General features: G+C 39.8%; 2 protein-coding genes across 2 annotated transcripts; both read left to right on the forward strand.

Moving 5' to 3' along the window:
* Positions 1-10,598: 10,598 nt before the first annotated feature.
* On the forward strand, positions 10,599-28,421 carry tank (TRAF family member-associated NFKB activator). Its single transcript, XM_084179766.1, has 8 exons — positions 10,599-10,762; positions 21,520-21,661; positions 21,889-22,000; positions 22,287-22,396; positions 23,891-23,964; positions 24,046-24,164; positions 24,748-25,154; positions 27,944-28,421. The coding sequence occupies exons 2-8, from the start codon at positions 21,563-21,565 to the stop codon at positions 28,142-28,144; spliced, it is 1,122 nt and encodes a 373-aa protein (XP_084035892.1). The 5' UTR covers positions 10,599-10,762; positions 21,520-21,562; the 3' UTR covers positions 28,145-28,421.
* A 23,364-nt stretch (positions 28,422-51,785) lies between these two features.
* Positions 51,786-55,840, forward strand: LOC311143274 (T-box brain protein 1-like; the record flags this gene model as incomplete). The annotated part of the gene is made up of 6 exons (XM_084179102.1): positions 51,786-52,477; positions 52,788-52,942; positions 53,190-53,311; positions 53,637-53,795; positions 53,979-54,040; positions 54,964-55,840. The coding sequence occupies 6 exons, from the start codon at positions 51,786-51,788 to the stop codon at positions 55,796-55,798; spliced, it is 2,025 nt and encodes a 674-aa protein (XP_084035228.1). The 3' UTR covers positions 55,799-55,840.
* Positions 55,841-59,319: the final 3,479 nt, after the last annotated feature.

Genomic DNA, 59,319 nt, shown 5'->3' on the forward strand with positions numbered 1-59,319 from the left:
CTTTGTTGGCAATTACACAGGTCAAACGTTTTCTGTAAGTCTTCACAAGGTTTTCACACATTGTTACTGGTATTTTGGCCCATTCCTCCATGCAGATCTCCTCTAGAGCAGTGATGTTTTGGGGCTGTCGCTGGGCAACACAGACTTTCAACTACCTCCAAAGATTTTCTATGGGGTTGAGATCTGGAGACTGGCTAGGCCACTCCAGGACCTTGAAATGCTTCTTACGAAGCCACTCCTTCGTTGCCCGGGCGTTGTGTTTGGGATCATTGTCATGCTGAAAGACCCAGCCACGTTTCATCTTCAATGCCCTTGCTGATGGAAGGAGGTTTTCACTCAAAATCTCACGATACATGGCCCCATTCATTCTTTCCTTTACACGGATCAGTCGTCCTGGTCCCTTTGCAGAAAAACAGCCCCAAACATGATGTTTCCACCCCCATGCTTCACAGTAGGTATGGTGTTCTTTGGATGCAATTCAGCATTCTTTGTCCTCCAAACACGAGTTTTTACCAAAAAGTTCTATTTTGGTTTCATCTGACCATATGACATTCTCCCAATCCTCTTCTGGATCGTCCAAATGCACTCTAGCAAACTTCAGACGGGCCTGGACATGTACTGGCTTAAGCAGGGGGACACGTCTGGCACTGCAGGATTTGAGTCCCTGGTGGCGTAGTGTGTTACTGATGGTAGGCTTTGTTACTTTGGTCCCAGCTCTCTGCAGGTCATTCACTAGGTCCCCCCGTGTGGTTCTGCTCACCGTTCTTGTGATCATTTTGACCCCACGGAGTGAGATCTTGCGTGGAGCCCCAGATCGAGGGAGATTATCAGTGGTCTTGTATGTCTTCCATTTCCTAATAATTGCTCCCACAGTTGATTTCTTCAAACCAAGCTGCTTACCTATTGCAGATTCATTCTTCCCAGCCTGGTGCAGGTCTACCATTTTGTTTCTGGTGTCCTTTGACAGCTCTTTGGTCTTGGCCATAGTGGAGTTTGGAGTGTGACTGTTTGAGGTTGTGAACAGGTGTCCTTTATACTGATAACAAGTTCAAACAGGTGCCATAAATACAGGTAACGAGTGGAGGACAGAGGAGCCTCTTAAAGAAGAAGTTACAGGTCTGTGAGAGCCAGAAATCTTGCTTGTTTGTAGGTGACCAAATACTTATTTTCCACCATAATTTGCAAATAAATTCATTAAAAATCCTACAATGTGATTTTCTGGATTTTTTTTTTCTCAATTTTTTTTGTCATAGTTGATGTGTACCTATGATGAAAATTACAGGCCTCTCTCATCTTTTTAAGTGGGAGAATTTGCACAATTGGTGGCTGACTAAATACTTTTTTCCCCCACTGTATGCATCTGTTGGTCACAGATATCTAAAAAAATAAAATAGAAATCGGCCTCACAATGGGCGCCAGGATCTCATCACAGTATTTTTGTGCATTCAAATTGCCATCGATAAAATGCAATTGTGTTATTGTCCGTAGCTTATGCCAGCCCATACCATAACGCCACCACCACCACCACCACAGCAAACCGCTCGCTCACACGATGCCATACACATGGTCTGCGGTTGTGAGGCCGGTTGGCCATACTGCCAAATTCTCTAAAACAACGTTGGTGGCGGCTTATGGTAGAGAAATTAACATTCAATTATCTGGCAACAGATCTGGTGGACATTCCTGCAGTAAGCATGCCAATTGCATGCTCCCTCAAAACTTGAGACATTTTTGGTATTGTGTTGTGTGTGACCAAATACTTATTTTCCACCATAATTTGCAAATAAATTCATTAAAAATCCTACAATGTGATTTTCTGGATTTTTTCTCCTCAATTTGTCTGTCATAGTTGACGTGTACCTATGATGAAAATTACAGGCCTCTCTCATCTTTTTAAGTGGGAGAACTTGCACAATTGGTGGCTGACTAAATACTTTTTTTCCCCACTGTATATATATATATATATATATATGTATGTATGTATATATATATTTACGAGAAAAAAAAACATATGGGGGATTGGAAGTGATGCAGACAATTATATTGATGGAAGTTACAATCTATCTGAAATATTAAAGCTGATCTACCCCCTAAAAAAAATATTTAAACAAATATATTTTTAAAAATGCCTTCTGGAACATGTGAACTTTCATGTGCCTTAATAACAAACTTTACAAGCGTAGTTGGTTTAGCCAAGGAAAAATACAGGATATTATTGGTCCACTATTATAGGACTAGTAAAGGCCCAGTTCACTACTTTTGTGAAAAAATTTAAACCAAATGTATTTGAGTGTTTACCAGCATTTGTAACTTGAGTCTGATAATTATCTGTACAAAACTGTTAATCTGATAATACTTGTGGAATATAAAAATACTTCCTTGATATATGTTTTCCAGTTTCTTGAAATACTTTGCAAATGCAACTTATTTCTATGTAAAACTGAAATGGTCTATTCATTCCTTTTCGTAGTGCTCTTATCCAGGGCAATTTACAGTAGTGAGTGCATACATTTGCATACTTTTTTGTACTGGTACCCCATGGGAATCAAACCCACAACCTTAGCATTGCAAGTGCCATGCTCTACCAACTGAGCCACATCATCATCACCCACCATCACAAACGACTTGATGTCTCAATGTACTCAATTACTGTATTGTGCATTGTTTTTCTTCATGGTGATGGAAAGTCTACAGGTACAAACCTAGATGACCAGCCTCTGTACAGCACAATACAATAATATACATTTATATTAAGTGGTATTTAAGGATGGTAAATTAATACCACACAAAAAGTGTTTGTTTTCCATGTTATTTGATCATTTAATTTGATGTGGATGTTTTGTGTCTTTGCCCATAACTTTGCACCTTTTGATGTAAATGTTTGAGGACAGCTTTAGTTCTTTTTGGATTCCATTAGAATGACAATCGCAGCGAAAGGGACAGGGCAACAACTCTTACAATTCCAACTTTTGAATCCTGCAAGATACTGTTCTTAATTATACTACCTTTTTTTTTTACCAAAGCAGAGATGCTGAAAATGTTTTTTTTCCCGAGCTACAGACGTCTATTTCGTTATTTGTGTTGTATTCTGATTTTTCAGCACCCCTACTTCCCGTGGCTATGTCTGAGACAACACTGCTTACGCTCAGAGGGACACGCTGGGAGACAAAAACAAATACAATTGTATTTGTCAAATATGCCGAATACAACAGGTGTAGACTTCACTGTCAAATGCTTACTTACTAGCCCTTTCCCAATAATGCAGAGTTAAAAAGTATGAAAATTACCAAATAGCCATATAACAATAACGAGGCTATATACAAGGAGTACCGGTACCGAGTTCATGTGCAGAGGTACGAGGTAGTTGAGGTGATTGAGGTAATATGTACATGTAGGTAAGGGTCAAAGTGACTAGGCAAACAGGATAGATATTAAACAGAGTAGCGGCAGCGTATGTGGAGAGTGTGAAAGTGTGTGTGGCGTTTTGTGTGTGTGAACTAGACAACTCACTCTACCAATCGATGGGGTTAAACTCTCAAACTGATGCCCCGTTAAAGGACCAGCCAAGCAAGTGGAAATATTGACAACATTCCCTATAAGCATTCTTTCACTAGTGCAAAATCTGCATATCTTTTGTTCTTGATGGAGAAAAAGAAAGATAGCAACAACAAAAAAAAAAGGATTCTTTGTCAATCTGGTCTGTATCTAGAGCAGGCGTTCACAGTAGCATGCACATCACACACTCATATTGCAGCATAAACCTTCATTACCAATCACTGGCTGGAATACAATCAAATCCACACAGCAGAAACCTCAAAGGCTAAAAATAATGTTCAAGCCCCTGGTTTACAGTAATGTGTATTCATTTGTAAGACATACTGTTTGTTCATTGTGGCCAATATATTGCTCATACTATGCATGTTCTGATTGAATGTGTTTTACATAGATGGAACTCGATGAAGATGGAGCAAATGTGTGGAACAAACGAAGCTAAACTAATTCATTTGTAATGTGGAATATGCACTTTTGTTTTCTGAAATAAATTGGAACATAGAGTAAAATGTTGAATTTGTAAATGCCTGTTTCATTTAAGTCAAACCTCTCCAAACAAACAGGTATCACAGTTAATATCAGAAATTTTTTATTTACACATAATTGTCTATTATAGGCTACTTCTGTGTCATTTACATAGCACACAAATAAATGGGTACATACAGTTCTTACAAGCTTAACCTACCAATAATGATCACACATACACATACTGTATAATAACTTTACCTTTTTTGGTTATAGTGTTCTTTGAATCAATGCTCCAGAGAACCACAGTGACATTCAATGAGCCCTCTCTCTCATGCAGAGACAGCTTATGAAATCTGTTACTAGTTATTCTCATTCCCACACCTATCTTCTCCAGAATTTCTTGGAATCAGCAAGGAGGTCAATCTTGGCTCAGTGCCTGGACTGACATGTGTACCTGCTGCATGATGAAATGAAATACTCTTCACCAAGGCTGAAGGAACACCTTTGCCCTGCACTCTCTCTCTAATAACTTTCCTCTAAAAGGTGTGTACACTATAGCCCAAGCCTCTGATCCAGCCAGTATCACTTTCAACCCAGATGGACAGTAAACATCAGGTAAAAAGCAGGAAAATAGCAGGCCTACTGTACTATATTATAGTTCAAAACAAACTATATACTTTTGAAACACATGCTACATAAGTTAGAGGAAAACCTGCCTCAGTCTTCTGAATACCTAACCCTGAGATATTTTGTCAGAATGGCGAATTGCAATGGCTTTCCAAGAAGTGTTCAGTGTTCCTGAGTGGTCCAGTCACAGTCCTGACTTGAATCTGATTGAAAATCTAAAACAAAGTTTGAATATTGCTGTCCATCAATGATTCCCAAACAAATGTACTAGCTTCATTGCCCTAAGAGTTGTGCAAAATCTTATTCAAAATGATTTTCAGCTGTAATTGCTGCCAAAGGTGCTTACACAAAGTATTAGCTTTCGGTGTGAAGACATACGCAATCAAGACATCTTCGTTTGTTATTTTTAATTAATTTAGAAACATTTCTATAATGTTTCTTTCACTTTGAAAATGTGGAGCAGGTTGTGTAGATAAGTTGGGGAAAAAATCTAATTAATCCCTTTTTATATTTTATTTTTAAGGCAGCAGAATGACAAAACTGTGCTTACAAAACTGTGCAAGGGGTGTGTAGACTTTCACTAGGCACTATATAGATTCTACAGACCCTACTGAGTGCTCCCAACCCTACTATAGCCCAATATGAAATTCATATACAGTGTATTGCATTGGGGCCAATGAAATGGGTGTAGTAAAAGGTCAGAAACACTCCATATTCCTCAGTCAATGAAATTACACCATATATAGCAGTGGTGGTCGGTGTCTTTTAAGGTGAGGAAGGACTATTTCTTTTTTATGAGCATGAGCATGGCCTTATTTCTATTACAGCACATTGGATGACTGTCATTCATATTCCATTCACCCAGCTCAGTGTAACATGGATAGGTTTAGGCTATGATCAGTTTCCCTATACCCATCATGAGGTTGCTACAACCTAACCTATGAATGAAAGTTTGCAACGTAGGTCCACAGGTTGAGAGAAATTTGAGTAATCAAGGTGACAGACATTGACACATTCAATACCACCTTGCACAATCTTGCCTGCATCTAGCTGATCTAGGGTGTAATCATTAGTCCAACAGTTGCAAACGAGAGTTTCTATTGGACAAATTCAGGTATGTTTATCACCGTTTCATTTTTCAACAGAATCGGCGGAATGAATACACCCCTGATCACACGCAAGATCGTTGTATAATTCCTTCTCGCATCTACGCGCTCTCCTCCTCTCACCTTTTCCCTTCACTTGTGGCCTTCCGTGCACAACACATCAGCTGTCTGTGAGCAGGCAAAAAACCCTTTCCAAGCCAAACCTTCATATCATCAACGCTAACCGCTACACACAGCCTACATCGTTGTCACCATATTAGCTAACGTCAAGTCAACAACATACTGTAGCTACTAGAACTAAGCGTTAGTAAACCCGCTACAATCATGCAGTACAGTGTACAGTTAGCAAGCAGTTTAGCAGTTACACCGGCGGGTGAGAACCAAAAGCCTCCTAGGTTTTGTACTGAAGCCAGTGTACCCAGAGGAGGACGGAAACTAGCTGTCCTCCGGCTACACCATGGTGCTACCCTACAGAGTGCTGTTGAGGCTACTGTAGACTTTCTGTCACGACTTCCGCCGAGGCTGCCTCCCCTCCTTGTTCGGGCAGGTTTCGGCATTCTTCGTCACCGGCTTACTAGCTACTGCCGATCCCATTCTCATCACTCCACTTGTCATGTCTTGTCTTGTCAATCACACACACCTGGTGCTCATTCCCCTAATTAGTATGTGTATAAGTGTTCCCTCTGTTCCCCTTGTCTTTGTGAGTGATTGTTTCATTGTGAGAGCGAGCAGCTCGGTTGAGCTACTCTTCCATTTGTTATTGCCAAGGTGGAATATTTCCCTTGTGATAGTTTCGTTTTGACGCTGGGTGCGTTTTATTTATGTAAACGGAAAGAACTCTGGACTTCGGTGTTTTACCTCCTGCGCCTGACTCCTTCATTCACACCTCATCACACCTTCATTGCAAAACAGTGTGTTTTAATAAATTATTTGGTGACGTGAATATATTTAGTATAGTTTTATCTAAATAGGATCACTTTTTAAATTGTCACTATTTTTATTTTTATGAAATTCACTGAGGAGGATGGTCCTCCCCTTTCTCCTCTGAGGAGCCTCCACTGATATATATATTCTACAGACTCTACTGAGTACTTCCAACCCCAACTGTACTGCGGCACAAAGAATAGTTATTTCTCAATAAGCCAATATGTTATTCATATACATTTACATTTGAGTTATTTAGCAGATGCTCTTATCCAGAGCGTCTAAAAATTAGTGCATTCATCTACAGTGTATTGCATTGCAGTGAATGGAGTGGGTGGAGTAAGGAGTCACCAGCACTCTGTATTAACCCAGTTGCCCAGCACAAGTGACCAATAAAAATGTTACAGACTCTATTGAGTAATTTCAATAAGATACATGTGTGTTATTAAAAGTGTTCGTTTTTTTAAAACTACATCTACACAATAGATTGAAATAGTATTTGTGTAAATGCTGGCACCATATAAATAATAGAATATAAAATAAAAGTGCATCAAATTATCAATTTATTTTTTCCTAGGTGGTTGCAATGCTGTGTAAAACAATTGTACTGCAAAAAAAAGAAGATATTTCCAAAGCTTAGCATGTCTTTGCAGGGGGACTCTTTTGAGGATAAAATAAAATCTGCTGCCAGCATAATGTCCTGCTGCTAGGAGAATGGTTTCATTGTTTGGTTTCATTGTTTAATTGCTCTCACATGGGCCTAAACATTTGGTTTATGAAACTTGAGTTAGTACAATCATGGATCCTTGGGATGTAGCTACCCTAAACCCTAAACCCTACCTTTACCCTAACCTTAACCTTTACCTTAAAGACATGCTCCGGAACTTTGGCGACTACTAAGTATTTTTCAAACCTCCCGCTTTGCGCTGGATGTGTCAATGTATAGTTCATACATGCATAATCTATAAGCAGAATTGCTGTCTTATCTCAATGAGCTACGAAATCCCTAGTTTGAATGCGACTGTTCTCTGGAAGATGTGGTGCGCCATTTCCCCTACATTTTCCCCCACCTGGGCCAGCCCCCTAGCAATTTGAGTTCCAGCCAATGAGATTCAGCTCTTCGCCATTTGATTGACAGCTAGCAAGATGCACACACAGCAGAGCGAGAGAGAGAGCAAGCCACTTTGGTGCTAGGTAGAACCCTTTGCAGAGGGTTCTACCTAGAACCCTCTATGTAGGGTTCTTTATAGAACCCCCTGTATATGGTCCTACCTAGAACCCTCTATGAAGGGTTCTACCAATAACCATTTTATCATCTAAAGGTTCTTCCTAGAACCCTCTATGAATGATTCCACCAGCCTTATTAGTCTTTAAAATTAAATTATTTATGACAATACATTACATATACAAGAAGGCCTTTCTTTGAGGTCCTAGTTACACCCTAACACAGTGGTGTTAGGGAAATCCTGGTTTACAGGCCACATCAGGCCTGCAAGTCACATTATGCTGGCTTGCAAAGTGATGTGTAATTCCTTTTGGAATCGAGCCAGAGTTAGGATGTCCAACAAGTAGAATATTTTATCACCCGCAACCTGCATTCAGAATGACTATAAGGGTAGGGAAGATTGAATACTGAGACTACCTCAATCATATAAACTGTAACAACCACCTCAGTAATGGGTGCAATCAGTCCAACTACTAACAGATTGGATTAGTATAGAAACATTTATGTTATATACACTGAACAAAAATATAAACGCAACATGTAAAGTGTTGGTCCCATGTTTCATGAGCTGAAATAAAAGATCCCAGAAATGTTCCATATGCACAAAAAGCTTATTTCTCTCAACTTTTGTGCACAAATTTGTTTACATCCCTGTTAGTGAGCATTTCTCCTTTGCCAAGATAATCCATCCACCTGACAGGTGTGGGATATCAAGAAACTGATTGAACAGCATGATCATTACACAGATGCACCTTGTGCTGGGGACAATAAAAGGCCACTCTAAAATGTGCAGTTTTGTCACACAACACAGTGCCACAGATGTATCAAGTTATGAGAGAGCGTGCAATTGGCATGCTGACTGCAGGAATGTCCACCAGATCTGTTGCCAGATAATTGAATGTTCGATTATCTACCATAAGATGCCTCCAACGTCGTTTTAGAGAATTTGGCAGTATGTCCAACCGGCCTCACAACATTTTACATTTACATTTACATCATTTAGCAGACGCTCTTATCCAGAGCGACTTACAACCACAGACCACGTGTATGGCGTCATGTGGGCGAGCGGTTTACTGATGTCAACATTGTGAACAGAGTGCCCCATGGTTGCGGTGGGCTGGCATAAGCTACAGACAACTAAAACAATTGCATTTTATCGATGGCAATTTGAATGCACAGAAATACCGTGACGAGATCCTGTGGCCCATTGTGAGGCCTATTTTTGTAAGGTATCTTTGACAAACAGATGTATATCTGTATTCCCAGTCATGTGAAATCCATAGATTAGGGCCTAATGAATTCATTTCAATTGACTGATTTCCTCATATGAACTGTAATTCAGTAAAATCTTTGAAATTGTTGCATTTATATGCAAACAATTCTGAAAATCACCCGGCAATATAGCACTCTGAGAAATATGATACATGGTTCTATGTAGAATCCTTCTTGCCTTCCAAAGAACCCTTCTTGCCTTCCAAAGTATTATCAAATAACCCTTTCTTCAAAAAAACGGTTCATAGGATATTAAAGGTTCTCGTGGAACCTTTTGCCTTACAAAGAAACCTTGTCTTCCAAAAAGGGATTTTCAGATCAAAACGGTTATTGGTAGAACCCTAACCCTTTTTTCTAAGTGTGTAGCTGCCCTCTGTTGGTTACTATTGGACTTGGCACAAAAAAAAGATGTATTGTCACATACTGTACACCGGATAGGTGCAGTGAAATGTGTTGTTTTACAGGGTCACACATAGTAATACGGCGCCCCTGGAGATAATTAGGGTTAATTGCCTTGCTCAAGGGCACATCGATAGATGTGTAATCTTTCGGTTATTGGCACAACGCTCTAACCACTAGGCTACCTGCCGCCCTGCTGCCCACTTGTGTCCCATATTCATGTTGCACTTTATTCTGCACAAATAACCTTTTTCAATGGTAAATGTGAAACAGCAAAAATCATTATGATTGCATTCTCATTATTACATGGTAATAAATGTGTGATTGCATATTGTAGGAAAATAAGAGTAGGCTTATATCTTCCAAATACAGCACAGGAAGATGTTGATATACAGTATCAGTATTCTTGCTGGTGCAATGAAAGCAGATCATTGTTGTAGGCTATAGTACACAGTGGCATGCCCCTACTGTACATCTTTCAGAATCATTAAAATAACACTGTAAAGTTTACTAAATTAATTGCACCAATTTGTAAGTCGCTCTGGATAAGAGTGTCTGCTAAATGACTTAAATGTTAAATGTTAAATATGGCCTAGTGCACAGGCATAGGGTAATAACAATACCTCAGCTGGTGATATTTTTTGCAAAGAGCATGTTGACATATTTTTATATTTTGCTATACACTATCTGTCAGAGACCAATAACTGTTCACCACAATTTTGGCAAAACACTTTTCACACTAACACTCATGACAATGAGGGCTGAAATGAGGGTTGGGTTCTGCTGAATTTAGCTAGCAATGCTTAGCAGTGTGAGAAAACACTTATCAGCGATGGTGACAGTAAATTCAACACATACATTTTTCTGCCACTTAACTTTGTTTCATCGGATTACTTTTTACATGCACAACATTGCAGACGTGTAGGCAGCAAGAAGAACCCTCAATTTGCTAAACCACCTAGCACAAATTTAGTACCTCAAAGTTGATTGGTCAGAGTCCAGCAAGGCGGAAGTCTGACAGGCGCGGGGGATTCCCCGAGGGAAGTTCCCAACGCATGATAAAACATGTAAAATGTACATTTGTTCGAAATACACCATATCCTCTCCCGCACGTCGTACATATAGGCCACTCGAAGAATAAGAAGGTGTCGCAGTATCAAAACAATAGTTTTGCAATTTTCGAATGAAGGTAAGATACTGCTATTATAGGCTACAATCAGATACCAAAGTTGAGGGGGAACTGAACTAGGCTATATGGTTATATCTATCTAACTATTGACACTCAATACGAAAAACGGAACTGTACGGGACCACTTTTGTACACTTACTAATGAATGTCAACGTTCTATATTGCCAGTTCGTGCTTGCTACAATGTTGGTACAATTTTAGAACTATTTGGCTGCTTCAGGCTACTGTGTATCTTCATATCATGTAGCCAGCAGATATGACCCGCTTGCTTACAGCTGCACTAGGATCAGACAGGCTTCCTGTGTAGATTAAGACACAGCGGAGCGCAGCGAGATATGGCTCGGAAAACGTATCTCAATCCAGGGATGAGAAATGCGTTGTACTCCGAATTGTCTAGCAGTCATTCAATCTGCTAAGTGTAACAGCTGGGATAATGGAACAGTTTGGAGTACATCACATTTCTCATGCCTGGATTGAGGTACGTTTTCCAAGCCATATCTCACACTGTGGTGTTTTAATCGACACAGGAAGACGTTCTGGCACACACGGTGGTGTTTTAATCCACACAGGAAGACTTTCTGGGTCAGATCTGCTGGCTGCATATCATGCTGCTTGGTCTGCAACCATTGACATACAATGACTGTTTTAAGCTTGAGTGTGTTTAAAGTAAATTACAAGATAGAGAACGGGATTAGCTGTTTAATCAAATGAAGTAACCAAACATATTACCATGCTCATTATTCATTGGAAACTCAGAAGTTTAAAAAAGTATATTCAGGACACCTAGAAAAACAATACCCAACCCAAAAGCATTAGATATGTCAAAGCTTCACAGTTTAGGTCAGGGGTATTTAACCAGGGGTCCATACTGCAGGGGTTCCATATACACTATCTCACAAAAGTGAGTACACCCCTCACATTTTTGTAAATATTTGAGTATATCTTTTCATGTGACAACACTGAAGAAATGACACTTTGCTACAATGTAAAGTAGTGAGTGTACAGCTTGTATAACAGTGTAAATTTGCTGTCCCCTCAAAATAACTTAACACACAGCCATTAATGTCTAAACCGCTGGCAACAAAAGTGAGTACACCGCTAAGTGGGCCCAATTAGCCATTTTCCCTCCCCGGTGTCATGTGGCTCGTTAGTGTTACAAGGTCTCAGGTGTGAATGGGGAGCAGGTGTGCTAAATTTGGTGTCATCGCTCTCACACTCCCTCATACTGGTCACTGTAAGTTCAACATGGCACCTCATGGCAAAGAACTCTCTGAGGATCTGAAAAAAAGAATTGTTGCTCTACATAAAGATGGCATGGGCTATAAGAAGATTGCCAAGACCCTGAAACTGAGCTGCAGCACGGTGGCCAAGACCATACAGCGGTTTAACAGGACAGGTTCCACTCAGAACAGGCCTCGCCATTGTCGACCAAAGAAGTTGAGTGCACGTGCTCAGCGTCATATCCAGAGGTTGTCTTTGGGAAGTAGACGTATGAGTGCTGCCAGCATTGCTGCAGAGGTTGAAGGGGTGGGGGGTCAACCTGTCAGTGCTCAGACCATACGCCGCACACTGCATCAAATTGGTCTGCATGGCTGTCGTCCCAGAAGGAAGCCTCTTCTAAAGATGATGCACAAGAAAGCCCGCAAACATTTTGCTGAAGACAAGCAGATTAAGGACATGGATTACTGGAACCATGTCCTGTGGTCTGATGAGACCAAGATAAACTAATTTGGTTTAGATGGTGTGTGGCGGCAACCAGATGAGGAGTACAAAGACAAGCAGGGGCGGTCTGTTCAATAGGGCGATATGGGCGACGCACTGCCAAACGGGAAAAGGAAGGGAATTTTTTTCTAATCAATTATATCACGGCAACAGTAGTTATCAGTGTTGTAATCTAGACGTCTGATCTGCCACAGTGCCACACTGCCACTAAATGTCCAATCAGGCTAAAGTCGTGCTTCAAATGGCTCCCCCCCCTTTTGGGGCGATTTCAGTCAGGTTGAAAATCGCCCAGAAGTCTGTCATAGACTCCCATGTAAAATCTATTTTTTTCAAATTTCAGAGCTTTCAATACAATCTCTATGGGTTTCTGAGGGCTTGCACTTACGCGCTTTCGTCATACGTAACGTAACCATGAACGTAACTAAGAAAAGAGCGGGTAGCAGCATCAATCAATTCACGTACTACTATCAAGATGGCTATAGCGTTCAGTGCAACTCGATTGTCTCTTTGAAAGAAGTTCACATCAAAGAGACAACCACAAAGTGCAGGAGCGCTTTTTTGAGTTCCTTCCCATCTCGGAATCAACCTCAGTCTCAATCGCCAGTGTGCTTTTGGAGAGACTGAACGGTCTTTTTGCCGACGACGTGAAAGTCAAACTCATTGCGCAAGCTTACGATGGAGCCAGTGTGATGAGGCGAGAGAAGGCAAAAGGTGCGTGAGCATTTCAAGAAAGGCCATTACGTGCATTGCTATGCGCATCAGCTGAATTTGATCATGCAGCAAGCTAAAAAGTAACTAGTAAACTAGTCCTCAGCATGCCTGATTTCAATGAGAAAGTCATTGACCGCTTTTCTGCATTGAAAGAGAGAAGAGAACAGTTTCAGTACAAGTAATGTAGCCTCTCTCTCTCTTTGTCCCTCCCTGTCTGTCTCTTTAACACACACACGCCCAAATCAGTTCACAGTTGATGTTGTTTAAAATAGTTATTTTTCATTTTTTTTAAAGTAAACAATTTTTTTTACAAATCTATACAATTGGCCAGAATATGGTTGTTCATATTTACAAAGCCATACAGATAGCTGTGTTTACCTTTTCTAGAAATTATTTTCAAATTCTGTTTTCAGGCAAAATGTCTATCACTGTTCATTTTCACAAATCTATACAAGAGGGCAGAATATGGAAGTCTATAAAAATGTCTTATTACCAATAACTTGCATCAATGTTTTCAGTAGCCTCTATCAAAAGCTCCTGCTTGCTCAGGTGCACATATTTCCAATTCAACCATGAGGCCTTTTTGAAGCAAGTAATGTGTATATCAGTATTGACTTATATGCTGCCCCTGTCTTCATGTTGTTGCTGGACATATCTTTTTTAAAATGTGTGTAGGTCACCTAAATCATCAGAAAAATTGCCCCCCCTGAGAATTTTTTCAGGAGCCGCCACTGAAGACAAGTGTGTCTTGCCTACAGTCAAGCATGGTGGTGGGAGTGTCATGGTCTGGGGCTGCATGAGTGCTGCCGGCACTGGAGAGCTACAGTTCATTGAGGGAACCATGAATGCCAACATGTACTGTGACATACTGAAGCAGAGCATGATCCCCTCCCTTCTGAGACTGGGCCGCAGGGCAGTATTCCAACATGATAACGACCCCAAACACACCTCCAAGACGACCACTGCCTTACTAAAGAAGCTGAGGGTAAAGGTGATGGACTGGCCAAGCATGTCTCCAGACCTAAACCCTATTGAGCATCTGTGGGGCATCCTCAAACGGAAGGTGGAGGAGTGCAAGGTCTCTAACATCCACCAGCTCCGTGATGTCGTCATGGAGGAGTGGAAGAGGACTCCAGTGGCAACCTGTGAAGTTCTAGTGAACTCCATGCCCAAGAGGGTTAAGGCAGTGCTGGAAAATGATGGTGGCCACACAAAATATTGACACTTTGGGCCCAATTTGGACATTTTCACTTAGGGGTGTACTCACTTTTGTTGCCAGCGGTTTAGACATTAATGGCTGTGTTGAGTTATTTTGAGGGGACAGCAAATTTACACTGTTATACAAGCTGTACACTCACTACTTTACATTGTAGCAAAGTGTCATTTCTTCAGTGTTGTCACATGAAAATATATACTCAAATATTTACAAAAATGTGAGGGGTGTACTCACTTTTGTGAGATACTGTGTATATATATATATATATATATGTATATATACACACACAGTGAGGGAAAAAGTATTTGATCCCCTGCTGATTTTGTACGTTTGCCCACTGACAAAGAAATGATCAGTCTATAATTTTAATGGTAGGTTTATTTGAACAGTGAGAGACAGAATAACAACAAAAGAATCCAGAAAAACACATGTCAAAAATGTTATGAATTGATTTGCATTTTAATGAGGGAAATAAGTATTTCCTGTCGTAGGTCAGTTAGGATCACCACTTTATTTTAAGAATTTGAAATGTCAGAATAATAGTAGAGAGAATGATTTATTTCAGCTTTTATTTCTTTCATCACATTCCCAGTGGGTTAGAAGTTTACATACACTCAATTAGTATTTGGTAGCATTGCCTTTAAATTGTTTAACTTGGGTCAAACTTTTCGGGTAGCCTTCCACAAGCTTCCCACAATACGTTGGGTGAATTTTGGCCCATTCCTCCTGACAGAGCTGGTGTAACTGAGTCAGATTTGTAGGCCTCCTTGCTCGCACACACTTTTTCAGTTCTGCCCACAGATTTTCTATAGGATTTAGGTCAGGGCTTTGTGATGGCCACTCCAATACCTTGACATTTTTGTCCTTAAACCATTTTGCCACAACTTTGGAAGTATGCTTGGGGTCATTGTCCATTTGGAAGACCCATTTGCGACCAAGCTTTAACTTCCTGACTGATGTCTTGAGATGTTGCTTCAATATATCCACATAATTTTCCTTCCTCATGATGCCATCTATTTTGTGAAGTGCACCAGTCCTTCCTGCAGCAAAGCACCCCCACAGCATGATGCTGCCACCCCCACGCTTCACGGTTGGGATGGTGTTCTTCGGCTTGCAAGCTTCCCCTTTTTCCTCCAAACATAACGATGGTCATTATGGCCAAACAGTTCTATTTTTGTTTCATCAGACCAGAGGACATTTCTCCAAAAAGTACGATCTTTGTCCCCATGTGCAGTTGCAAACCGTAGTCTGGCTTTTTTATGGCGGTTTTAGAGCAGTGGCTTCTTCCTTGCTGCGCGGCCTTTCAGGTTATGTTGATATAGGACTTGTTTTACTGTGGATATAGATAATTCTGTACCTGTTTCCTCCAGTATCTTCACAAGATCCTTTGCTGTTGTTCTGGGATTGATTTGCACTTTTCGCACCAAAGTATGTTCATCTCTAGGAGACAGAATGCGTCTCCTTCCTGAGCAGTATGACGGCTGCGTGGTCCCATGGTGTTTATACTTGCGTACTATTGTTTGTACAGATGAACGTGGTACGTTCAGGCGTTTGGAAATTGCTCCCAAGGATGAACCAGACTTGTGGCGGTCTACCATTTTTTTTCTGAGGTCTTGGCTGATTTCTTTTGATTTTCCCATGATGTCAAGCAAAGAGGCACTGTGTTTGAAGGTAGGCCTTGAAATACATCCACAGGTACACCTCCAATTGACACAAATGATGTAAATTAGCCTATCAGAAGCTTCTAAAGCCATGACATCATTTTCTGGAATTTTCCAAGCTGTTTAAAGGCACAGTCAACTTAGTGTATGGAAACTTCTGACCCACTGGAATTGTGGAACAGTGAATTATAAGTGAAATAATCTGTCTGTAAACAATTGTTGAAAAATGACTTGTGTCATGCACAAAGTGGATGTCCTAACCGACTTGCCAAAACTATAGTTTGTTAAAAAGAAATTGTGGAGTGGTTGAAAAACAAGTTTTAATGACTCCAACCTAAGTGTATGTAAACCTCCGACTTCAACTGTATATACACTACCAGTCAAAAGTGTGGACACACCTACTCATTCAAGGGTTTTTCTTTATTTTTACTATTTTCTACATTGTAGAATAATAGTGAAGACATCAAAACTATGAAATAACACATGGAATCATGTAGTAACCAAAAACGTGTTAAACAAATCAAATATATTTTATATTTGGGATTCTTCAAATAGCCACCCTTTGCCTTGATGACAGCTTTGCACACGCTTGGCATTCTCTCAACCAGCTTCATGAGTTAGTCACCTGGAATGCATTTCAATTAACAGGTGTGCCTTCTAAAAAATTAATTTGTGGAATTTCATTCCTTCTTAATGCATTTGAGCCAATCAGTTGTGTTGTGACAAGGTAGGGGTGGTATACAGAAGATAGCCCTATTTGGTAAAAGACCAAGTCCATATTATGGCAAGAACAGCTTAAATAAGACATGAAGGTCAGTCAATACGGAATATTTCAAGAACTTTGTAAGTTTCTTCAAGTGCAGTTTCAATAACCATCAAGCACTATGATGAAACTGGCTCTCATGAGGACCGCCACAGGAATGGAAGACACAGAGTTATCTCTGCTGCAGAGGATAAGTTCATTAGAGTAACCAGTCTCAGAAATTGCAGCCCAAATAAATTATTCACAGAGTTCAAGTCACAGACACATCTCAACATCAACTGTTCAGAGGAGACTGCGTGAATCAGGCCTTCATGGTCGAATTGCTGCAAAGAAACCACTACTAAAGGACACCAATAATAACAAGAGACTTGCATGGGCCAAGAAACACAAGCAATGGACATTAGACCAGTGGAAATGTGTGCTTTGGTCTGGAGTCCAAATTGGAGATTTTTGGTTCCAACCGCTGTGTCTTTGTGAGACGCGGTGTGGGTGAACGGATGATCTCTGCATGTGTATTTCCCACCGTAAAGCATGGAGGAGGAGGTGTTATGGTGTGGGGGTGCTTTGCTGGTGACACTGTATGTGATTTATTTATCATTCAAGGCACACTTAACCAGCATGGCTGCCACAGCATTCTGCAGCGATACACCATCCCATCTGGTTTGGGCTTAGTGGGACTATCATTTCTTTTTAAACAGGACAATGACCCAACACACCTCCAGGCGGTGTAAGGGCTATTTTACCAAGAAGGAGAGTGATGGAGTGCTGCATCAGATGACCTGGCCTCCACAATCACCCGACCTCAATCCAATTGAGATGGTTTGGGATGTGTTGGACCGCGGAGTGAAGGAAAAGCAGCCAACAGGTGCTCAGCATATGTGGGAACTCCTTCAAGACTGTTGGAAAAGCATTCCAGGTGAAGCTGGTTGAGAGAATGCCAAAAGTGTGCAAAGCTGTCATCAAGGCAAGGGTGGCTATTTGAACAATCTCAAATATAAAATATATTTTGATTTGTTTAACACTTTTTTGGTTACTACATGATTCCATATGTGTTATTTCATAGTTTTGATGTCTTCACTATTATTATACAATGTAGAAAATAGTAAAAATAAAGAAAAACCCTTGAATGAGTAGGTGTGTGCAAACTTTTTTATATATATATATATATATATACTGAACAAAAATATAAACGCAACATGTAAAATGTTGGTCCCATGTTTCATGAGCTGAAATAAAAGATCCCAGAAATGTTCCATATGCACAAAAAGCTTATTTCTCTCAAATGTTGTGCACAAATTTGCTTACATCCCTGTTAGTGAGCCTTTCTCCTTTGCCAAGATAATCCATCCACCTGACAAGTGTGGCATATCAAGAAGCTGATTAAACAGCATGCTCATTACACAGGTACACCTTGTGCTGGGGACAATAAAAGGCCACTCTAAAATGTGCAGTTTTGTCACACAACACAATACCAAAAATGTCTCAAGTTTTGAGGGAGTGTGCAATTGGCATGCTTACTGCAGGAATGTCCACCAGATCTGTTGCCAGAGAATTGAATGTTAATTTCTCTACCATAAGCCGCCACCAACGTTGTTTTAGAGAATTTGGCAGTATGGCCAACCGGCCTCACAACCGTAGACCATGTGTATGGCATTGTGTGAGCGAGCGGTTTGCTGTGGTGGTGGTGGCGTTATGGTATGGGCTGGCATAAGCTACGGACAATAACACAATTGCATTTTATCGATGGCAATTTGAATGCACAGAAATACTGTGATGAGATCCTGGCGCCCATTGTGAGGCCGATTTTTATTTTATTTTTTTAGATATCTGTGACCAACAGATGCATACAGTGGGGAAAAAAAGTATTTAGTCAGCCACCAATTGTGCAAATTCTCCCACTTAAAAATATTAGAGAGGCCTGTAATTTTCATCATAGGTACACATCAACTATGACAAAAAAATTGAGAAAAAAAAATCCAGAAAATCACATTGTAGGATTTTTAATGAATTTATTTGCAAATTATGGTGGAAAATAAGTATTTGGTCACCTACAAACAAGCAAGATATCTGGCTCTCACAGACCTGTAACTTCTTCTTTAAGAGGCTCCTCTGTCCTCCACTTGTTACCTGTATTTATGGCACCTGTTTGAGCATAAAGGACACCTGTTCACAACCTCAAACAGTCACACTCCAAACTCCACTATGGCCAAGACCAAAGAGCTGTCAAAGGACACCAGAAACAAAATGGTAGACCTGCACCAGGCTGGGAAGAATGAATCTGCAATAGGTAAGCAGCTTGGTTTGAAGAAATCAACTGTGGGAGCAATTATTAGGAAATGGAAGACATACAAGACCACTGATAATCTCCCTCGATCTGGGGCTCCACGCAAGATCTCACTCCGTGGGGTCAAAATGATCACAAGAACGGTGAGCAAAAATCCCAGAACCACACGGGGGGACCTAGTGAATGACCTGCAGAGAGCTGGGACCAAAGTAACAAAGCCTACCATCAGTAACACACTACGCCGCCAGGGACTCAAATCCTGCAGTGCCAGACGTGTCCCCCTGCTTAAGCCAGTACATGTCCAGGCCCGTCTGAAGTTTGCTAGAGTGCATTTGGATGATCCAGAAGAGGATTGGGAGAATGTCATATGGTCAGATGAAACCAAAATATAACTTTTTGGTAAAAACTCAACTCGTCGTGTTTGGAGGACAAAGAATGCTGAGTTGCATCCAAAGAACACCATACCTACTGTGAAGCATGGGGGTGGAAACATCATGCTTTGGGGCTGTTTTTCTGCAAAGGGACCAGGACTACTGATCCGTGTAAAGGAAAGAATGAATGGGGCCATGTATCGTGAGATTTTGAGTGAAAACCTCCTTCCATCAGCAAGGGCATTGAAGATGAAACGTGGCTGGGTCTTTCAGCATGACAATGATCCCAAACACACCGCCCGGGCAACGAAGGAGTGGCTTCGTAAGAAGCATTTCAAGGTCCTGGAGTGGCCTAGCCAGTCTCCAGATCTCAACCCCATAGAAAATCTTTGGAGGGAGTTGAAAGTCCGTGTTGCCCAGCGACAGCCCCAAAACATCACTGCTCTAGAGGAGATCTGCATGGAGGAATGGGCCAAAATACCAGCAACAGTGTGTGAAAACCTTGTGAAGACTTACAGAAAACATTTGACCTGTGTCATTGCCAACAAAGGGTATATAACAAAGTATTGAGAAACTTTTGTTATTGACCAAATACTTATTTTCCACCATAATTTGCAAATAAATTCATAAAAAATCCTACAATGTGATTTTCTGGATTTTTTTTCCTCATTTTGTCTGTCATAGTTGACGTGTACCTATGATGAGAATTACAGGCCTCTCTCATCTTTTTAAGTGGGAGAACTTGCACAATTGGTGGCTGACTAAATACTTTTTTCCCCCACTGTGTGTATATATATATATATATATATATATATATATATATATATATATATATGTATATACAGTGCATCCGCTTCACAGTGCATCCGCTTCACTTTTTCAACATTATGTTACGTTACAGCCTTATTCTAAAATTGATTAAATTGTTTTTAAATGAATTTTATGAATATCGCTAGCAACAACAGAATACAATTTTTTGAATTACATACCTACAGTAGAAAAGAAGATATTATATTTCTAATGATGTGAACTTTACTTCTCAACTCCTAATATTGAGCAAATTACACTCATTGGAGCCAATTACACTCACTGGAGTATATCTGAAAAACTACCCACGAATAGGCTACCGGTGCGGTAAGTGCCACTGGCTGCTGGTAAGCTTTTGTGACTTGGACATACATTTTTGCCAACACATGGCTAACCTTTTTTTAACTCTTCCAATTATAATGTGTGGAGGTCAAAATAATACAAAACGATATACCAAATCAATTCATTTTAAAATGTTGATTACTTCTCCTTGCCATTATTATTCACATGATGAAAATACCATTTTCCCCCCTAACGTATGATGGGGGACCCTGGGTCGCCGGTTTGCCTGGGAAGGGCTCCCTGGGCAAGAAAAGGTTTATCGTATTAGTAGCTTAATGTATTGATCATGTCATAATACAATTGTATTGATAGACATACAGTAGGTTATTTGGTATTAGTCATTAGCTATCATAAATAATGGCTAACTACATTGAGGTACGTTTACCCAAAATATTGTACATTTCATTATAATTTATGAAACCTATTAACACCTTCTCAGTGATTTATTTATTACAGTTGTTGCAGCCATTGCTCAAGTCATGTATGAACCAAAGATTAGTAACGAACGATGGCATTCAGTAATGTCAATTAATGTATCAGTAAAAAAAAGGCTATTATTCAATATTGCATTAGTGTCAATAGATGTAATCAATTTCTTATCATCATGAGTACCAGAACATTTATTTATTTCGTAGATATTTTGGATGTTTGTTTTTGCTTTCTCATCAATAGGCTATTTCTACACAGGGAACTTATGATAATCCTCAATGTTTATCGTGAGTTTCTAAAATTAGCAAGTACAGGCATGAAAGAGAAGTGTGCACTGGCTCCAGTTTCATGATTATGGAGGAGGACTTGCATTTTACAGCAAATCATGTGATAATGTGCTTTAATGCTGCATTCTGCCCCTAAACATTGGTTGCGTGATATGTTGCCACAGGGCCCATGACTGCTGTGTCAGTGATGATCGTGGAGCACACGGCATGGAGAGGAATATTGGAGACCAGCTCAACAAGGCATTTGAAGCTTACCGCCAGGCCTCTATCGAGAGAGACAGCGCCAAAAGGGAACTACAGCAGACGGTATGATACCTAAATCATTGTGATAGAAAACAAAATCTTCTAATTTACCTATGAGACTTCAACTCTGTCCAGTGCGATGTGGCATAGCCTTCTATACAGTGCTTTGATATAATGAAATACTGTAGCATGGTAATTACAGTTATTTACAATAGAGGCTACAAAAGGCTACCTACCTAGTAAGTGATGACATTCATGATTAATATGTAATGAAAGGTTAACTTTTGCAGAATGAATATTATGAACGGCACACTCAGAAACTTCAGAAACAGATAGAAGACCAGCAGCAATTGATTTCAAAACTCAAAGTTCAGTTGATATCAGCAACTAAGCAACCCTCAGGTAAGTGACAAGCATCATTGTTTTCTTAATACTATTGTTTGCATGATGACATATTTTGACATATTCTATACCATACAGTTCAACTATAGTGAAAGAAACAGTGAAACAGTAGTCTACATTGGGCACGTGCATGCATTCTGTTGCATTTTCGGTTCTCCTGGAGATAAATTGTGCTGATTATTGCTGTTTCAGGACATTGTACACTTCCCATCAAAAATGAGACTTCCCGTGTTGACTAACTGGTTGGTCTGCTACATTATATTTTTCTATCTTATTTTATTCTTAGGAGAGGTCAAAGGTGAGGCTGTTCCTAGAAAACAGGAAGAAGAAACCCTGTCTCCTTCCAACCATCTCTTTGACAACCCAGTCAGCTCCTTCCGGAAGATTCATTACTTGGTAGCATGTTTAACACAATTATTAATACAATCCACATAAGAGGATAATTAGATATTGTTTATTTATGTTTACAAATATGATGCAGACAGGCAAAATGCACGGATGTGATAGGGTCAGAGTGCGAATTATGCTGTGACATTTGGGGTGTCTACATTTTTTTCACAAGACCACCTATGTGTGAAAAAATACATGTTTTATGGGCCTAATAGTAAAGACATTTAATGGTAAAAATAATGTATTCCCTTTTAATTGTCATGAACACAACCAGTCATGATGTTTTTAATTTTATTGTCAAACAAATCACTTCAAAAAGTAGGCTACTTGCGCATGTTCGTCCACTCCAAAATAATTCCAGCATTCAAACAGTGCACTGTGCCCTCGTGCCATTTGATGAATGAAAAGAGACATCTGTTACAAACCACCAAAAAGTGTAATGACATTTGCCGATTGTCATTGGGTCTACACCCTTGCAGCCTGAATTAATTGAATCGTCTTGCTGACAGAAGGGCCTTTTTTGTAGAAAGAAAAGGGACTGAGATGCGGGACTGTCCCGCGATGACAAGTGCAGCCACATGGGGGGAAAAAAACAGTTTAAATCATGACACAGAGATGGGGGTGTTTGTTTAATCTGGAATAAGCTTTTATTTTAATATTTGCCACTGCAGCAGTACAAATAGCATTTTAAACAAATAGTAGAATGGTTAAATTAGTATTATTTAGAGAACCCTAAATAACTTTTTTGCATTTAGGGTGCCTCATGTCTCATTCAGGGGTTCACGCACTGGATAGGGTGTAAACATGGCATTTGCTGCCTCATAATTATTTTATTTTTGTTTTCTCTCAAATGAGCTCAATATCCTCGCTCTCTCTTTTTTACAAGCAAGCACACGCACAGCCACACACACAAACAGACGTTATTGTTCACAAATTGTACATTGCTTGTAGATGTTCTGTGTCTGCAGTGCCTGATAGCAATAACAGTGATCATGCCAATGCACAATACAATAGTTCCACTTCCTGTGACATAGGTCATCTTTCAACTTGTTGCTTCACTCTAATAAAGGTCACAAGCTCTATTTTTAGCTGGGAAACATGAACGTTTAACATTATTTTTAAAAGAATGAATACACACATACAGTCTTTCATCGACAGGTGGCGCTAGAGGATAGCATCACCGAACCTCAGGGTCTGAGGCCATTATAAGCCATCAGCTTTATAGCGCCACCAGCTTTATTGTTGATAAATAATTCCCTAATCGATCACAAGGCAGCAACCATTTTAGTAGATTCATTAACAATAATCAGATCATTTTTGTTTGAATGTATAATTATCGTAATTAGATTACATATGTTTTTATGAAATGATGACTTTATGCAGGAAAAAAATATAGTATTTGATTTCTAAGCTAAACATTTCAATATGAATAGTTGATATTAGTACGGTGGATATTTCTTGCCATGTAAGTCCTCAATGCCATGTGTGTCTGTTTTTCAGAAGGGGAATATGGAAACTGCAGTGATTGTGTCACCTTCACCACACACAGCACCTGTAGACAGCAGTTTTGAGAAGTATGTGCATTAGTCACCAGTATCTTTACTTCATTTTTGGCTGAAAAGCAGTTTTCTTACTTGTATATCTTTGTCTCTCAGTAAAGATGTTCTTGCCGCGTTTCAAGCTCTTCAGGGGAAATTCCAACAGATACAGACATTAACCCGGAGACAAAAAGATCACCTGAAAAGATTCTACAGAGGAAATGACATGGCAAATGGTAATATTAAAGTCTGCACAATAGTAATTTTAGATTGGAGAAATTGCGTATTATTCCAGCACTGTTGAAAGGCACCCAAGGCCTGAACTCATGTCCAGCTTGACTCTTAATTTAATTACAATAGAGAAAATATGTTGAGTTACAATTGCTTTGGATATGTCATAACACTGTATTAGTAATTATATATTGTAGCTTTAGCTTTATTCCTGTACACAATTAGATAGCAACACATTAAGCAGAACCGTACATTAATGCCTCATTGGCCTATTGACCCATGGACCTCCACCTGTGTGGAAATAGAATGAGCAGAAAAAAAATATTCTGTGATGTAGCACTGGTTAGTTGAAATAAAAAAAGTTGGAATAAAAGAAAACAAATGCTCATATTATAGTTAATGTGTGAAATTAGAAGACTAAATTAAAAGGGAAAAGGTTCTTGACATTATTCATTATTACTCGATTATTCATAATTACTTGAACTAATCGCAACTCAATAGCATAACTTAATATCTCAATGTTGTAAGTGAATATCGATTATGTTACATAAACAGTATGATAAAAGCATTGCGTTTGCCATTCGACAGAGCAGCAGTTCTCCATGCCCATTCAGTGTACAGACGTGACTGCGGAGCTGGCGGAGAGGCCCTTCCCCTCAGCCTCAGCCTTAAGGCCAGGGGTCGACCTCCAGCACCCGCCCACGGCCCTGGCATCCCGCGGTGCCAGTCAAGAGGACCTATTGGACTCCCTCAACAGACTCAGCGTCAAGTTCCCCCCCTCCACAGACAGTGAATATGAGTTCCTGAACAGCGCTCCAGAGAAACACTTTGACCTGTCCATGCCAAGGAAACGGCCAGCAGTCAGCAGTATCCCTGCCGTCATCGTGGAACCGTCTATGGAGCTGGCCATCCCATTCCTGTATCCTACATCTCCCTCTCACCCCACCTCCCCCTCCACCTCGCTCTCACACGAGAGTGTGTGTGGACCCCAGAAGGTGAGAGCTCTTTTCTTTATTTGCAGGTAAAAGTAGGACATTCTCAACACCAGATTTGTTCTGGCAAATGAATGGGAGAGAGAGGGCATATAAGTAGTGAAAGACAACCTCACACATCGACGAAAGTTGTTGATCACGATAAAAGGCAATTATTCTCTAATTACTGAGTTGAGAGCGCCAGGCAAACTTAAAACTAACATGGAAATGCCCTTAATTGGTTAGATTCAGTAGATTTATACCTGTTGAAGAATGGTTTTCAACAAGTCCAGGACGGAAATAGTGCCTACTACTGCTAAAACAAAGAGAGGTGAGGTGAGATATGATAGGCCTATGTGTACAACAATGCTTGTTCCATATTTATTACAAGGTGACTACCTCACTATTTGTCATAGACATAAAATCAGCAAATAGAGAATTAACAAATTATCATAAAACACACCAATTGTTTTGGATGATAATGCTTTTCTGCCATGCAGTTTTGTAGTTGGTTATATACAGTTGAAGTCGGAAGTTTACATACACCTTAGCCCAATACATTTAAACTCCGTTTTTCACAATTCCTGACATTTAATCCTAGTAAAAATGCACTGTCTTAGGTCAGTTAGGATCACCACTTTATTTTAAGAATGTGAAATGTCAGAATAATAGTAGAGAGAATGATTTATTTAAGCTTTTATTTATTTCATCACATTCCCAGTGGGTCAGAAGTTTACATACACTCAATTAGTATTTGGTAGCATTGCCTTTAAATTGTTTAACTTGGGTCAAATGTTTCGGGTAGCCTTCCACAAGCTTCCCACAATCAGTTGGGTGAATTTTGGCCCATTCCTCCTGACAGAGCTGGTGTAACTGAGTCAGGTTTGAAGGCCTCCTTGCTCGCACATGCTTTTTCAGTTCTGCCCACAAATGTTCTATAGGATTGAGATCAGGGCTTTGTGATGGCCACTCCAATACCTTGACTTTGTTGTCCTTAAGCCATTTTGCCACAACTTTGGAAGTGTGCTTGGGGTCATTGTCCATTTGGAAGACCCATTTGCGATCAAGCTTTAACTTCCTGACTGATGTCTTGAGATGTTGCTTCAATATATCCACATAATTTTCCTTCCTCATGATGCCATCTATTTTGTGAAGTGCACCAGTCCCTCCTGCAGCAAAGCACCCCCACAGCATGATGCTGCCACCCCCGTGCTTCACGGTTGGGATGGTGTTCTTCGGCTTGCAAGCCGACCCCTTTTTCCTCCAAACATAACCATGGTCATTATGGCCAAACAGTTCTATTTTTGTTTCATCAGACCAGAGGACAATTCTCCAAAAAGTACGATCTTTGTCCCCATGTGCAGTTGCAAACCGTAGTCTGGCTTTTTAATCGCGGTTTTGGAGCAGTGGCTTCTTCCTTGCTGAGCAGCCTTTCAGGTTATGTCGATATAGGACTTGTTTTACTGTGGATATAGATACTTTTGTACCTGTTTCCTCCAGCATCTTCACAAGGTCCTTTGCTGTTGTTCTGGGACTGATTTGCACTTTTCGCACCAAAGTACGTTCATTGAACGCGTCTCCTTCCTGAGCGGTATGACAGCTGCGTGGTCCCATGGTGTTTATACTTACTTGCGTACGATTGTTTGTACAGATGAACGTGGTACCTTCAGGCGTTCGGAAATTGCTCCCGTGGATGAACCGGACTTGTGGAGGTCTACAATTTCTTTTCTGAGATCTTGGCTGATTTCTTTTGATTTTCCCATGATGTCAAGCAATGAGGCACTGCGTTTGAAGGTAGGCCTTGAAATACATCCACAGGTGCACCTCTAATTGAGTCAAATTATGTCAATTAGCCTATCCGAAGCTTCTAAAGCCATTATATACTTTTCTGGAATTTTTCAAGCTGTTTAAAGGTACAGTCAACTTAGTGTATGTAAACTTCTGACCCACTGTAATTGTGATACAGTGAATTATAAGTGAAATAATCTTTCTGTAAACAATTGTTGGAAAAATTACTTGTGTCATGCACAAAGTAGATGTCCTAACCGACTTGCCAAAACTATAGTTTGTTAACAAGAAATGTGTGTAGTGGTTGAAAAACAAGTTTTAATGACTCCAACCTAAGTGTATGTAAACTTCCGACTTCAACTGTAAGTCCATGTTGATGTCAGAACCAAAGTAATGTATATTTTTTTACTACCATTATCAGTACAACTGTGCTCCCCTGTGAGGTCGTGAATGCAGAATTATAGAAGCAATAATTATTTTTTATGAAGTATTTTGATAATACACAGCAATTTGCCTCACAGATTTCTTTGATAATCCGAGTCCCATATTGCTGGATGTGTACATCAAATTGATCTTTAGCTGTCATGTATTCTTTAGAATTTTAGGAAGGTCATCTTGTCTTTATTGAGTATTGCTTAACCATGCTTTTGGTTAAAAAATACACCGAAGAAATACACCTTTGTTCAGACGCGTGTCTGGGGTATGATTAATGCTGTGTCTGGGGTATGATTTATTTGGTTAGATTTCTCTGTTTCTAACTTAACATACAATGCCAGAAACAAGTAACTATTCAATCCTACTGTTAGCAAATGTACAGCATTACAATACTATAAGTAGTGGGGCAGGAACTATGGATGTTGAGAAAGCGGGTTCAAGTGGGACACTGCTTTGCTTGTATTCCCCGGAGCAACAGATCTTTCATCAGTGGAGACCCAAGCACATGGCCAACTGTAAGTGGGTGAGTGTAAGCAATGCAAAGTGTATGAATAATGGAGTATAAGTGGTGTGTTTGTCCCTTCATGTAGCCCCTGTGGAGCCCTGAGCTTTGTGATGCTACAGCAGTAGCAGCAGCAGCACAGGCTGTGAGTGCCAAGCCACAACAACAGATCAACAACAACAGCCCTGATATCTGTGCTTACTGCAACGCGGTAGTTCCCCAAGACCACATGAAGAGCCACCTTTTTACTCATTGCCAGAGGGCGAGTGAGGCCAGCAATCGACACTAGCAGACACTGGCTGCCCAATGCAACACCTCTAGGATTATTTCATGGTTTATTCATGTCTTTGTTGCCCTGCCATGAATTACACGCGCTGGGCTGGATGTCACACTGGCGTTTGCAACGGGACTAGAATCCACTCTTGATCATTTATTTAATTTGTAAGAGTTGAATGGTACATTTTACAGTCGTCGTCTTAAGATATTACTTGTACATCTCTAGACATATGAAATGATATTGTACAGTATGTAGGTTTAAGTATAATAAAGCAATAATTTAATCATGATTTTTCACTTATATTATTTTGTTTGTCTTTATAAAACACAGGGACTTCGCATGGTGCAAATATGTTGACATACAGTGTGGACATGTAGGCTTACAGGTGGTCTGCGGTTGTGAGGCCGGTTGGACGTACTGCTAAATTCTCTAAAATGATGCTGGAGGCGGCTTATGTTAGAGAAACAAACATTAAATTATCTGGCAACAGCTCTGGTGGAGATTCCAGCAGTCAGCATGCCAATTGCACGGTCCCTCAATACTTGAGACATGTGTGGCATTGTGTTGTGTGACAAAACTGCACATTTTAAGTGGCCTTTTATTGTCCCCAGCACAAGGTGCACCTGTGTAATGATCATGCTGTTTAATCAGCTTCTTGATATGCCACACCTGTCAGGTGGATGGATTATCTTGGCAAAGGAGAAATGTTCACTAACAGGGATGTAAACAAATTTGTGCTCAACAGTTTTGAGGAATTAGCTTTTTGTGCGTATGGACAATTTCTGGGATCTTTTATTTCAGCTCATGAAACATGGGACCAACACTTTACATGTTGCATTTATATTTCTGTTCAGTATAGTAACCATTCATACATTTTAGGGGAATAATTACTGTATCTGCATTACATAAATCCTTTCAATCTACAATATATATTCCAGCACAATGTGTTACTAATGAATTTATAGTGAGGATATTTGGCAACTTTTAAATGATTAGGCTGTCTGCATGCTGGTTAGTAAAATATTGTTCACATAAGTTTTTATTAAAAGTAATGCCTAAATACAGGCTAAATTTGCTTTTGCAATTTGTAGCAGCTGTATGTATGCTTAGCACAGAATGTGAAGTCATTCCAGTTCATTAAAACAATTTTATAAGTTATAACACCATATGGTAATTGAAAGCAGATGTGTGCAGGTAAACATGTTAATTAAAACGTGTTACTCAACATAACATCAGGTACATGCTCAGTTCTTCAATTACATGCACAATTATCTTACAATTTGTAGTGTAATGTTTTTATCCTTGGCATAGATTAGTGTTATACATATTTAGATGATAGGTAGTGCATTATTAACAGATGAATAGACAAATGAACATGGTTTATTATGTATTCCCCCCCCCTCCCTTTTTATGGGTTGGTGATTAGGACTACATTATCAAGCCTACATTTTACATTTGAAAGTCTTTAATTCTATCAATGACCAGCTAGTAACAGTATACTAAATACACAAGCTGTTAGAAACACAGGAGTTTTCATGATTAAACTCTTGCCTACAAATAGCTTTTGACTTTGGCAATATTTATTCACAGCTTTGCAAATAATTGTAGTAATTTTCACTATCTTGTGTGACGATGTCTTAGGGAAATAGGGAAAATATGTGTATTAAAACACATCTGTGTGCATTGAGGACCTTGTAGCCCTTCAGATATGGGCTGGTAACACTTGTGCTGTGTAGATGAGCTGGTGTGAAGACTGCAAACAGGATATTTTATTAATCCCATTTTGCATGCTTTACTCAACACCGGTGGATACTTCATTTTACATTTGACTCATTTAGCAGAAGCTCTTATCCAGAGGGACCTCCAATAGTGAGTGCATACTTTTTACTTTATAGCTATTTCATTTATTTTACATAATGGAGAATCATATTGAGTCGTGTTTTATGGATTTGATCATCACAGAATACTGTCATTGCTTTATCACAGACATTATTGCCTGATTTTTATATATTACTTCAACAATCTTTATAGTTATGCTCAAATCTTCTGTGATGGAGGACCAAGAGAAAGAGATCAGGATTTGATATCAAAAGGGAGAGGAGAGCCTATTCATCCTCTTTGACCTATGCTAATGGATTATTAGAACAATGTGTTGCTGTTCAAGTGGACAAGGGAAGGGGAAGACATTAGTACCACACAAAAACAATACATTATCTGAGAGGGCGAAATAGCTGAAACAACATGTCCTTGTGCTGTATTTACAAAGCTGAATATTACATTTTGGTCATGTACAATGTGCCAAGCATAATGTGCTACGCCTAATTTGGTTGAACATAAACTGTAGAATTTTCACATCAAATTATGGACAGTGAAGGAGAGAGAGAATTTATTCTGGAAAATGTAGCAAATACAAATAAGCAATCTCCCTAATGATTGTGCCTTGTAATTCGGTGAAGAGTTGAACACAGTGCAGACTGTATGGTTCTCTCTCTGGAATCATCGACAGATGCTTGCACATAATTATGTTGTCACTGCTTGTTATTTGGAAGGGAAGCGGCACTGACAGCTAGGCTTATGATTTTTTTTGTCTCTTTTGTATGTTTACTCACTTGTTAATAAAGTAATGTGGACAGCGAGAGAAGAAAACTCACTTTAGCTCTTGGGATCCCATTTTATGCCCACCTTGAGGTGCACCTAACCTCTTGTTGTTCCATGTGAGTTGTGTTGGCTGTGTTTGGAGGGAACATTTGAGGAATAGGAGGAAGAACGATATGGATTGGGAGGGAGAAGCAGCAGGCTGATTACGAGGTGTCAAAATTGCCAGGAGCAAAAAGGTGAAAGCAATCAGGGGTGAGAAGAGTGCAGCATTCGTGAGGGGCAACTAATTATCCATCTCATTTGTGAAGAGCAGCATTTGAGGCAGCGCTAGTCCGCTGAACGGTGACAGATTGGTGCGGAGGAGAGGGGAGGTGTTAGAACAATGGAGCCCAGCTCACCATCATTACTTCATGCTAATCAGGAGTGCTGCTGCACTGCCATTCTGAGCTACACAGAGTTCAGGGAAAAATAGGAAGTGACCAGCTTCAGGGGACTGCAGTCAATTGCAACTGGAGGAGAGAGGGGGGTGGGACTGACATATTTGTGCTGGCACCAGTTCTGCCAATGCATGAATGAGCCAAAAGGTCATCCTAGGCAGGAGTTGATTTGTGTGGCCTGTATCATCACATCTCTTTATTCTAACCGGTTTGGAAATGAATCTGCAGATTGTACATATGAAGTTCTTCCATTTTCATTCAACTATCAAACTAATATAATATAACTTGAATAAGGGATTTTTATGATCACAGTGATCAATTTAACATCTGCCATTTTTTGTAAATTAGATTCCTTTCACAATAGCTGGTATTAAAACGGAACTACTAATGATTGATATTTTAGAATGTATGATACAGTCCAAGTCAAAAGTTTGGACACCTTCTCATTCAAGGGTTTTTCTTTATTTGCACTATTTTCTACATTGTAGAATAATAGTGAAGACATCACAACTATGAAATAACACATATGGAATCATGTAGTAACGCAAAAAGTGTTAAACAAATCAAAATATACTTTATATTTAAGATTCTTCAAATAGCCACCCTTTGCCTTAATGACAGATTTGCACACTCTTGGCATTCTCTCAACCAGCTTCACCTGGAATGCTTTTCCAACAGTCTTGAAAGAGATCCCACATATGCTGAGTACTTGTTGGCTGATTTTCATTCACTCTGCGGTCCGACTCATCCCAAACCATCTCAATTGGGTTGAGGTCGGGGGATTGTGGAGGCCAGGTCATCTGATGCAGCACTCCATCACTCTCCTTCTTGGTAAAATAGCCCTTACACAGCCTGGAGGTCTGTTGGGCCATTGTCCTGTTGAAAAACAAATGATAGTCACACTAAGCCCAAACCAAATGGGATGGCGTATCACTGCAGAATGCTGTGAATTCTAAATAAATCACAGACAGTGTCACCAGCAAAGCACCCCCACACCATAACACCTCCTCCTCCATGCTTTACGGTGAGAAATGCACATGTGGAGATCATCCGTTCACCCACACCGTGTCTCACAAAGGCACGGTGGTTGGAAACCAAAAATCTCCAATTTGGACTCCAGACCAAAGGACAAATTTCCACCGGTCTAATGTCCATTGCTCGTGTTTCTTGGCCCAAGCAGGTCTCTTCTTATTGGTGTCCTTTAGTAGTGGTTTCTTTGCAGCAATTAGACCAGGAAGGCCTGATTCACACAGTCCCCTCTGAACAGTTGCTGTTGAGATGTATCTGTGACTTGAACTCTGTGAAGCATTTATTTGGGCTCCAATTTCTGAGGCTGGTAACTCTAATGAACTTATCCTCTGCAGCAGAGGTAACTCTGGGTCTTCCATTCCTGTGGCGGTCCTCATGAGAGCAAGTTTCATCAAAGCGCTTGATGGTTTTTGCGACTGCACTTCAAGAAACTTTCAAAGTTCTTGACATTTTCCGTATTGACTGACCTTCATGTCTTAAAGTAATGATGGACTGTTGTTTCTCTTTGCTTATTTGAGCTGTTGTTGCCATAATATGGACTTGGTCTTTTACCAAATAGGGCTATCTTCTGTATACACCCCTACCTTGTCACAACACAACTGATTGGCTCAAACGCATTAAGAAGGAAAGAAATTCCACAAATTAACTTTTAAGAAGGCACACCTGTTAATTGAAATGCATTCCAGGTGACTACCTCATGAAGCTGGTTGAGAGAATGCAAACAGTGTGCAAAGCTGTCATCAAGGCAAAGGGTGGCTATTTGAAGAATCTCAAATATAAAATATATTTGATTTGTTTAACACTTTTTTGGTTACTACATGATTCCATATGTGTTATTTCATAGTTTTGATGTCTTCACTATTATTCTACAATGTAGAAAATAGTGCAAATAAAGAAAAACCCTTGAATGAGTATGTGTGTCCAAACTTTTGACTGGTAGTGTACAGTGGGGAAAAAAAGTATTTAGTCAGCCACCAATTGTGCAAGTTCTCCCACTTAAAAAGACGAGAGAGGCCTGTCATTTTCATCATAGGTACACGTCAACTATGACAGACAAATTGAGAGAAAAAAATCCAGAAAATCACATTGTAGGATTTTTAATGAATTTATTTGCAAATTATGGTGGAAAATAAGTATTTGGTCACCTATAAACAAGCAAGATTTCTGGCTCTCACAGACCTGTAACTTCTTCTTTAAGAGGCTCCTCTGTCCTCCACTCGTTACCTGTATTAATGGCACCTGTTTGAACTTGTTATCAGTATAAAAGACACCTGTCCACAACCTCAAACAGTCACACTCCAAACTCCACTATGGCCAAGACCAAAGAGCTGTCAAAGGACACCAGAAACAACATTGTAGACCTGCACCAGGCTGGGAAGACTGAATCTGCAATAGGTAAGCAGCTTGGTTTGAAGAAATCAACTGTGGGAGCAATTATTAGGAAATGGAAGACATACAAGACCACTGATAATCTCCCTCGATCTGGGGCTCCACGCAAGATCTCACCCCGTGGGGTCAAAATGATCACAAGAACGGTGAGCAAAAATCCCAGAACCACACGGGGGGACCTAGTGAATGACCTGCAGAGAGCTGGGACCAAAGTAACAAAGCCTACCATCAGTAACACACTACGCCGCCAGGGACTCAAATCCTGCAGTGCCAGACGTGTCCCCCTGCTTAAGCCAGTACATGTCCAGGCCCGTCTGAAGTTTGCTAGAGTGCATTTGGATGATCCAGAAGAGGATTGGGAGAATGTCATATGGTCAGATGAAACCAAAATATAACTTTTTGGTAAAAACTCAACTCGTCGTGTTTGGAGGACAAAGAATGCTGAGTTGCATCCAAAGAACACCATACCTACTGTGAAGCATGGGGGTGGAAACATCATGCTTTGGGGCTGTTTTTCTGCAAAGGGACCAGGACGACTGATCCGTGTAAAGGAAAGAATGAATGGGGCCATGTATCGTGAGATTTAGAGTGAAAACCTCCTTCCATCAGCAAGGGCATTGAAGATGAAACGTGGCTGGGTCTTTCAGCATGACAATGATCCTAAACACACCGCCCGGGCAACGAAGGAGTGGCTTCGTAAGAAGCATTTCAAGGTCCTGGAGTGGCCTAGCCAGTCTCCAGATCTCAACCCCATAGAAAATCTTTGGAGGGAGTTGAAAGTCCGTGTTGCCCAGCGACAGCCCCAAAACATCACTGCTCTAGAGGAGATATGCATGGAGGAATGTGCCAAAATACCAGCAACAGTGTGTGAAAACCTTGTGAAGACTTACAGAAAACGTTTGACCTGTGTCATTGCCAACAAAGGGTATATAACAAAGTATTGAGAAACTTTTGTTATTGACCAAATACTTATTTTCCACCATAATTTGCAAATAAATTCATTAAAAATCCTACAATGTGATTTTCTGGATTTTTTTTCCTCATTTTGTCTGTCATAGTTGACGTGTACCTATGATGAAAATTACAGGCCTCTCTCATCTTTTTAAGTGGGAGAACATGCACAATTGGTGGCTGACTAAATACTTTTTTCCCCCACTGTATATGTTTACTCAAAATGAAATGATATCCTTATTGAGCTTTTCATAATTACTGAACAAATTCCCCTAGTGACAGACTTACGTGGTGTTTGCAGTATGGTACTTTAACACCACATTAACACATCACAGTCAGTGAAGAATAGTACTGTACAGTATGCTCCAAATCAGTGTGTATTTGAATACTTTACACTAAGATGCACTGTTTACAATAGTACTGTACAGTATGCTCCAAATCAGTGTGTATTTGAATACTTTACACTAAGATGCACTGTTTACATGTACAGTATTTCTTCAACCACTTGTTATTGATTATTTATGTCAAAGACCAATTTATTTTGTGTTCCTTATCAGTCAGGAGAGATCCATACAATGCTACACCTACATTACATCGTTGTCATAAAGCCGACCAATATCCAGCTGTAATATTCTACAGTACTGTATAATTACATTGGACACAAACAGGTCAAACTGAACAATGATTAATAAACATACATTACATATCAACATTGCATAAGGCCAACATGCATATCCACACCATATCTAATTTAGTCACTGTGAAATTATTCACTCAAATGTTTTTGATGGAAACCCTCTATAGAGCCATGCCACTTCTGTTTACCAGAACGTCTGGAAAAAATAGAAAATATTTGTTAGATAGAAAAGGAAGACAGATTCTAGAATTAGTATGTAGTGTTAATTAACAGGAAGTTTGATTAACCCTTTTAATTACCACCAACATTTGGGAAGTTGAATTAGTAGGCCGAGACTTCTAATTGCTGCATTGTTTACAATGGCTTCTTTCTTCGGCTTTTCTTATTGACATACAGTAGACAGACCCACCATATTGTAAATGTTATGACCCAGACAGGTACAAATGTGTTCTTACTGTAATGTAAAAAGCAAACTATCTTGGTACTGAACATTATTCTACCATATTCTACAGTTATTATATATTATGATCTTCGAAGGAATAATTAGTTTAAATGTTTGTATTCTCTCTTACAAATTTTCTCCTCTTCTAAACATGTGTTTACCTTTTCCATCTTAACATTTTGTGATGTTTTGCAAAAAAAAAGGCTACAATCTAGATGTCTGTCTACACATGCCCAGCCACTGTATTAAGGCCACCTGGCCAGAACAGCGTCTCAACATCAATGTCACGCAGACAATTAACAACTCATGAGAGAAACATATTCTGTTATCTGCAGTCTGGTCACAATGGGACTGCCAAATCTCCTGGCATAGTGAGCCCAACGTATCACCTCACAGTTTCCATACCATGCGCTGAGCTGCATCTTGCTCTTTGTGTCAAAGCAGTAGGATTTACCAGTGTCAGATTAAATGTGTTGAAGCCATTGTTGCCTTTGGAAAGTCTCAGAACGGCCCCTCTCTCCATGGTGTGTTTGTTTCAGTGCTGGTTTGAGAGCCCTGATTTCTGGAGAACAGATTTTACAGTCACAGCAAAAGATGACAGAGGCAGTGGTGAGATCGCACCCCGAACCCCAAAGGAGCCTCTGATTTCAGGGGACCTGGAGGCTGGATGGTACACAGGTTCACATGAGTAGTGATCAGTGTGATTTTGATAATGCCATTGTTGTTAAAATCTGTTACTAATTCACATTAAGTCTGATTCATTTTTCAACATCACGTTAACAGCTCCAAGAGTTATGGCCCTTATTGACATGGCCTCATAGAGTATATGAAAATATAACATCTCATGGCTGTGTTGTAGAAAGATTATCATGAGAATAGTTGTCAGAATAATTGGTAGATACTTATTGCAGAATAGTTGGTAGATAGTGGGCATTACGGTTTGAAAGCCATAGCCCAAACGAAATGCCTTCTTCTTCGATGCCCCTCTGTTGCATCGATGTAGGTTGTTTTTCACTATAACACATGGGGGTGGGTTGGAGCGTGGGGGTGGGGGGGTAGTGGAATAAAATTATAACTTGCATTTCAAGGGTTAAGGCAGCATGAGAGAATCCATTCTCGGTTTAATGACCTAGCCTTGCTGGGCGAGGACGACAGGGAACATGCTCTTGACTTGTACTGAATTTGCCAATTAACACCTTCAATAACAGGCTGCCTCTGCACATCACCAATGCCAGGGGAGGAGGAGCAACTCATATGCACTATGTTATTCATCCTTTGATCTTGTAATTTTTAGGGACTAGAAATTCGGCATGTTATACAAATAATCGTTTGCCCACACCATTTCTCCTTTTTCATTTTCTTAGAAAATTATTTTTTTGTTGTTGAATTTGTCTGCGGAGGCATCTTTGTATTAACTGTCATGATAAACTTGTCATTCGTTGATGAGATATTTGGGAATTGAGTATCCGACTGGTAATACTGGAAATGCTGTGTTTTTTCATGTACCTCATAAATCCTTATGCATTTCTTGGACATTCTATTTTCACACTTGCCCATATGGCCATGTTCAGCTTCAATTAGAACAACCACTCTGGTATCTAAGATACACTGCTGCTCTACTGCACATTTTTTCTTTCCTCTTTTTGTTTTACATGGAGATTAAGAAACGACAATCTCAGCCTCAATATTCTCTTGATTTCTATGTCATAAAATCTATTTTTGGATTAAGTATTCATTCTACTCCACCCCTTAAATTTCACACATGTTTATCAGCCTTAAAAACAACACCTCGTATAGGTGTGAATTTCTAAGCCCCTGGTGAAAATCACAGTGGGCACTCCTTTGTTTTCCTCCGAATCCCCCTGCAGGTAGAGGCCTCTGCTTTTGGCCTGTAATGAAGGTGGCAAATAACAAAACCAGAAACGCCTTTGTCTATGTGTAAGGTGGACACCCTCACACCAACTACTGGCCTAATGAATGAAAACCACTAAAGATATACTGTAATTGAAAAAGGTGCTTGCATACTGCTGTAAATGTAGTGAATCGTTCCAGTGAAGCCGCCACAATCACACCATAACACTTAGTTTCACAATTCATTAGCAGGTATTTTAACAATATATAATAATTGAAAGACAGCTAAATAATTGATACCAGTTCACACCATAGGAAAAGGTGGAGTGATCTATCTAATGATGTTAACAAATTGAAGTGGAGGAGGACTTGGTGGATCACACTTTTAGGTGTGAGCTGTGTACAGTTATGTTGACAAAGGCTCCCATCTTAACACTTTGTCAACAGAACAGCTTTAGACACTGTGAACATGTTAGTCAACTTCTAGAGCAGCAGAAACCTTTCCTTGGTAACACACACTATCCAGGTTACTAGATCATAGCTTTATTCTCCTTCTGATGACCATCATGTTTTCCTGTATATATGTACATGAACCCTGCTATAGAGGTCCACACATAAATCCAGTTATTTATTCAGTGTTAACAAACCATCTGGCTTGGGTAGAACTGAAAGTCATTCTGGCAGGCCAGTTCCCTGACTGACACCTCATTGCATTAGTGGGAGGATGATGGCTTCATTAATGCCCAGTCTCTTTGCTCTTCTACTCAGACATTGTTGTATCCCTGTTGAATATCCATCTCTCTCTTCACTATTTGTTTTTGATAATGAGTGCTTAGTAAATTCACCTGGAGTCTTTGTTACCATGGTAAATCTGTTTAATGTTTTAACAGTGTTGGATAGTGAGACGTAGCACTTTTTGCGTTCTCTTTGTCGAAGCTGTGAAAATGGCACACCATATGTAATGTTCCTGCCTGCTGTTAGCCCCGCCAATTGCCCATGGATCACTCTATCTCTCTCTTTTGTCTGTGAGATTAGATTGAACTTCATGGATTTGATATATTTCTTATTTTTTTATCTCTTTCATGCTTAATCTTATGTTTGGTAGTAGTTAGAATTTGAGTCATATCCAATCTGTGTCCGACAGTTTTAGATGATCCAGAATATATGCAGGTTATGTTTTTCTCAATTTTGATTCAGTGCAAGACAAATTGGCTGCATATTTTCTTCACACCTTTCTCTATCTGGGGACAGCAAGCGCAAATCTCCCCCATCATACCTGTGACAAGAACCTGCAAAGTGCTCCCAGTGCCCTAATCTGCAAGTTAGGGACCCTGTTCTGCCGTTGCATCGAGACAAGAAATATGTTTTTCATTTTCTTCTTCATTTCTTGTCCCTGTGGTTTTTGCATTTACACAACCCATAGAATTACATAAGATATAACAATATGTGGGTGTCTTATAGGCCAGCCTTCTTCAAGCAAATATGTTAGCTACTGTTTTACACAATACATTTAGAACTGGCAGTCGAACCATGATTTAGATCAACAGATGGCCGATAGATTGATCTAAATATGTGTAGCATAGAACTGCTTGGATTTGGAGTAAGTTCAAGTTGTGTGATACTACTCCCTAATCTATGGGACTATCTCAATGTCCCTGTGTGTGTGATGATCTTGTCCAGAAACACTATAGCTCCACAACACAGACCAGAGCTACTCTGCCATGTCTGTAGAGACCTACACTGGGAGATCCCTGTGTAGTTGCATTATTAAACCACACTCCTTACCTCTCGGAGGGAAAACGCGACTGTTGAATATTTGAAGGAAATATTTGATTTTTTATTTAAGGATATAGATTTAGATGGGTTGAAAAGGGGAGATGTACAGTGACAGTATCGGTAGAGATAATACAGTGAGATGTTGTTGTTCACCCTTTGGGACATCTAATGCTGTTCAGTGACATCTTTCAATTTCTCATGAATGTGCAGCTCTACAGATGATGGGGGTTTTGTTTTCTATAGCTCTGGCTGTCTTACTCATTTGTGTAAGTCATCCTACCTGCCACGACAGTCACATCACCTCACAGTAACCCAAAGGTCACCATTTGAACAGACCTTCAGAATTTCTTACAGGAACCTCTACCAGGCATTCTATAGTTTGAAGATTAAGGAACCTCACCATTATTACTACTTAATTCGAAAAAAATGTAGTGCTACTGAATCTGGTAGGACTTGATATTGAAGCGGATAAACATTGCAGTATAACTGCTCAGATGCCCACTGAGCTAAGCTAAGTATCGATCCCTCTGGCTCTGAAGACACTGTCATGTCACCTCTGTGTTTAAGTGTTATCTTGTCAGGTTCCAATGATCTCTATGTCAGGTTCAGGAGATGTCCCTGTGAATATATGTAGCTAAAACTCACATGTGACCGACCGGCTCGATTCGGTGTTATGTAGCAACATTTGAAGATGTGTTTTTTACATTGGATAAAAGTAGACTCAGAGCTAATAAATTGTCTTTCATACACTGCAGTTGAAGAACAATGGGAAAGTAATTCTGCTTTGAAAGTTGATAAACTTGTAACCTCACTTTTGAGAAAATGGCCCTTCAATGTTTTGGTAAACCTACTGTAGAGTTCTTCTTTGTCTACACCCATTCAGCATCGTTCACACCCTCTTAAGCCTTAGCTCCACCCACCTCTTTAAGGATTCACATGTGAGGCCATGTGCTAAACAGAGTGAGTAGTGTACTAAACAACCAAAGATTTCAAGACTAAAGGCTGGTTTATACTATGTTACTGCAGTGCATCATTATAGAATATGATTAATCTTCTTATAATTGTGAACAGGTATAATAGCTGTGTTTGTTTGTGTCTCTTTATTCTTGTTTGATAGAAAGATGGAAAGCACAGTTTATGAGGATTAGCGCAATCTATTTCAGTTGCAATAATTGTTAATTCTGTTCCCTTCAACAGTTGTCATCCACTTCTTCGAATACCTTTTATCTAGAAAGAAAAAAACATTAAAATGAATGTGAACAAAGGCTCAGCAGCAGAGCAGCACAGTGCAAATTGCTTCATGATGGATTCCTTAGTCCCACTGCTGATTTAATTGATACTTAAAAGGTGGGTATCCAGTCTCGGGTGCTGAAAGGCTACAAACTGTCTCAGCCAAGGTGTGGTAACAGGGTGAAAAACTGAAAGCAAGTTCTTCCACTGCTAATGTACATCCCGCTTAATGTAAGCACACCTTCCGCAATCCACTCGCAGCGCTCATTCTCATGTTTTCACTCAGGCATGTTGTAAAAGAGATCTCTACATGTCCTTTGTTTAATTTTTTTCACACCAATTTCTCATCAGACCCATCTGCCCAATTTATACCCATTTTGGTGCAGGTGTCCGGTCATTTATGGATTGGCACAGCTACTCGCAAGTCCTTCTTGTGCTGCAGGCCTGAGATGGTGCTGGTGACTGGCTATCAAAGCCACCCTGGTTGTAACTGCAGGCTGTCTGGAGACCATATTAACACCTAGCAGAGGTTCTTGTCGGAGCATGCAGGTGGTGCCATGGTGACGGTGGAGCCCTTCCAGAGTGTATATCTACCAGGTATGCTTCTATTCCTCACCTCCACCCTTGTGTATCTCATGTCCACATGAGAGGCAGTGTGACAGTCTAATTCTGTGTCATTTACTGTATGCAATATATACTGGTTTATTTGTAACATATAACATAAACACAGTGATTTGTACTTGTGAGAACTCCAATACTCAGTTTCAGGTCATCTAGTTAATTCAATGTCAAGTCAATTTGACATCTCTTGCTGCAGCAGCCTACATTATTGTCATAGCTTGTTTTTTAAAGCGGCATGAAGATATTACTGTTTTTCACCTGTGTTTGTTTGTCATAAAGAAGAGATGTAAGTCAGTCTGACAATCATGTCACATTTTTTCCCTCTCAACTTGGAGCGTAGTTTCTCCCTGTAGAATTCAGAAATGATCATTAACCTTTCCTTTGGTTTCCTCCTTTGCCTGGGCGCCTCTCCTTTCTATTTGGTTCCTGGCCCCATATGCCACTTTCCTATTTCCTGCCTGCAGACAGCAGGGAGTAGTTCTATTATCACCTTCACAGAGCTGTCTTTGAATGTGAGAGGCAATTCCATTTCACTTTGCCATGGGGAGGAGGAAAGAGTCAGGCACACTGTACAGCACACAGAAATTGGCTGAGGGCTACCTCTCATAGTTGAATGGCAAGGACACGGTTTGTCTACTTTTATTGCTTAGATGTTTTTTATTTATTTCTATTATCAAACGTATTGTGTGTAGGCCTATAGTGCTGGCGTAGATATTCTTCCTGAAGTTTGAGATTACTGCAAAGGTTTAGCATATCATGTCTAGCTGTTGCGTGAACACCTCATTGTTAACTTTCCTTAGAGATGGGGCTCTTCCTGAAATATGAATGGACATAAACCAGTGATATGACGCTGCTGTGAAGCTGTGCTAAACATATTGAAGATGTCTCTAATGCTTTCACTCTCGAGCGTTCACTCAGCCATTTTGTGCAGTGACTGTGTGGCTGTGTTATTTCTGGCCTTGCCTTTTTGGGTTGTATTCCAGCTTTTATCAGTCACTATTCCTTTGACAGAGAGGGAGCCTGACTGTATTGCTCCAGGATAAATTAAACATGAGTTAGAGCGATAATCTGTGGGTCTCTCTTTTCACACTGCATTCCCAATGAGCCGCGTGTTGGCCTGCTGTTGTTGCTTGCTACTTTAATGAAGATTATTCTTGTAACGCGACAATCGGCTGTTTGCTCCTATTTTCAAAATATCCTCTCTTCTGCACCTTGCCTGAGAATATTGTATTTTCTGTGCAGAGGGGAATTTTTATTGTACATTTAGGGGTGGTTTCCCAGAGACAGATTCAGACTAGTCCTGTACTAAAAAGAAAGGTCAATAGAGAATCTCCATTGAATGTGCTTTTTAGTCTAGGACTAGGCTGAATCTGTGTCCGGGAAACTGCCCCTCAATTTCATATCTTGGTGTTTTACGCAATATCCACTAATTTCCCATGAATACGATTTGCAGGTTTTTGTTTTTGTCACAAAATATATAAATATGCTTATGTGGTTTTCAGGTTAACATTTTCTTAACATTCCGCAAATGTATTAATGTGATTTTACTTGTGTGTCTCTTTGCAGATATTGGGATTGTAGCAGCTTGTACCTACATGCTTGGTATGATCTATTAAAAGGGCAATGCTGAGGATACTGGAGAGTATCATTTTTTTAATCATTAGATTTAGGCCCAGTGGATAAAAACTCTGAGGAAGCTGAAGGAAAATGTGCACACTTCATGGCATGGGTACTGTTAAAATGAAATTGATGTTTTATAAATAATTTCAACGTTACAAACATCAACCCCACAATCACAGCGATTCAGTGATATTCATTTGGCATGAGTCAGTTTCATTTTTGTGTGCTTTTCATCAGAAAGGGCTTTAAATTAGAGTTAGCCTGAATTTTTTATGCCATGGGCTTACTAGGGACAGTGGCCGATGTTCTTCACTTGTAGACGTCTGACAGTGCATGGCAGCAGAAATAACAAAATGGTCACAAACCCCAGCTGCACTCACAGGGTCACACAGTCCAGTTAATTTTTAAAGAGACTAGCAACAAACTGAACATTTGATAACAGGTCAGTAGCAGGTGATAAAATAAGTTTTAGTTGGAACATTAGCCCTTTTCTACACTTTGTGATTTCTGTCATTATATCCTCCTAGCCCCGATAACCCTTTCTAATACACATCAGTGATTTAGCTTGGCAAAGCAGTTGTAGAGAATCCTATAATCCAAAGGAACTAGCTATCTATAGTGCTGTTTGGTATTGTCATATGTAAAAAAAAAAAAAAACTACGAAATTGTACAACATTGCTGATTTTGGTGAGTTCATCTGTCAGGAATTCCACAGCTGTTTATTGGTGCTCCAGTCCAAGAGCTTGAGTTCAAACATGGTGAAATCCGGACATCTGGACACTCAGTGTTCAAAACATTAGGAACACCCACTATTTCCATGACATAGACTGACCAGGTGAATCCAGTTGAAAGCTATGATCCCTTATTGATGTCACCTGTAAAATCCACTTCAATCAATGTAGATGAAGGGGAGGAGACAGGTTAAAGAAGGATTTTTAAGCCTTGAGACAATTGAGACATTGATTATGTACACTACCAGTCAAAAGTTTGGACACACCTACTCATTCAAGGGTTTTTCTTTATTTTTACAATTTTTTACATTGTAGAATAATAGTGAAGACATCAACACTATGAAATAACACATATGGAATCATGCAGTAACCAAAAAAGTGTTAAACAAATTTTATATTTGAGATTCTTCAAATAGCCACCCTTTGCCTTGATGACAGCTTTGCACACTATTGGCATTCTCTCAACCAGCTTCATGAGGTAGTCACCTGGAATGCATTTCAATTAACAGGTGTGCCTTCTTAAAAGTTAATTTGAGCCAATCAGTTCTGTTGTGACAAGGTAGGGGGGTATACAGAAGATAGCCCTATTTGGTAAAAGACCAAGTCCATATTATGGCAAGAACAGCTCAAATAAGCAAAGAGAAACGACAGTCCATCATTACTTTAAGACATGAAGGTCAGTCAATACGGAACATTTCAAGAACTTTGAAGTTTCTTCAAGTGCAGTCGCAAAAACCATCAAGCGCTATGATGAAACTGTCTCTCATGAGGACCACCACAGGAATGGAAGACCCAGAGTTACCTCTGCTGCAGAGGATAAGTTCATTAGAGTTACCAGCCTCAGAAATGTCAGCCCAAATAAATGCTTCACAGAGTTCAAGTAACAGACACATCTCAACATCAACTGTTCAGAGGGGGCTGTGTGAATCAGGCCTTCATGGTCGAATTGCTGCAAAGAAACCACTACTAAAGGATACCAATAAGAAGAATAGACCTGCTTGGTTGAAGAAACACGAGAAATGGACATTAGACTGGTGGAAATGTGTCCTTTGGTCTGGAGTCCAAATTGGAGACTTGGTTCCAACCGCTGTGTCTTGTGAGACGCGGTGTGGTTGAACGGATGATCTCTGCATGTGTAGTTCCCACTGTAAACCATGGAGGAGGAGGTATTATGGTGTGGGGGTGCTTTGCTGGTAGCACTGTCTGTGATTTATTTAGAATTCAAGGCATACTTAACCAGCATGGCTACCACAGCATTCTGCAGCGATACGCCATCCAATCTGGTTTGAGCTTAGTGGGACTATCATTTGTTTTTCAACAGGACAATGACTCAACACACCTCCAGGCTGTGTAAGGGCTATTTTACCAAGAAGGAGAGTGATGGAGTGCTGCATCAGATGACCTGGCCTACAAAATCCCCTGACCTCAACCCAATTGAGATGGTTTGGGATGAGTCGGATGGCAGAGTGAAGGAAAGGCAACCAACAAGTGCTAAGCATTTGTGGGAACTCCTTCAAGATGGTTGGAAAATCATTCCAGGTGATGCTGGTTGAGAGAATGCCAAGAGTGTGCAAAGCTGTCATCAAGGCAAAGGGTGGCTTTTTGAAGAATCTCAAATATAAAATATATTTTGATTTGTTTAACACTGTTATTTCATAGTTTTGAAGACTTCACTATTATTATACAATGTAGAAAATAGTAAAAATAAAGAAAAACCCTTGAATGAGTAGGTGTGTCCAAACTTTTGACTGGTACTGTATGTGTGCTATTCAGAGGGTGAATGGGCAAGACAAAATATTTAAGTGAATGGGGTATTTGAACGGGATATGGCATGGGGTATGGTAGTAGGTTCTAGGCGCACCGGTTTGAGTGTGTCAAAAACTTTTCACACTCAACAGTTTCCCGTATGAAGAATGGTCCACCACCCAAAGTACATCCCGCTAACTTGACACAACTGTGGGAAGCATTGGCATCAACATGGGCCAGCATCCTGTGGAACGCTTTCGACACATTGCCCCGACGAATTGAGGCTGTTTTGAGGGCAAAAGGGGATGCAACCAGTGTATTCATGGATGCCAAGGGAAGCCAGGCTTTCCCCAAAAAATTCCCCCAAAACATAAAAACACATCAAATAATTTATCTTTCGTCTCTCTCTGTGTTTCATCATTTTCCTTCAATTCGCAAGAGGTTGAGTGTATCTTACCGGAGAAAGCATCCGATCGAGCGAAATAGCGCCCCTCTGTCTCTCTATGTGTAGCCCATCTATCTGATGCTGTCTGGTCAAAAAGAGTATGGCATTGTTGCCACCTGTACTGGCCAATGATTATAACGGCGATTGTGATCCAACCATAAACTCATACATTGTGCCCCTGGCCTCAGAGGATGGAAGTTCAATATGTAGCTAGATGTAGTAGGCTAATGTTAACTAGCTGGCTCATCGTTGCCCCTGAAAGGAAGTTAGGCTAGCGAGCAAGCATTTTAGCCAGGTAGCCTAGGACAACAAAAACTAAAAGCAAGCACTGTATGACAGAATCATAGACTGTTTCATCAACATGAAAGAGAGGATGATGGCATTGGCGTAGGGTGTAGGGTGAGTCAATATGTTTTTTCTACTTGCACGAACACATGCACACACACACACACACACACACACACACACACATAGAGAGAGAAATCAGAACCATGGACAGCCACATCATATTTAGCTTGTTTTTGGTATCTTTTAGTTTTCACTGTATTAGACTAAGCATAGGTGATTTGATGATGTTGAAATGTTGAAGTTGAAATGGTGCAGGAATAGTGGAGGCAGCTCCTGCTTTCTTTGCGACTTGTGGTAACTCTCCGTGGTTCTAAATCAATAGTTGTATAGTACTCCGAAAATGTTGAAAACATTAACTTGCTTGACCATGCTATAGGTCATGTAACAATATGCTTTGTGGACTTCACCGGACAGAGGTTGCTCTCCAGTTTTGTGATAAAACAAAGGTGTGGTTGAATTTATTCTGCCACTGTGTCTTCTTATTGTCTCAGCCTTAGGCCTATATATCACGGTGACAAGGCATATGAACTAACAGGTTATAGAGCAAACAACACAATTATCATAATAAATAGGTTGTAATATGGCTTTTTTTTCATGGCTTGGCTTCCCCAGTGATTTTACCCACACACCGCTACCGGTGCAACTCAATATTAGGAAGGTGTTCCTAATGTTTTGTACACTCAGTGTATATAAGAAAGTGTAATAGGATGATCTCATACTAACTTTATCTTTGACAATGCCCTGAAAAGGTTAGGTCTCTTATTAGTTTCAAGATTCCAAGTGCAAGGGTTTGCAAGCTTGTGATTACAGCTTGGCGACCAGAGTTTCATTTTAGTTTGGAGTCAAGAGTGTTCAAAGAGACACCTTATGTCATCTGCCCTTTTATGTAACTCACTGACAGCCAGGTAAAGGTTTGTGGTCAAGAATCGGCGGGATCGCTGACTTGAGGACGTGAAAGGACATCAATAATGAGGGCTATAGGAGTACACTTCTTCAGATGACATGGCTGGGAGGATGGTTAATAAGGCTTTAAAATCCATAACTGTCCAACTGGCCCCTTAGCAGACCACCAGCTGTCTTTTTCCCAAAGTGCACCCTGATTCTTTCTGACAGTGGGAGATCTGTGGTTGCAGGAGACCACAGGGGCCAACATGTATGTTAGTGTCAAACAGACAAAGGCTTAAGAGAAATGAGTTGGACTAATTAAGTTTAGGGGGAATTGATTTGCTTCCTCTTTTTTATTCAAACGGCAGAGAAAAAGAGAAATACTTACTAACTTGATTTATTGATGAAAATTCCAATGTGATGTCTGGCAAACAACATATAAATAACTTAAAGGGCATCTTAAATGCATTCCCATGAAATTTTTAGTGCCACTGTAATATAAGCCACTACCTGTCATGAATCACAAATAACCATGGCTCTATCCTCTTAGTTCAGCTCAGTGTGCTTCATTCCTTATTACTGGCCTGACAGGGAAATGTTTACCCATCCGACAAGAGAGATGCCATTTCATAGGCACAAAAAGGAATTGCATCTGACTGGGGCAGCACACTCTGTCCCCATATCCTTGCTGGCTATAATTTTGTTGTCATTTTGTGTGCTGTGATCACATCATTGATGTGACAGTGCCGGGCATTAGGTAAAGTCCCTGAGCTGGTGCTCACTTTCAGGCTTTTTCTCTCCTTGTCATCCACATTGATTAGATTAGACCCAGGTGGCAAACATAGTTCTTTGGGACATCAAGGAAAAGGATGATACCGTTCTTGACTGAAAATTCAGGGTTAAAATGTTCAAAGATTATTTATATATTATTATTATATATTTTAACATTTACAATAATTGTTAAAAGGAGATACCTTAATACCTTAAAAAGAGACCTGGCTAGCAACCATAGGCAGATGTCCTTACTGTAACTAACGTTTATGCTTTTATTGATGGTACACAGTACATTTTGCAGTGTTAAATCAACACTTAAAGAGTTAATTTTAACACTATCTCAGATAACATATGGTCCCACTCTACAGAGTGTAAAAAGTACTCTGATTATAGTGTTAGATTTTGAGTGTTAATGTAGATCTCCATAGTGTAAAAAGTAACACTGCATTACACTTGCCAGTGTTATTTCTATTTAACACTAGTGTTGACCTAGAGTTAACTCCTATTAGTGTTAAACAAAAACACTGTTACAGTAAGTCATTTTGGGTGTTGTTTTAACACTGTTTGGTGTAAAGCCACATTTGCATATTTCCCATGATGCCTTTGCTTTTCGAGTGAATTGTAGAGTTGCCACCCCATGACTGTATTTGTTAGTGACAGAGACATGGTTGTTGAATTATTTCCTTTTAAAGGCATGTGGCTTTCACCAAATGATTACCTAAGGTGAATGTTATCATAGAAATTTAACTTTATGACAATACATTACATATATCATAAGGCCTTACTTTGATGGCCTAGTTTTACCCTAACACATTGGTGTTAGGAAACTCCTGGTTTACAGGCCACATCAGGCCTGCAAGTCACATTATGCTGGTTTACAAAGTGATGTGTAATTCCTATTGGAATCCAGCCAGAGATAGGATATCCAACAGTTGGAATTTTTATTCACCCGTAACCTGCATTCAGAATGAAACATTTAAACTGGAACAACCATTTTAGTAACTGGTGCTATAAATCTAACTAACAGATTGGATTTGTTTAGAAAACATTTATGTTATTTATCTTTGTGTAGCATAAGATTAATCAATCAATGTATGTGCAAAAATACAGATATTAAAAACAATCCTAAAAAATCTATATGCAGAGCATGCTGGGAAATATGATAATGATGGGTCTAATAGGATGTTTTGGGGACATTAACTTTAGTTGAACGAGCTGTCCATAGGCATACAGGTAAAGTTTCTTACAAAATATATCTAAAACAATATATCAAATGGATTGAACTGAAGACATTAACAGGCAGTATCGTTCTTTATACCTCCCATTATAACCATGCATTTTAAGAAGGCTTATGGTTATAACAGATTAAACTTTCATTATTTCATATTGTCTTCATATAGTCTGGTCAGTGGAGGGTGTGTGCCGAGCCTGAGGTATAGTCCCTCCCTAACCTGCACAATGAACTCCTGAGGGACTGGCCGTGGCATGGATAATCAGCCTGGTCCCTCTGTGGTTATGGCCACTAGCTGGGCTAATAAGAACAAAGTACTGGGGCTAATAACAAACAAATGGGAATAGAGCATGGGGAGAAAACAAACTACGGTGCTGCTGCTGCATGGATGATTCAACCATTGGTTGGTTCGAAAAAAGCAAGCCCAGTTTGCTTATTAAAGATCAGTGATGGAAGTGAAGCATAATGCTGTAATGAGGATGGGAAGGCCTGCGCCAACTCCTGGTTGGAGGCACAGGCAAGCCCATGCTTGTACGTTTTACAGGAATAGATTACTGGAGCCTATTGCCCTGCTGTAATGACCTCTCTTCTTAGCCTCAGATGCACAGCCCTTCATTAGAATGCAAACCCTTTCACCTCTCTGGATACCCCACTATCAGAGATGGGAGCTTGTTTTGCACCGTTCAATTTGGCTTGTTTAACACAGACTTTATGCAACTTTATTGAAACAGAATGCAACATTTATTCAAAGTAATGTTCAGTATACTGATACTTGATGCTTTATTTCAAGCCTGGCTGTTTTCCCTCAGAAAATAATGACTCAAGAAAACATAGGAACTTTTCATACATCAAAAGTATTCTGTATATTTTACTCCAGTCAAACCTGACTGATTTCTGCCAATAGGCTATGCTGGCTATTTCAGTTATTAGCATCTCATCCTCCCACTTTCACTAGTCAATTGTCTTGACCTGTAGGAATGGAATTTAACCATGCAGCTACACAGCACTCCTTCTGATTGTTCACATTGTGTTTTCTCACCTATCTTGATAAATGCATTTGCTGAACTTGCTAGAACTTGCAAGACTACCAAGGGTTTACCATAAGGGTATGGTAAGGGTATACAATAATGTAATCAGTTGTGTTGATCCCTCTGAGTTAATGCATAAATGTGAACACTCCACATGGCTACTGAGTTGTGTTCTCTATTTCAAGCTGTTGAGGTTTGGGGCGGAGGACAATGGCAGCCAAACAGCTGGCTCTGAAGTTAGAAAGAACAACGATGTGTTTGTTGTCTTATCATGACATCTACCAATGTGCTTTGCAATGCCTACATGTTGAGGAACATGCTATTTTCGAATAATAACGTAATATCAACGGCAGTTACATATCATAGTGTTGATATGGAGCATAAAAACACAATTTCATTGATGCACTTCAAGAAAAGATTGGAGCTAGGAACACAAGAATTTCGCTACATCCGCTAAATACGTGTATGTGAGCAATAACATTTGATTTGATTTGAGATATTTAAATAGAATGTGGGGCTGGCCTTGTGATATTTATCAAAACAAAATGTCCATGCAAGGAATATTTGGATTAGGTTTACGTATTTCAGTCGATAAGTAGGCTTAAGTAAAATGTGGAGTTTTGCCAGCCTTGTAAAGCAACACACAGCATCTTCTTGGCTCATTCTGGACCACAACATTCAGGTTGGATTTTGTCCAATTACCCTGTCACACTGCCCCACATCAATGAAGCTCTAATACTGAAAAATAGTCAAGATGACAAGATGACATCGACCTTTTTTTCAGAATAGTTCCCTTTTAAGTTAGTCTATATATTTGAGAGGAATATCAGATTTTCACTTTTTCCCTGTGCATAATTAATTAGGCCTATAACTGCTAATCAAACAACACAACTCAAAAGAGTCCACTCGTTTAATAATTACAGTGATATTTTATAATATCATTAAACAAAATCGCATGAATTCTTAAGATTTTATAAATTTGTTAGAATTCGGAAATAGAAATTGGGTGAAATAACTTCCTTTAGCTCAACGTCCATCGAATTAAAAAAATATTTTCATAATGTTATTTAATTGGTGATTTTGTTTTTTCATTCTTGCTGATTTTGATTCTGTTGTTTTATTTGTCAGTGCACTCGCTGTTTGGAGTGCTCTGATTCAAAACTTTAGACCAGAGTAATAAAATATTTACCTGCCTTGGGACTCATAAACACATCTTCAGAGGAACGGCATGATTTCACGCTATATCACAAACATTTTAAAGCATGAAGTGCACTGCCTGTCATTGCCTGTCATTTGTGCTATGTTAATAATATATTTTTGTTTCCTCGGTAAACATACTTTACCACTCTTACCACATTAATAGGTAAATAACGCACATTTTCCTTAATAATGTCAAAATCTACAGGGGGAAAACATAATTGTATGTTTCCGGCAGGCCTATTTGTGTTGATGTTGGTTTCTACAACCAACATGAGCATGTGGCAATGCATAAAGATATGAAATAGTTAACATACAGGTGTGATATCTATATATCACATAAAGTTGATCATTTTTTATCAAATTATGACATAATGCTGATTGATTGTCTCTACAAGCAAATGGGGTATATGCACAAAGCCTTGATGATTATCCCAATTAAGAGCTGTCTAATTAAATTACTGTCTTGAGCTAACCAATAGCAATAGTTGTTTCATTAGCAAGGAAGAGTGTTGAAAAGCAAATCTTTCCTGATTGCAGGATGGTGTCAATTGGCTTATTTGCTTTCTTACTCAAAGTGCCTCAAACCATAGGAAGGTGTTTTTTTCGTTTGCTAGATTAGAGTTATTAGGCGTGGACAAAAGCTTGCATATAGTTTGCCTTAATAGCGGTTTGTCATTGAGAGCTATGCAGCTCGAGAATTGCATCTTGCCAGCTAGTGTGCTCTCCAAGAAATGTCTGAATGTGGGCAGTGGCTATCCAAGCTCCGATGGATCTGAGCTTGCCTTGCAGGACCATACAATTATATCTGCTAGTGACAACCTGGAGAGAAGTTCACCTCTGAAAAAAAAATCCATGGGGATGACGAATCAGTCAGAGGCAGACAATTTTTCCGATTCCAAGGACGCATCAGGGGACGTCCAGAGAGGAAAACTCTCTCCTGATCTCCACGGAGTCTCTGAAATTCGTCATCATTTCGATGGATCTTCAGGAGAAAGGTATATCCTTTCTCAGTCTAGCCAACCACAGTCAGTCTCAGCAACTCCAAGTGCCATGTTCCCCTATCCGAGTCAACATGGACCAGCTCACCCGGCTTTTTCTATTGGGAGTCCGAGTCGTTATATGGCCCACCATCCAGTCATCACTAATGGAGCGTATAACAGTCTTCTGACCAACAGTTCTCCGCAAGGCTACCCAACCGCGGGTTACCCATACGCGCAACAGTATGGACACACTTATCAAGGAGCGGCGTTCTACCAGTTTTCCTCCGCGCAAGCTGGGCTGGTGCCTGGGAAAGCGCAGGTATATCTGTGCAACAGGGCCCTGTGGCTGAAGTTTCATAGACATCAAACAGAGATGATAATCACTAAACAAGGACGGTAGGTATCCCTCTCCAGTTACATTCACTTCACCACAAGTTTGGAGGCAAAGATTGTGAAAATAGCCTAATACGCATGATTTCGTTTTTTTGGGGGGGATATGGAAGGTCATTGCAATTGTAATTCGTTCAATATATTGCCTATATTCTCAATATAATTGAACATGTTCAACTGACTATATTTTTCTTGGATTGTTTCACAAATACTTTCACAATTTGATAAATCACCAAAAGTGTTGGTCTGCTATGCATGACACATCGCCTGATATTACCACATCAGCGCACAACATTTTTATTTGTTATTATTACAGACGGATGTTCCCCTTTTTGAGTTTCAACATTTCTGGTCTCGACCCGACGGCGCACTACAATATATTTGTGGATGTTATTCTTGCTGATCCAAATCACTGGCGATTCCAAGGTGGCAAGTGGGTACCATGTGGCAAAGCGGATACAAATGTGACAGGTACGTTCCTGTAGCCTACATCTCTGTGAAATATACAGTGAGGATAATGGTTGATAATTAAGATAAGAATATAGCCTTTTATTTTTATTTTACGTAGGCCTTGATTCTGCAATGCCAAGCTAACACGCAACATTGACCTAATACAATCAAACAAATATATAATATAATATAATTGAAAATCTATATTTGTATGATATTTTCTAATAGCAGTACATGTCAATGTATTTAATGTCTTTATTTTCCACAGGAAACAGGGTGTATATGCACCCTGACTCTCCAAACACCGGGGCGCACTGGATGCGCCAAGAAATCTCCTTTGGAAAGCTGAAGTTAACGAACAATAAAGGAGGTTCAAACAACCCGGGACAGGTCAGCTACGACCTTTTAATTTTAGATACAGGCTATAAAACAAAACGTTAACTAGTATGACCAGAAACGTTCAAAGACCATCAATTAACTATTGAGTAAGGAGAGTTTGTTGTGCTCACACCTGCATTTACACAATAGTTAGCTTATTATGTTTCCCCCAATAATTCATCATAATCTAAAGTCTAAATAACCATTTTTATAAAATGGTCTTCAGTGTTGGTACGTTAGGCTACATCAAGAAAATACCATGGCTTATTGGCTCCAATTTTAAGTTCGAAATTGACCGTGGTCATTTATGGAATCTCTTCCTTACTTTTACCTCCAGATGGTGGTTCTACAATCCCTGCACAAGTACCAGCCCAGGCTCCATGTAGTGGAAGTCAACGAAGATGGAACCGAGGACTCCAGCCAACCTGGAAGAGTACAGACGTTCACCTTCCCAGAAACACAGTTCATCGCAGTCACAGCTTACCAGAATACCGATGTAAGAAAATCTTATTGAAAATCTTATTGAACATCGTATTGACGATAATTCCATTCGTTAAGTATTATAGTATTGTTGCCTATATCAAAAAGCCACATTTCGTTTGGTATATTAGGATTTGGAACGGTAGAAAACAACAAGCACCTGTTATTCCTTAAAATCCGCCTCCTTTTTTCTGTGCAGATTACGCAGCTAAAAATCGACCACAATCCATTTGCTAAAGGATTTCGGGACAACTATGACACGTAAGACTATTTGTCATTTACTATTTGTGCTTTTATTCTTTGTGTTTAATCCCGTTTGTTTTGCTTGGTTCTGCCTCTCCCCGATTATAAATTAAATTAAATGATATAGGTCAATTAATTGGACAGAACCCATTTGATGCAATTCAAATGATAGAGTTCCTTTTTATGTAAATGAAGTGTAGCCTAATCATACATCATTCTTTTTTGCTCATGCTACATTTTAATTTAAAGACATTTCAATCGCAGGATTACTTTTAACCAACATTTCTAATACAGCAAGTTTTTGGTTATATTGTGAGAATGTTAGGCTTTTCGTTAGGCTATTGTAAATGAACAAAATAGGCTATTAATGAGAAGACATATATATATATATATATATATATATATATATATATATATATATATATATATATATATATATATATATATATATATATATATATATATATATATATATATATAGCCATATATGATATAGGCCTATCAAGTTCTTGGAACGTGCGTTCATTGGGAGCGAGGATTGGTATATAGCCTATGTTGTGTCCACGTTGGCTCTTCAATATCAATCATCTTAAAATGTGATCAGCATCGATAACTAATTAGCCTATCAAGGTTCAAGTTTTCGTTTAATTTTAATGCGGACACATTAATACGCATAGGCCTAATTATAATTAGCAGTAGGCCTCAAGCAGTCCACTATAATAACCACATTATGGTTACTTTTTTTATCAGGCCACTTGGTTAGATGATAATCTTTATTTGATGATGTCCCCAAAAAAACTTTGGTCGGCCTAGGCCTAGTTCCTTCTGCATTTTTATCAAATTAGTATTTGTGAAAGTTTGTTCCATTCTTTCACATTGGCAGTGACGGATATTTCTCATGATTCATAGTTTGTTTGTATGTTTCTCCCTCATCTTTTCAGTGTCTACACAGGTTGCGACATTGACCGGTTAACGCCATCACCGGGTGACTCGCCTCGCTCTCAGATCATGCCTGGTGCGAGATATGCCATGGCTGGTTCTTTCCTACAGGACCAATTTGTCAGCAGTTATGCCAAATCTCGCTTTCACCCTGGCGTAGGGACTGGTCCTGGCACGGACCGCAGCGTCCCACTTAGTAACAGCTTGCTATCCCCGCAGCAAACCGAAGAGCCCACAGTTGCATCCCCGCAGCGATGGTTTGTCACCCCTGCCAATAACCGACTGGACTTTGCCGCCTCGGCATACGATGCCGCCGCGGCTGCTGATTTTGCCGGTAACGCGGCCACCCTGCTGTCATATGCAGCGGCTGGAGTAAAGGCACTTCCCCTGCCCACTGCAGGGTGCTCAAGCAGACCTCTAGGTTACTATGCCGACCCATCCGGCTGGGGGACACGCACACCACCCCAGTACTGCAGTAAGTCTAGCCCTGTTCTCTCTTGCTGGCCCACAAATTCTGTTGGTGGCAGAACAGGCACCTCCAACTACCTGGTTGATGACGCCGACACCATCCCAACAGAAAGGTCACCCATCGGAGGGTCTGATGAGGCAAAACCAAAAGACTTATCCGAATCCAGCTGGATAGAGACGCCGTCTTCAATCAAGTCGATTGATTCAAGTGATTCTGGCATCTTTGAGCAAGCCAAACGGAGAAGAATTTCACCGTCTGCCACACCGGTTTCGGAAACCCCGTTGAAATCTGAGATGTTGGCTCCAAGAGAGTGTGAGAAAAATTGCGCCAAGGACATTGGTTACTATAGTTTTTATCCACACAGTTAAACAACCACAAATCTAGAAAAAACGCATGACCCATGTGTTCTTTTTAGATCCATCTATCTTTAGCCTTTATCCAACTGATAATATCCTACGGATAGGCCTATCAGTTGCAATGCACACCCTGTCTTGGACCAACAATGACGAACGATTTAAGATGTTGGCTTGTAGCGCATAGGCCTTCTTGGGAAATTTAGGCGAGATTCTTCCATTTAACAGTATTCGTTTGCTATCTGATAGGCCTTAAATACAGTAGGCTATTTATTTAATTTAAACGATTTTTCATCAACAGCAATTGTCTATTGTAATTATGAAAATAATGTAAATAATATTTAACCCTTTAGTGATACTGTGAAATTAATGTAAACTATTGAATTGATTTGTAATATTTCTAAGTATAGACATACTCGTTGGTTGTGGTTTAAAACGCATATCGTAGGCCTATACTATAGTCAAGTGATCTCATACAATGTGTTAGATTTAAAAAAAAAATAACTATTGAGAGTCTATGATGGCTATGTCGTTGTGTAGCATACTTTTACTGTTAGGAGCGAGATCTGAGTATATGTAGCCTAATTATTAATGAACTCATTGTAGTAGGCTACTCTTTGCCCATCATGTTCAATCACAGTGTCAATACAAAATATTTGAGGACGCAACCATTTTATCTTACGCAAAATAAGAAGGAAATTCATTATAGGTGTGGTAATAAACGTTATAAATGTTGATATAGTATACTTTTTACTAGACTACAATAATAAAGGGAAAAACAATGTTGTAATTTGTAAGTCTTTCTCGGACCTTCCATTATTTTTTATAGATTGTGTTCTAGGGTATGTGGAAGCTTCTGTATCTGCTGTAATGTGCTTCATTGCAATAAATTATATAAAAGTTGGACCAAGATGCTATCATCCTTCTAAATCCACAGTAGCCTATGCAAGGACCAAACGTGACGTACCCAAAACATAAGTTGCCACATTTTCATAGAATGACGAAATGCTTGAATTTTGGTGCCAAGACCACGTTCCGAAAAGGTGCGAAATAATGCGAAAATGCGAGATACGAGCGCATCTCCGTGAGCTCGAGGCCATAGATGTGATCGATGTTTTATTAATTGTATTTTCAACTCAAATGTATATACAGAGAGAGAGAGATGCTATCAAAAGGAACATAAAATTCGTCATACTAATTAGGATATCTGCTAAATGAGAAAAATGTCAAATGTAATAGAACCCATTGCCCTTATGGTTGTGAGGTCTGGGGTCCGCTCACCAACCAAGAATTCACAAAATGGGAGTTATGTTATGGAAGGTTTGGGAATCGCTTCCTTTAAGGTGGTTGTAGAATTTAACGGATCTTTTCTGGATTTTGATAATTAGCAGGCATCGGCCTAATTGAGACTCTGCATGCAGAATTCTGCAAAAAATATCCTCCGTGTACAAAGTAAATCACCAAATAATGCACGCAGAGCAGAATTAGGCCAATGCCTGCTAATTATCAAAATCCAGAAAAAAATCCATTAAATTCTACAACCACCTTAAAGGAAGCGATTCCCAAACCTTCCATAACAAAGCCATCCCCTACAGAGAGCTGAACCTGGAGAAGAGTCCCCTAAGCAAGCGGGTCCTGGGGCTCTGTTCACAAACACAAACATACCCACAGAGCCCCAGGACAACAACACAATTAGACTCAACCATAATCACAAGAAAACAAAAAGATAATTACTTGACACATTGTAAATAATTTACAAAAACAGAGTTAACTAGAATGCTATTTGGTCCTAAACAGAGAGTACACAGTGGCAGAATACCTGACCACTGTGACTGACCCAAAATTAAGGAAATCTTTGACTATGTACAGACTCAGTGAGCATAGCCTTGCTATTGAGAAAGGCCACGTAGGCCGACCTGGCTCTCAAGAGAAGACAGGCTATGTGCACACTGCCCACAAAATGAGATGGAAACTGAGCTGCACTTCCTAACTTCCTGACAAATGCATGACCATATTAGAGACACATACTTCCCTCAGATTACACAGACCCACAAAGAATTCGAAAACAAATCCAATTTGGATAAACTCCCATATCTATTGGGTGAAATACCACAGTGTGCCATCACAGCAGCAAGATTTGTGACCTGTTGTAAATACAACCTAAATGTATGTTTATATATTTTCCTTTTTGTACTTTAACTATTTGCACATCAATATAACACTGTATAATAGACATAATATGACATTTCAAATGTCTTTATTCTTTTGGAACTTTTGTGAGTGTAATGTTTACTGTTAATTTTTTATTGTTTATTTCACTTTTGTTTATTATCTATTTCACTTGCTTTGGCAATGTAAACACGTTTCCCATGCCAATAAAGACCTTAAATTGAAATTGAATTGAGAGAGGGAGAGGTCCCGTCTGAAATGGCATCCAAGTGCACTACTTTTGAACAGAGGGGTCAACTCTGCATGATCAAAAGTAGTGCACTATAAAGGGAATAGGGTGTCATTTCAGACGGAGAGAGAGAGAGAGAGAGAGAGAGAGAGAGAGAGAGAGAGAGAGAGAGAGAGAGAGAGAGAGAGAGAGAGAGAGAGAGAGAGAGAGAGAGAGAGAGAGAGAGAGAGAGAGAGAGAGAGAGAGAGAGAGAGAGAGAGAGAGAGAGAGAGAGAAGAGAGAGAGAGAGAGAGAGAGAGAGAGAGAGAGAGAGAGAGAGAGAGAGAGAGAGAGAGAGAGAGAGAGAGAGAGAGAGAGAGAGAGGAGAGAGAGAGAGAGAGAGAGAGAGAGAGAGAGAGAGAGAGAGAGAGAGAGAGAGAGAGAGAGAGAGAGAGAGAGAGAGAGAGAGAGAGAGAGAGAGAGAGAGAAAGAGAAAAAGCATGCATAAGTTATCCTCACAGATCCACAGATCATGAAGATTATTATGGGGGCTAGCCTATGCAAGCCCTATTTTAAGTCACTGATGGTGAGTTAGGCCAAAGGCTCCATTCAAGGATGGGCCCAAGTGCGAATTATACTGTGACATTTGGTGGTTTACATTTTTTTATGGGCCTAATAGCTAAGACATGCATTTTAATGGTAAACATGTATTACCTTTTAATGTGGTATGAACACAACCATTGTCAAACAAATCACTTCAAAAACTAGGCTACCTGCGTACATTTGTCTTCTCCAAAATAATTCCAGCATCCAAGCAGTGCATCAGCCATTGGATGAATGGAAAGCGACATCTGTTACAAAACACCAAAACTTGTAATGACATTCAGTGATTGTCATTTGACCTACACTCTTGTAGCCTGAATTAATTGATGCATCTTGCTGACAAATGTATCATTTTTGTACAAAGAAAAGCCAGGACACCTGAAAAGGGGCTGAAATAGGGGAAGAAAATATAGCTGTGTCTGTCCTCTGTCCAGCTCATATCAATCAATCAATCAATTTTATTTTATATAGCCCTTCTTACATCAGCTAATATCTCGAAGTGCTGTACAGAAACCCAGCCTAAAACCCCAAACAGCTAGTAATGCAGGTGTAGAAG

This window comes from Coregonus lavaretus (genome assembly GCF_964263955.1).
Source record: "Coregonus lavaretus genome assembly, chromosome: 16".
Taxonomy (NCBI): Eukaryota; Metazoa; Chordata; class Actinopteri; order Salmoniformes; family Salmonidae; genus Coregonus; species Coregonus lavaretus.

Excerpts from the sequence above, each read along its gene's own strand:
- tank (XM_084179766.1), top strand. The coding sequence starts at position 21,563 with ATGGAGAGGAATATTGGAGACCAGCTCAACAAGGCATTTGAAGCTTAC. Across the intron at positions 21,662-21,888 it reads AAAGGGAACTACAGCAGACG|AATGAATATTATGAACGGCA; the intron begins GTATGATACCTA and ends TAACTTTTGCAG. Across the intron at positions 22,397-23,890 it reads TCCGGAAGATTCATTACTTG|AAGGGGAATATGGAAACTGC; the intron begins GTAGCATGTTTA and ends TCTGTTTTTCAG.